Source organism: Sciurus carolinensis, chromosome 1 (assembly GCF_902686445.1).
Source record: "Sciurus carolinensis chromosome 1, mSciCar1.2, whole genome shotgun sequence".
Taxonomy (NCBI): domain Eukaryota; kingdom Metazoa; phylum Chordata; class Mammalia; order Rodentia; family Sciuridae; genus Sciurus; species Sciurus carolinensis.
In genome coordinates, this window is record NC_062213.1 from 54,024,703 (window position 1) to 54,096,791 (window position 72,089).

Sequence of the window (72,089 nt, forward strand, 5' to 3'; positions counted from 1 at the left end):
TCAGGAAATAATAATTTAGTTTTATAGAAAGGCTTTTAGAATTATTATTGGAATATATAATTAATATAATTTAACAGTCATTTAAAAAGTCATCGATTCATTTTAAATAATATTGGTTATTTACAAAATAAAAAAGTTAATACAAAGAAATCAATTCTCAATTTTACAGCATGTGTTGAGAAGATTTTACATTTTGAATTTTGATAAGATTAAAGAGTTGTTTAGGAAGTTTCCTTAGAGAGACATAAAATAAATATCTTAATAATGGTACAAAAGCAAAGGAATTATAAAGTTGGTTAGAAATCTAGATTTTTATCTTGGCTCTGCCATTACCTTTCTAGATGGTTTGGGACAAGACTCACCAGGACCTCAGTTACCTTATCTTCAAGACTACGGGTAAAAGTGTCAAGTCCTCCACTTTATTTTCTGACTCTGGCTGTGTTCCTTGATTTTGTGAAAGTAATCAAACTTGTTGGTTCAGAAGCGACTACAATGGAAATATGCAGGAACAATTGGTGAAATGAGAAGTGTATCTTTAGACATCCTCCGTACATCTTTCTCTGACATTTTTTGATACATGATAAGAGTCGAGAAGCAGTCTATGTCCATGGTATATAAATATTGAACTTATCAATTTGCTATATCAAATATATTCTGTAACTCCACTCTGTTAAAATAACTTGAAAATGACATTGAATATCAGACTCCATGTCCCTTGGCACTGCTACACATCTACTTCTTCACCTCATATCCATTACATAAATTAGGAGTCTTGCAGATGTGTAAGAAGTTCCTATATGTGTTCCCAAGATCCAAAAACACCTACAACGAACAACTCTCAGGTGTACAAATATGGAGAAGAAAACTGAAGACACTTAGAGAGGAACATTGGTGCCATTAGGCAAGTGTTCAAAGGTCTTCGTTTTCTTAGTTTCATGGATGTTATTTTAGTCAACTTTTTCACTGTTATGATCAGTACAAGATTGAAATTTTGGGGAGTAAATACAGTTTTTTTTCAAGGATGCAATATTCTACTCAATAAAAAGAATCTTTATTTAAGGGCCCATAAGTGGAATATCAGATGGAAAAATGAGATTACTAAAATATTTCTGTACTTAAATACATTTATAAGAATTTTATTAATTAGCATTGAAATAATATTTCTGGATAATGTGAGGTCTCCTTTCCTGAGGGAAGGGAAATTCTAAAGATGGATTATATTTCATATTTTCAACATATTAGTGATAATGGTAATGATTTAAAAGATTCAAAAATTAAGTCACAATATGCTCACATGACTCTTCTTCTAGGTCAAAGAACTCCACGAAGCAAGTATCTCCAATATTTTGAAAACTTCAGATCCTATTTAAATTTTAGAGGCTAATATAATTTCCATCTGACACCAGTTTCTTTATTGTTCAACCCATCCTCCATAATTCTTTAAAAACACAAATATGGTTCTATATTTCTCTAAGTTCAGAAAAATTCTCTTAATTGTTTAGGAGGTAAAGTTCAATATTTCAGAGTTGTACACAATCCCTTTAAGATTTCCACTCCAACCAACACCTTTCACCCCCAACATCCTCCTTCTCCTCCACTGCTATGATGCCACCAGGTCCTGTATTGACTTGCTCAGTCAAGACATTTCTGTAGAATTTTTTTTGGGGGGTGGGTATCAGGGAACACTTGACCACTGAGCCACATCTCCAGCCCTATTTTGTATTTTTATTTTAGAGACAGGGTCTCACTGAGTCGTTTAGCACCTCACTTTTGCGGAGACTGGTTTTGAACTCTCAATCCTTCCTGCCTTGGCCTCCCAAGCTGCTGGGATTGCAGGTATGTGCCACCTCTACTGACTGTGGGATCTTTATGTCTTTGCATTTGTAGCTGGGGACTCCTGCTTCAGTGTTCTTAAAGCACTGTATAAAAAGTTTACCTTAGCCTCTACTTATTGCTATAAATATTAATTTGTCATTGAACTAAAGCAGCTCTATTCCTTTCCCTTTGCATCTTCAGAGCCTAACAATAGGGCTAAAAGAGTGCTCAATAAATTTTCGTTGAAGTAATTAGTGATGCTATTTGGCTCTTGGAATGAAGCAGTAAGAACAGAGGAGTGAAGCAATCAGATAATTCTTACATAATTCTTATAATAAGATAATTCTTATCTTTTATAATATTTATCATAAAGCAAGATTACAGTATCTTCTAAAGAATATATAGACATAGATATGTAAAGGAAAATATATAATACTTGAAATCAGGTAAATGTCTAAGGTGTCAGGTAAATAGATTATTAACATGCAATTCAAATGGCAAAAATGACCTTTTGTAATATTCATCCTCAACAACAATTAAGAATGCCATACAAAATTCAACAAAAGTCCATTTAAACATAGAACAAAGACTAACAAAAGTAAAAGAGCCAGAAGCTAGCCCAGTAAAAGAGTGAAGTTGGCATTGCATTTTGGGTACAAGGTAGCAGACCTGGATAGCTGAGTGTTTCCAAGTCCCTCTTTTGAAGTTGGTGCTCACAAGATGCTACAAATTCAGTGAAAGGTGTTGACTAGAAGCAGATCCAGCTTCCAGATAAAGGAAAGAAATATCTTCAGGGTATTGGATTAATGATCAGCATAATTTCTAAAACCAAGAACAAGAATATTGAATTGTGAGAGGGATGCCAGTTTGTTGTTACCAAGGAACACATGGAAAAGTAAAAACAAAGACTCTCATTCAACGAATATTGTCCCTTAACAGAGGCAGCATAAGTTTTTTACATCTAATGTCTTGACACACAAGAGATAGCAATTCAAAATAACAGCACATACAAAGAAATAGTTAAATGATCATACAAAAAGACAGTGAAAAAAAATATTTCTAGATAGCAAATTACCTCATTAATCTTCAGAAAGGAATTTTGAATGAAGGTGCTTTAAGGAAAAGAAAATGATTCCAAAATGAAATCTGAGTTTTAATAGAAGGTATCATGTTGAAAAAATTAAAAACAGGTGCCCAAATCTATAATAATGTTGACTGCATAAAATGGAAGTAGAGTCTGTTTCTGGACACACAAAATACAAGTGGATATATAATACTGTATTCAAATGTCCTGGAAGATAGCAGAGAAAGATTAATAAAGTTATAGCTCTGAGAATCTTGTATTGCTCTGTAGTGGATAGATGTAGATATATATTATTTATGTTGTGCCATTCTGGAATAAGAAGGATATAGAAAATATACACTACATTATACACTACATTTTAAGGTTAGCCATCAAGAATGAGAATGAAGACAATTTCAAATTCAGTAGAAGAAAAAAAGTGGACTTTGAAAGGTCTTAATAAGCCAGTAAGGTAACAACAGCAAGAAGAAAAAATGTAAACATTTTTTTCTTTTTCTTTTTTTGGGGTGCTGGGGATTGAACCCAGGGCCTTGGCTTGCAAGGCAAGCACTCTACCAACTGAGATACCTCCCCACCCCCATATTTTTTAAATGAAGAGTTTAACTACATAACAATTAAAGACTCATTTCAGAAGAAACATCTTAAAATTGAAATTTTAATGCAGCTAATAATAAAGTTGAAAAGAAAATCAAGGAAAAGTGAACAAATTTAAAGAAAATTCTACAAATCTGAAATCTTAGCAGGAAATTTTAGCCCGACTTCTTTAATACTTGATCACTTAAAATATAACATGTAACAATATAAATTTTATAAACAAACATTACTTATTCTTCTCAACTGACATATATAATTATTCCTTAAAATAACACAAAACACAATGATAAAATAAACATCTTAAGAGAACATAAAACATAAACTTTATAAAACTTGAGCACACATTTGATCCTACCCTGTCTCAATAAATATCAATAATTAATATTGTATAGGCACAAATAAGTAAAAATAACAATAATTAAAACCATTTAGGCCAAATGGATTTTAGTCTTAAAAGATTAATATTTTACTATAAAAATGTAATTTAAAAATGCTGAAATCTAAATATTGAAATATATGTGTATCAAAGTCCATACCCCACACTTATTAGCTGCACTAAAGTTATTCAACCAACTGGTGTTTCTGACTCCAATTGTAAATGTAGGACACTAGTATTTACTTCCTTAGCTTCTTAAAATGGTAGAACTCTTATTAAAAAGGACTTAGAATCTAATACATAGTAAATCCTTTCTCAACAATGTTTTAATCATTATTATCATATTTCTATGTTCTACCATACATAGACTTAAATCTCAATATTCTTACTGAATTTCTATAGTAAATTATATATACATACCTAGGATATCTTCTACAATTCAACTAAATTTTAGTTCACATATTTATATTCTATCCTTTATTCATTTTTATGCCATAGTGTTTTAATTACTATAGATTTATGGAAATTCTTGTGGTATACATTGTTCAAATTTATTCAAATTTTCAATATTATTTTGATTATCCTAGGACCTTTGCTTTTGCATACAAATTTTGAAATCAACATGAGTTTCTATAAAACTGCCTTCAGAGAGGTTAGTTAAGATCATTAAATCTACAGTTTCTTTGGCAAAACTGATATAACAATATTGTGTTTAACGAATATATATATAGTATACCTTTCTATATAGTTCTGTGTTTTTTATTTCTGCTTGTTTTCAGTGCAGAAATCTTTTTTACTAGAGCATTATAATTGTACATAGCACTTGAATTCACTTTGACAAAATCACACATGCAAGGAATTCTATTTCAATTCCCATTCCTCACAACTTTTCCTCCCTCATGTCTCCCTCCTCTGCTATACTAAACTTCCATTCTTCTGCAAAGACATAAAGGTGAAATTACTTTTTGTGCCTTTAAAAAGGAATATAACATGGTTTTGTTAAATTCATTCCATTTATCTTCCCCTTCCCATTCTTCCTCCCTCACTCTTGTTCTCCTCCTACTCCACTGGATTTTCTAAGTCTGACTAATTTCATTTAGCATGATTTTCTCCATTTCTGTTCATGTACCAGCAAGTGCCATTATTTCATCTTCTTTATGGCTGAGTAACATGTTGTTATGTATGTATACCACATGTTCTTAAGCCATTCATCTACTGATGGGCATCTGGGTTGATTCCGTAATTTGGCTATTGCAAATTGTGATGCTATAAGCATTGAGTTGGTTCTGTAGTTAGAGTATACTAATTTTAGATCTTTTGGATAAATACCAAGGAGTGAGACAGCTGGGTTATATGGTTTTTCCATTCCTACTGTTTTGAGGAATCTCTGTACAGTTTTCCAAAGTGGTTGCACTAATTTGCCATTCCACTAACAATGTAAGAGTGTACCTTTTCCCCACATCTTTTTCTCCCAACATTTATTATTATTTGTATTCTTGATAATTGCCATTCTGACTAGAGTGAGATGAAATATGATTTCAGTTCTGATTTGCATTTGCCTAATTTCTAGAGACACAGAATATTTTTTTCATATATTTCTCAGTCATTTGTGTTTCTTCTTTTGAGAAATTTATGTTCAGTTCTTTTGACAACTTATTGATTGAGCCATTTGCCAATTTTAGCACTTTTTTTTTTTGAGTTCTTTATCTATTCTGAAAATTAATCTCCTGTCAGAGGAGTAGCTGGCAAGGATTTTTTTTTCTCATTTTGTAGACTACTCTTCACTCTCTTAATCCTTTCCTTTCTTGTACAGAGCTTTGATTTGATAGTATCCTACTTATTGATTCTTGGTTTTATTTATTGAGCTTTAGGGGTCTTGATGAGGAAGTTTGTGTCTGCATCTAGATGGAGTGTTGACCCAATGTGTACAAAATTTCTGATGTAATTTCTAAGTCTTTTTGATCAATTTTGATTAGACATTTGTGTGAGGTGAAAAGTAAATGTATATCCAGTTTTCCCAGCACCATTTATTTAAAAAGCCATCTTTTCTCCAACGTGTAATGGAAACTTTGTCAAATATTGGATGGCTTTAAAAATTTGGGTTTGTCTCAGTATTTTATTAGGTTTATTCCTATTTCATGTATTTTGATGTTCTTTAAATGTTAGCAAATTTTTCTTTTTAATTGCTAAGAAACACACAAAATTTAACCTCCTTTAACACTACTAGATTTAGTAGTGTTAATTATATTTACATTTGTTATCTAACATGTCAAAATCTTTCTTTTCTTGTAAAATTGAAACTCTGTAAACATGAAAAAATAGCTTTCCATTTCCCTCTCCCTTAGCCTCTGGCAAACATCGCTCTACTTCCTATCTCCATTATTTGAACTACTCTAAATATTTCACATAAGTAGAGTCACATAGTATTCATCCTTTTGTGACTAGCTTATTTCAATCAGTGAAATATCTTCAAGGTTCATCCATGTTGTAGCATCTGGCAGGATTTCCTTCTTGTGAGTGATAATCTTCATATGGATATACCACATTTTATTAATCCATTCAACTATTTGTAGACTTTAGACTTTTGGCTAAAGTAAATATTATACTTTTGTTAACATGAACCAGTAAAAAAAATGAGTGAACAATTAAATAGGAAGAAAATTGAATAAATGTGGTGTTCCTTAAAACTCATGGTAAAAGTGTCTCAAGAAAGGAAGTGATAAATGCTACTGTGTGCTTTTATTTGAAAGGAAATTTTTTTAGAAATGAGAGAGAATTGGTTAATGAATAGCTGATAAGCCAACACTGCAAGGAATTTATTGGTCTGGAGTTTGCTAATATAGGTGAAAGGTATAGGAATTTAATTAGATAGGTAAGAAAACCAGTTTATGAAGATTTATATATGACTCAAGATTTCTATATGACTGTAAGAAATGTCACCACTAACATTGTTGTGAAGAGAAAAATAAAATGCTATTATACATTGAAATATATTACTTCTTCAAGATCAGATATGTTTATTTGAAATTTTGTGTCTCCTACAAATTAGTTGTCCAGTATCCCAGAACTTCTCAAGTGCAATAGTTCCTCACAGATTCACTTTCTTGGCTATGGATATAGCTCAGTGATAGAGTGTTTGCCTTGCAGGCATGAGGCCTTGAGGCCCATTAATAGCAACAAAAAAAAATTCACTTTCTCCTGTTGGGTTATTATCCATTACAATGATAAGGACTGATACTCTGTCTTTTGAGGTAGAACAATCATTTTGATTGGTTTTTAAAAGGTTTACATCATTCATCATTCTTTTTTTTTTTCAGTGCTGGGGATAAATCCCGGGGCATTACTTACACATGCCAGGCAAGCACTCTACCACTGATCAACATCCCTAGCCCAGCATCCATGTACATTAAGGTTAGAAATTCAAATGAAGAATCTCTTCCTTTCTCAGTGTTTCCCTATTTCATCAATCACAGCAGTTACTCTCTAAAACACAGAGTCGGAGTCCCCAGAGATTTATAAAAACTTCCATTGAGTCATCTTGGAGGTTCCCTGCTTATCATAGCTTAAAATGACTCCTAGAAAAAATAATAAGGGTGATGATGAAGAGGATGATGACAGGATTATATTAAAAAAAAGCAGAGAAGGGAAAGGAGGAGAATAGGTAAGAAAAAGAAATCGAGAAGAGAGAGGAACAGAAGAAATACAGGAGAGAAAATAAAGTACAAAGAGACTCATACTGTTTCAAAAGTATGATTAAATCAACTCTCTAGGATCTTGCTTTATCTTGAGACTGAAAAATAATTGGCCTTGTTAATATTAATATTACCATTAAAGTCTTCCCATAATTAAAATATATAGATAGATAGATAGATAGATAGATAGATAGATATAGATATATAGTCATAGATATATAGTCAGTTCTCTTTATCTTGGAGAACTAAAATAACTGTCTAGGGATGCCAAATCATCAAAGCTAGACTTTCTTTTTTTTCTAAAAATACAACCTTCTGAAAATATTTAAATTATAAACAAGACCACGACATTTTACAACCAACTTAAACACTATTATGGTTATTGTCACAGAAATGATTCAATAGATGAGGATTTAAAATGCAAAATTATATTTTCTGCATTCTCTCTGAAGGTTAACGAATACACAGAAGAAAGAACCAGAAGACTCCCCAACTGCTGTCTCTCAAAATTTTGTTGTGCATTTAATTATTTTTAAGAAGATAAAGATGCAGAGCTTTTAATTAAACATTTAGGGAAGGCTAAAGAGTGCAGTACTATTTTCCATGGAGCGGTTCCCAGAAATTGCATTCCACAATAAAATACAGAGTCTAATTATAAATGTCCTAACCAAAATAAGAGAGAGAAATAATTTGCAATATATGTTAGGTGAAAAAGAACGTGGTCAGGATGCCTTTGAAAGCTTAAGGTCAATAGCATTGGGGCAAAGGAAAGGATGTTATTGCAGTCAGGAACCACAGAGGGGACTTTTCTTAGAGTGACTGGGAACACTTAAACTTTGCCTTTCGGTACACATAATTGTCTAAATATATTTTTCTCTATTACTTCAAGAAAGTCACATTTTCATCTTCTCAGCTACCACTAGTAAGAGCAGCAATAGCCTCTGTAAGACAGTGCTGTGTGTAGGAAATCCATTTTAATATTTAGTTCTTTCATTTTTACTTTTAATGAATGCATAATAATTGTACATATTTACGGGGTACAAGGTAATGTTTTGATACATGTGTATCATGATCAAATTTGAGTAATTAGCAAATCCATCATCTCCAATGTTTACATTTCTTTGTGGTTGGAAACATTCAAAATCCTCTCTTCTAGCCATTCGGAAACATGCAATTCCTTATTGAAATAACATGTCTTTGAAGAATCAGAAATTTTTGAGTAATTTTTCAAAACTATGGTCATATTCTTATTCTTTGTTTCTTTGAAATGGTGGTTCTCCACAATGACAACATAATAAAAATCACCAGGGTCAGGGAAGGGGAAGCTTTAAGATATTATCATAGCTGGGCTCCACACTGAGATTCTGCTCTAATTCCCCCTGGGTCAAGACAAGCACTAGCCTATTGAAACCTGCTCTAGGTGACTCCAGTGTGCACCCAGGATTGAGATCCACTACTCTAAAACTTTATATTCTCCTCTGAATTTTTCCATAATTTCTTAAATTTAAAAACTAAAACAACCTATATATTTGATATACTTTGCCCCAATCAAATATAAAATGTATTACTACATGCAGTTTTCACTTTCTAGGATCCTCCATTTATTATATATACTAAACATAATTCATTATATGAGTTAGTTATTATATACTAAACCTAATTCATATGATTCCTACTCTGAGTCAAAGATGATGTTAAAAAAAAAAAACCTTTTTGATTGATAATTCACAGTTGTGGCACTAAAACTTTATGCCACTGAAATTTATTCTCAATGTGTCCCTTTTTCTTTATGTTCGCCTTTCCATTCAAATGACTCGAGTATATTTCAGTATTTTTTAGTATATTTACCTTTATTTTTTGAACTTTATTCCTTGAATAAATTAAAAAATATTTCTTCTAAAAAAGCAAATCTTAAGCCATAAGCACACACACCTGTATGCACACAAACTCTCTCCATGACTTCCTCTTTCCCTTTCAGCTTGTCATTTTTTTCCTGAAAGTAACACTATTATTTAAAAAGACAAAGTACTTTTAGCTTCTTGAACCTCACATAACGATCAGAAATATAAAAGAACTTCACATGCAAAGGAGACTTCAATAGAGCTCTAGTAATGATTTGAATAATAAATTATAATAATTCAACTCCCTATAAGCATCTCTTAAAAACTTCTCTAAGATAATACTGACAGTAAAACCAAAATATAATCAGTCATGATACCCTATTTGAAGTTCCTCAAAGTCTTTGAAAAGATGCCCTTTGTTCATCTTCTTTCAGACTCGTACATTTTTAACTTTCAACACTTACACCTATATTGACAGGTTAACATAAGGAACACAAAGAGAGAAAAATGAACAACCAACAATACAAAGCATTACATGGTATTTTAAATTTATGGCTTTAGAAAAAGGCTTTTACAGGAAGAAGATAAATCTTCAGAATTACATTGAAATAGAAGATGTCTTGGAGAAGGTAGGATGTTGGGTGGAGAAAGGATTTTACCCAGCAGATGTTGTATAGGATGTTAATGGAAGAAAGATGGCCTGAGCAAAAGCAAGGAGCAGAGAACATACATAGTACACTGGGAGAGCAGTGAGCAGACTCGAGGGCTCAGGAAACGGAGTCCATGTATTGGGGATGATTGCGCTACAGATAGTACTGTGGGGCATTCGCTTAACAGATATGAAATACATGAGAAAGGACTTCTCATATAAACCTCAGACAAACAGGATGCCATTGAAGAAATGGCAGTAGCTCTATGAGCACATAACTGAGCAGTTTGAAGACATTTAATGGAAGTGGGATGATAGTGATATTAATGTCAATAACATAAATGATAGATTATTAATCAAATGTATTAATTACTCATTAATTTTGAACCACAGACAAAATGTTGGATGATAAAAGGATGAAAAGATAAATACTCTATCCCTGAATGTCTGATTTCACATAAAAATCTAGACAGGTAATTTCCACCATAAGAAAAGGCATATAAGAGATTCTTTGAAAGAGATGTGTATGAAGTATGCCCAGGACTCAAATGTTACAGTGACCGAACCTACAAATTAGGTGCAGCATCTCAGGAGAAAAAGGTAGATATAAGAAGAGACATTAGCCAAGTCTTAAAAGGTGATTATGGTTTCCTTAGATTAGCCTGAAATCAGTGTGGAAAAGACCTGGTTTACCACTGTAACACCATAATTGAGATCTGTAGAGCCCAGTCTTTATTCAGCACCTGTTTATGAACCTCAAGGCAGACACTCCAACCAGATATATCCCTGCCATTTTAGTCTCTGGATACAGAAGTCTCTCACCTTCAGCCTTCAGAGAAAAGTATTCAAAGCACAGGGAGAAGAATGATCAAACATAAAACCATGTGTACACAACCATTTTTGGAAACCAAAAATGACTCCCAAAAAGAAGAGCTCATCTGAGGATAAGGCTAACCAATGTGGATGGGAATTCATACATAATTACTTAGTTTGATATATTAAGGATTTTGTGCTGTGTACTGTAAAATATTTGAACTTGTAAATATTTTAAGGCAGGAGAGTAACGTGACCAGGAAGGCTACTGAAATACCACTGAGGATAGTTCAGTGCACTTGTGATTCAGACAGTATAAACCCCTAACAGGAAAATCAACAGTTACCTTTTGCAACAATGGAGACAAAGAGATGATAAAATATTTTAAAGACAAAAGAACGTTTACCAAAAAACTAAAAATGATAGTATGATAGCATGCCTGACTTTGAGATTAATAGCAGGGTCAGAACTAAGTCAGAGAACTGAGAAAATGTAGTATGTCAGTTATGATGCCACTGTAACAAACCAGGCATGATTGATGCTTGAGAATGGTTTATTAACTATCCTAAGGGATTTTTCAAAAAGCTTATTTCAATCCTATTCATCTCCATGTGTACAAATAAAAGCATGTATGATGCTCAGTTCAAGGACTCGAAAAGGAAAACAGTGATTTTATAATTGAATTATGTGACTAATAATAATAGTAATAACATAAATCAAATAAATGAATAATGGTGTTGATGTCATCTCTCCTAAGACCTCCACCTCAAGTCCTAAAGTAGATTCTCACTCTGGATTTTCTTCTTCAGTGTGAATATAGCTGAAGGTGGAGATCATTTTAGCTACTCTACCTTGGACGGAACTTAACCTCTGTAGGGGATCCCATATTAAACTGCTTAGCATGTGTCTATGAAAGAAATCCACAAGTAATAAGTCTGGAATCTGTGCACAATCTGAATAAACCTCCAAACAATGCAGTAGCCCTAAGGCTCAGATGAGACTTGATCTGTAATTAGTTCTATCTCCCACCTCCAGTCTCTGTCCATTGGAACTGGGAGACTTTCCATTGACTTCTATCTTCTTAAGATAAATTTAGGAAACTGGTAATCTATTACTATTAATTCAACTTCTTTAATTGATTTTCAAAAAGATTTTATAACAATTAATCTCGTATTCAGCATATATACATGCCAGATATCCTTCTAAGTACTTAAGTGGTATTTTGTAGGTGAAATTATCTCTTACAGATGAGAAGATGGAGGTTTTGAGAGTAATTAACAGTCTTCAAATCACAAAGCTATGTAGCTGGAATATGTAACTGGAATTTGAACTCAGGCACTCTTATCCTACAGTTTCATCTCATAAGTGTTAAACTGTGCCAAATAATTTATCTAACCGAATCATCAGCCAATATAAAATATGTTTATCTCTGGAATATTTTGAGAAAGAGGTTGTCCTTGCTATAAAATTAATGTAATGCATTCCAATTTTATCAAAGTGGAGGCATTCCCTGAAATAATACATATAAACCCTATATTTTTAACTTTTACCCCAATCAAAGTTAAATAACTAGCAAGTGAGCTTTCAAGAATAAACTATATAAGGTGAAAATGACACTTGGAATTGAAATAAAATGTATTTAAGAATTTGTGAGCAAAATATAAAATAACAGTGATAGTGTAGATTAGCAAAAGAAAAAATATCAAAGACAAAGGAATCTTTAAACCTCAGAATGTCAAATACATACTTGTGCCACAGTTTACAACCTAGCTAAAGAGATAGAACATATCTAAAATTAGTGTCAGAATGTCACTCAAAATCACATTTCAAATTCAGCAGTACTATGATCATCCTTATTGTAGCTTTGGAGCCCACAATTTCATATTTCCACAGCAATTTCAATGTGAACATTTGAGTTGGCACTGAATGGAATAAAATATATGATCCATTTCTACTCATTTCCCATACTACTTCAAGTTTGGCCAAAGCATTCATATATAATTTCTCTAATATTTTATTATAAATCATTCCCTCTGGTCCTTTTCTCTTTTTCCACCTCTCTACATTTATTGGACCTCAGAGAATAATGTGACACTGGTAGTAAGAGGTTTCTACTTCTACTTGCAGGGTAAAATGTTTTATCTTTATATTCTCACTTTATTCATTCATGCACTTCTGACTTAACAACAAATCAGTCTTTAGCTGACAGAGCATGTTATAATCTAGGAGAGGAACTGCCCTGTGCCAGTCAATGATTTTATGCTAGAATAGAAATTCAACACTTCCATACCTATAACTTTTCTCATCCTCATCTTCCTTAGCATTTCTTGGTTTTTCCACAGCACATATCCAGGGTGAGGGAACACTCCTTCACACACACTCACACACACACACACACACACACACACACATCCAGGGTGAGGGAACACTCCTTCACACACACAAATACACACACACACACACAATGATTGGAGAATCCCATAGGGAGAAGATCAAAGGTTATACTGCCACCAAAAATAAAGACAACGAGGATGGAAAAAAAAACATGCACCACGTGGCACATAGCAACTGCACAAACTTGTTTACGGAGAGGGACTGAAATTATTCCAAATAAGTAGATCTCAAGCTAATAGCCAATCTCTAAAGAGGGGGCCAAAGATAGAGGAAGAGAAACTATGATGAATGACCAACTTCTCACTAACACATCTGAAGTCAGTAACACACATTTAGTGAACTGAGACTCCAGATCTGAAATTTGCTTTGGGTTTGCTTTTTCCTTTTTTCTTTTTCTTTTTTTTTTTTTTTTAAGTTTTTTATGGTGCTGAGGATTGAAACCAGGGCCTTGTACATGCAAGGCAAGCACTCTACCAACTGTGCTGTATCCCCAGCCCTTTCTTTCTTTTTAATAAGACCCACTACTGTCAGACTTGTTGCCAACCTACTGCATAATGAAATTACACTCTTCCATTACAGAAACGTAGGCAATATTACAAATAAACTTATTCAAAAACAAACCAAAAGCACTGACAATTTAAAAAATACAACAAAGATCTTTTTTCAACTTTTTAATTGTGATAAAATATGCATGACATAAGATTTGCCATCATAAATATTTTTAAGTACATAAGACAGTGATATTCAGTACATTTTATAGCGTGTGCAATGAACATCTTTCCCTAACTCAGGACATTCTTCCTCTTGAAAAACTTCAACTCTTCCAAATAAATAACTTTCCCTTCTGTACTCCCTATTCCTGGTTCCTGGCAACCACCATTCTACTTTCTGTCTGTATAATTTTGGCTAATCTAAGTATCTTACATAACTAGAATAACAATTTTTTGTTCTTTTGATTGACTTATTTCACTTAGCTTAATATCCTGAAGGAATATCCATGTTGTAGAAAATGTCAGAATTTCTCTTCTTTTCATATCTGAATAGTATTCCATTTTATGTATGTACTACCTTTTACTTACCCATTCATCTGTTGATGAGCAATTGAGTTGCTCTCATGTTTATGCTATTGTGAATAATTGTTATGAACATGTGTATACAAACATTTTTTAAAGACCTTGCATTCAGTTCTTTTGCTATATACCCATATGTGAAATTGTGGGATTATTTGGTAAATCTATTTTTTTAAGAACTGTCACACTGTTTTCCATAACAGCTTCACAGTTTACATTCCCCAGTGGTATCCAAGGGTTCCAATTCCTCCAAATCCTTACTGATACTTGGTATTTTCTGATTTTTTGACAGTAGCAATCATAAATGGTCTGAGATAGCATCTCATTGTGGTTTAGTAATGCTCAGTCTCTTTTATGTGCTTAGTGGTCATTCATATAACTTCATTGTAAAAGTATTCAAGTTCTTTACTCATTTGTGAATCAGGTTGTTTGTTCTTTTATTGTTGAGTTTTAGGAATTCTATGTATTTTGGATATTAATACTTCATAAGATGTATGACTTGCAAATATTTATTCCCTATATGTGAGTTGCCTTTTCACTCTTGTTAGTGGTATTCTTTAGTGCCAAAAAAAAATGAAAACTTTTTAATTTTCATGAAGTCCAATTTGTCTATTTCTTTTTACTTCGTTTGGTTTACTGTGCGTTTGGTATCATTATCTAGGAAATTATTGCATATTCTATATCATGAAGCTTTTTCCCTATGTATTCCTCTAGTTATAGTTTAAAGTTCTACATTTAGGCCTTTGATCTAATTAATTATTTTATATGGTTATAGGAATAGATGCAACTTCACTCTTTTGCTTGTGGATAATAATTTTCCCAGGAACATTTATTGAAAATACTGTACTTTCCCTATTGTATTGTTTTTGGTATCCTTGTCAACAATTATTTGATAATGTACATGGGAGTTTATTTCTGGACTCCCTATTCTATTCCATTGCTCTACATTACTGCATTTATGCCTGAAGTACTAATTTCACTACTGTAGGCTTGTAGTAAGTTTTAAATAAAAGAAGAGGATACTCTAAGAGGATACTCTAAATTTCTTCTTTCTCAAGATTGTTCAAGCTATTCAGGATCTCCTGGGAATCCAGAAAAATATCGGGATGTATTTTTCTATTTTTGCCAGAAAAAAAATGTTGGTTGGGATTTTAACAAAATTGTGTTGAATCTGTAGGCTGTTTTGGGTTCTTTGGGCATCTTAAAAATATTCCAATACATGAATATGGGATGTCTTTCCATTTATTTGTCTTTTAAATTTTTTTTCAGCAAAGAACTTTTTCATTGTACAAGTCCTTCACCTCTTTGGTTAAGTTAATTTCTAGGTGTCAGATTCTTTTTGGGCTATGGTAAATGGGATTCTACTCTTCTAGCATTTTCAAGTATATAATACATTGCTACTAACTATATAGTTAATATGTTTTATGATAGATCTCTAAACTTATTCATCATAACTGACACTGTACTCTAAGACAAGATTGCTCATTTTTCTTTCCATTTCTATTTGACAAAGTCCCAGAGTCCTAAATAGAGCAATTAGGCAAGAAAAAGAACTTATCCTACTTGGAAAAGGAGTGATTTTTATTCTTGCAGATGATATAATCTTACGTCTGTAAAATCCTAAAGATTACACTCATACAAACACACATATAAGCACGCACAAACATACACAAGTTAAAACTAATAAATTCAGCAAAACAGTAGAATACAAAGTCAACACAAAATCAGTTGCATTTCTACACACTAACATTGAAAATTTTGTATAGGAAATTAAGAAAATATTCTACTTAACTCTCCTTCTCCTTTCTACTAAGCTTATAGGTGTTCTCTCTTAATCCTAATGTCTATCCAAAGTTACAGTACTTTCTGTGGAGTCCCTACTTATTATCTATTATTTTTCATCAGTCTTAGTCCTGTCCACTCACCTAGATGTTTTACATTTCTTCTGGTTAACCTGGGAATAATACATAAACATTATTAGAATATTCTCATTCACTTACTAACTTGAGGTTGATTAACTTTAAAATTATTTAGCTTCAGATATAAACGTGTATAAGCAAAGAATAAAGCAAACTCAGTGGGAGGTATCTGCACATGAGGTCAGAACCCATCAAAAATAGTGAACTAACAGTCACTGTAAATATTCACATTTTTGTTCCTCCTTATAAAGGTTTTCATAAGTCCTGCAAAAAATAAACATAAAATTGACATCAGGGTATTTTTCCTGACACACCTTTCTTACAACACAGTTTTACAGAAATTCTTTTAAGGTGCATCAATATATCTTGATACCAATAACAACTATTCCTAAAATTTCTCTGGGAGCCTAAATTTCTCATGCCAAACTAATGTAGATTTCTATTCATATGGGAAATGCTGACAGAACATAGGAGACAGAGAGTTAAGATCAACTCAAATACACTTGTCCAAATAATCAAAAGGTGTTTTATTATATAAGTCAGAGTATTAGACTGTCACTCACTCAAGTCAAAATGTCAATCATAGTTCAAAAACGACTTACAAAGAATTTTAAAACATATTTAGTATAAAAGAATGTAAAATATTTTATAATCATTTCAAACAATTTATTATCTAATTTTAATTGATTCAAAACTGAGTCAGGAAATGATTTAATTACTCTCACAAAAAACTATAAAAGAATACAGATGATTAAAGTTGATGAAGTATACCGAAGAGGAAGAAAGAATGATTTTATCATTACAGATGACCTATGTAATGATTATAACATCTCCATTTTATTTATGCAAATTATAATACCAGATCCCATAAATAGTTATGAATATTACATGTCAATTTAAAAAATATTTAAAAGAGACGAAATCACTAGCTAGGCTGTCAAAATGTCTTCATTTCTTTTAAAATACAATATCTTTCAAATGAAATTACCTAATTTCTTTTAGGTATACATATCATTAGACCTAAGAGATTACCTATGCTGCAAAATTTTATAGTTTTGTTTCTATTATATATTAAAAGACAAGTACATATCTTTTAATGGTAATATACTTTATACTGATCATTGTGAAAAGGAAATATTTGGGGAAGATGCTAAAATTAGTAACCTAAAATTACTTATAATAAAACTTGTTTTTTTAAAACTGTGTTTAGCATTTATTGATGTGAAAGTTTAAATTTACAATAGTAATACTTTCGATACTTGGTCTAAAGAATTGATACATTACCAGTTACAAGGGTTTTTATTATTATAAATGTTACTATCAAAAACCAGGTAAGGCAGATTCAATTCTTTGCTTTACAATTGACAGAAAAATATTATTCCTCATGATTTTTTATATTTGCAGAACCTTTAAATATTTTCCTTAATCTGATATGATTATTTTAAAATATTTCATGTCTGTAAGTCAATGGTAGTTACACATGGTCTTTAGACTTATTTTTTAACAGCAGAAATTTCCTTATAGGACCACTATTTATTAATGAAACTCATGAATATTCTTCTTACACTATTCTTAATTAAAATAACTTTTTGAACTAATCAAGCAAATTAAAATTTAAAACATATAAAATAGAAAGCATTTATTGCAGCACTTATTTTTCTTTATATTTAAAGTTTCACACTGCCATAGTGACAAGAAGAAAAATACTTTACTGTCATCTTTATGGAACCCAGGCTTCCTCAGGCATCATTCTTTTAAATGACTGGGATAACTTCCACCCCATCAGAAACACATTTTTAGAATTTGACAATCACCTAAGTGAAGAGGTTTTAACAAATCCTATGATCTAAATGAGAAGTCTTAGAAATTTAGTGACTTAGGCAAGCCACACTGCTAAGACTTGCAGAGAGAATTTTAAACTGGGTCTTCCAATGCCAAAGTCTATTTTCTCCATTACAATGCTTATTTTGACATCAGAAATTTCTTATCCTGATTACATTTGATAATTTCAAGAAGAAAATCCCCGGTTGGCTATGCTATGTTTGCTCGAATTCTACTAATGATGAAAAGATGGATTCATACTAAGCCAACTAATTTCATTAAAATAATAAAGGTTGTTCTGTTGTTGAAATTGAAATTAGATTCTCTCAAACTTTCACCATTGTGTTTACTTGCGTTTTCTTGAGCAAGAGGCACCAGTTTACATTACTGTAAATTGCTCCCCATCAAATATTTAGAGAATTGTCTGCAAAGACTTTTCTTTCCTGTTAAGCATCTACAGATGCTTTTCTATTGCATGCTTTGCTCATTTAAAATAACTTCATTGGATACATTTTGCCAAATCTGTTCATTTCTTTTGGACTGAAAATTGTTATGAATGACTGTCAAAGTAGGAAGCTTCATCCCTTCCTCTGGACATAATGCTTTTATTAGGATACTCTCATAAATGTTTCTCTTGTGTTTTGACAACCAGGTGAAATCCATTCATACATTCTGAGCTTATATTAATCCTTCTCACCTGTAATACTGTTGATATTTGTTTTGAGTACTGGGCTTACCCTTTATATTATTAAATTGTGTTACTTTTTAGATTCAAACTTACTGTTCAAAACAACCAGTATATTTTGAAAGCCCATATACATAGTACATAATATTTTTCCCTCCTGGAAACTTCATATCTTATATGTCACCATCTCATAAATATTTTCATAAATTTAAATAACTTTAGTGAGATAGGATTTATGTCCTTTAACATTTGCTTAACTCATGTATTAAAGCAAACAGTTTTTGTTGCATACACGTGGATTCCTTAGAAATGTCCACATGTAAGAAATGTGGAAATCATCATCATATTATCTAAAAGGAGTATTTTATTTCTTTCCTTCCTTCTGAATGCCTTGTTCATCTTTTCTTGTCTGACAGACAAAGCTAGTTCCTCCATACAATATTTAATAGATTTGGTGAAAGTGGACATCTATTCCTTGTTCCTAATCTTATTTGGGAAAACTTCAAGTATGAGTTAGCTGAGGTCATTTTGGGTTTTGTTTCTACAGATGTTTTATCAAGATTCTGTAGATGCTCTTTATAAGAATATTTCTGTTTTTCAGTGTGTGTGTGTGTGCATGTGTGTGTATTGCTTATCCTGAAAACTGATTTTGTTTTTGTCAAGTTTATCTGTTGAGAAGATCATGCAATATTTTATCCTTTATTATATCAGTATGACATAATGACAGATTCTGTGTCAAATTTGGCTGGACTATAATCTCCAGTTATTCAAACATTAAACTACGTGATGTTCTGTATAGTCAATAAATACCTATAATCAGCTGACTTTATGCAGAGGAAAATTATCCTTGATAATTTGGGTCAGGTCGCCCAATCAGTTAAGAAGTATTAAGAACAGAACAGAGTTTTCTCTTAGGAAAAAGAAATTCCATTTATGATCTGAAGCTTTGACTCCTGTTGGAGAGTTTGTAGCCTTCTCGTCCTGAAGGACTACCCTATAGATTTTGGATTTGTATACCTAACACCATAGTCACATAAACCAATTCTTTGAAATGTACATAAATAAATCATTTCTGCCTCAAGAGTTTTTATCTCAGTTTCTCTTGCATTCACTTCAGCCAAAAAAGTCTTTCTATGTGACCTAAGCTATCTCACAGCAGGACAGGGAAGTTCACATTTCCCATACCCAATATGATCTTTGTATATTTAATTACTTGAGTACCTTGTAGGAAGACTGGCAAGTAACTCAAAGTCTGATAATTTCTGATATCTGTTTATTGGCATTGTGAACACTTTTTTCTGTTTGACAGAAAGATGAACACAATGCATAAGTGAGCAGTTTAGTTTTTCCTCCATCTCAACTTACAAACAATGAATTACACTATTCAATAAAAAACATAAAACAATTATTCTCACACAAAACTTTACTTCATTGAATATGAAGGTCTAAATTGCTATTATTTCCTTGTCTAATTTTTTTCTTTCTTTGACATCCTTTTATGGCACATTAAGAATAATTCAAAATCAGATTGGTGTGTTATGCTGTGGTGCAGAGCTTTGCGTGAAAAACAGTCTGTATCTATTAGGCAAATTGTGAAATTAAATAGGGCTCATGAATTACACCAAATTTTTTTCTTTAGCCTGCACCTCTGAAATCCAAAGCAATGTTAAGACCTGCATTCACAGTAAAATTCCTGTGACTTCCAGAAAGATGGAGTGTAATAAACATTAACTTAATTTTCATCTCTACCACTGATTTGATATATGATTAAGGGAAAATAATTTTCAAGTTATATAGGATTATTTTGAAGGGTAAATGATATACCTCTAGGTACTTTATAAACCAATAAATCATCATTAGTTTCCTCTTTATTGCTTCATGTCTGTGATCATTGACACCATGCTTCAACTTTGTCAATTTAAAACAAATTAAAATAATTGTATTTTTCTTTAATTGCTAAAGCAATTAATTAATCAATTAATTTCTAATTAATTGCAGATTCCTCTTGCAAAATTATGAAGACTACCCATCCCACCATCAGTAGTTGATTATGTGCTAAATATTTTAGAATCTGAACTGATGGATAATATGAATTGAACCTTGAAATAATTGAACAATTTATCAATGTTCAACTTAAGTAAACACATATCACTTGAATAAATTAGATAGAGAGAGAAATAATAGCCCAGAACTACTTGGGAGTTTGCAAGATGCTAGTTTGCAGCAACAAAAACTTAGTAATGCCATTTCTCGGTTTCTCAATTGCTTCTAGATTAGAAACTGTCACACTGGGTTACTTTTAACTCTCCAAAGAAGAGGCCTCCAAAAATCTGAACTACTATGCTGATGATTTTGCCAGAGTTTGGTCATACTGTATTTTAGTCAGCTTTTTCACTGCTGTGACTAAAAACCTAACAAGAACAATTTGGGGGAGGAGAAGTTTATTTGGGGCCCAAGGTTTCAGAGGTCTCAGTCCATAGAAAGCTGGCTCCATTCCTTGGGGTTTGAGATGAGGCAGAACATCATGGCAGAAGAATGTGGTGGAGGGAATCAGCTCACATGGCCAAGAAGCAGAGAAGGATACTCCATTTGCGAGATACCCAATAGATATCCCAAATGCATGTCCCCAGAGACCCTTCTCCTCCAGTCACACCCTACTTGCCTTTACATACCACTTTCATAACCCAATCATTTCTACTCTAAACCTTCTTTCATTGTCTCACACATGAGCCTTTGGGAGACACCTCATATCCAAACCATAACATAGTATATACTAAAATTGAATCCATCCTTTTTGGTTCTTGTAACATTTAAACTTCAAATCATACTTCAAATTTTAATTATTAGATTCAATTCTTACAGACATTAATACTGAATACCCTTGTGGCTCTTTTGGGTGACCAATCAGACCTAAGACCGGAATAGCAAGACTCTTGTGTGAACTCTCAGTCTTGGCAGGGCTAAGTTCCTCAGAGTCCACAGACGGACATCCTCCATTTAATAGGAACATTGATTCAGGAAGGTGAGGGTGAATGGCTGCACAGTAGTTAGACTAAGAGCTAATGAACAGATGTGTTCTCCGGCTTTCTAACGGACTTTTCAAATTACCTCCTACATAAATTGGTGTTAATGATTGTGCAAGTCTCTCTTTAAGAGCCACTATGCTTAAGACTAAAAGGGAATTTTCAGTACTTTTGAGGAAACATTTTTCATCTATATTAAAAATAATTCTTTTCATACCTGCGCTCTAGCTCTGCCTCTCAGCAAAAGAAAATGAGCGGCTCTGCATTTGTTTCTCAGTGCAAAGGAAGACATTTAATTTCTAAGGCAATGCATGGTAACTTAGAACAATGTGCAAAATCTAAAACGGAAAATGCATACAACTACAAGATGAGTGGACTGTCTCATCCACAGACAATAACCAGTCCCTAATGACTCATTTTCCTGTATATAAATTGAGCAATGTGACAAAGATTGGGAATGTTTTTTTCCCCTCACAAGGAAAAAAAATTACCTGCAAAGATATGCTAATCACATTAGGCTGATGCATCCATTCGTAGCACATCATTCTCTTTTCTCTGTGTTAAGAAAATGCCTTATTATTCTCTCTGCATCTAAGAGAAAGAAATAAAGAAGAATTTTTTCTGATAAAAAGGTTTTGTCTTTGCTGGAAAGGGGCTGGCTTGTGAGCTCTTTAACTACAAATTCAAAACCAAATGGCGAGAATGTAAATAGGAATTAAGAATGTGCTCTCTATGTTAACTCTGTATTATAAATGTTTTTATTAGGCTTTCGGAGTTATGGTTAGCTAGAAATTACATTAGGATCAATAAATTTTATGTTTTCAGGCCATAAAATTATCTAATTTTTATATTTTGTATGTGAATCAAGCTTTAAGCTTCTATTTGTTTCTTTAAAAAGTTTGCCCTGAGAATAAAGAATTAAATACAAGATACATTTCTCTGTTTCTTTCCATTCTCATCTGCACAAAAGAGTATTCTTTGATGTGTACTTTAATGCTGATTCCTTTGATTATTTTTTAAACTCCTATTCTATACTCTAATCAGGTTTTAAAACTGTACTCCTGCATTAACATTATGTATGCATGCACCAGTGCTGAGCTAATGGGCTAGGATGAGTCAGATCCCCATATATTTTTATGTTTTTTTTCCCCTTAGTTTGTCTTCATTTCAGATTGAAAACTCCCTTTACTTAGCCAATTTTTTAAATGAACTTCATAAATCTCCTCACGTAAAGCACAAGCAGCAGAATTTATTTAAAGTGGAAAACTTTTTCTCCCAATACACTTTTGTAGATTTTGCTGTAAAGGGAAATCAGTCTTAAACAGGCAGGGCTTCTTTGCACTGAAAGAAAATTAAATTCCTGCATCCCTGTGCATACTGCACGCATGATATGCTTTCCATATGATTTCTACCTACATGATCATCACTCAGAGCTGAAAAAACTCAGGGGCAAAGGAAGGTCAGGATGGTATGAGGAGAGCAACAAAAATCAAGATGAACTGAAAATGACTTAATTTCCATACATATTTCATCCTAAGTGCAGGCTCAAAAGAGAAAAGTGCTCACTCATCTTCCTTTTCACCAAAGCCTTCCCTGCAGCCACACTTCAGTTAAGTGAAGGTAAAATAGGCTTTTGCACTGAGTTCGGTTAACTTTCTCAGATCAGTTATCACAAGGAATCCTATCTGCCAGTGGCTCACTTGCCAATCAGAGATGCCAGAAATAACAGGAAAGTGTAAGTGAGCAGCATTTTGCAATTATCTGACAAATGTACCACATTTGTGCCATTTAATCTTTGCAAAAGTCACCATCAAAGATGATTTTACAATAATTGATGAGTAAAGAGTGACTCAGAGGTTATTAGTTTAAAAAAGGTCTACCCATGAAAAGTGAAAGGTAACATGTGTTTGCAGATTCCAAATTCTTGTTTTTCTCCAAGCAAAAAATATATTTGAAAGATGCCCTTGCATATTTTTATTGGGATACTATTCATCTGTGAGCTGAAAGGAGCAAGTGTCTTTCCTGGAACACTACAAATTGCAGGGGTTATTTGTTTAGGATCTAACTCCTTGGGCATCTTGTCTACTTATGTAGATGTGGCAGGAATATTAGATTTCCTGGGTTCAGTCAGATTTTTTTTTAAATTTTAACCTCTTTTTTTGAAATTTAAAAAAATACACATACATAGTCATAGTTTAAAAGTACAGGTAAATGAAGAGAAGAAAACTAAAATTATCCATAGTATTCACAAGTAGTATTTTTGTTAACTATTTTTCAAATAATTTTAGACAGAAAAGCAGTACAAATAGCACACAGAGAATTCTTACATAAACTTCACCTATTATGTAATCATAGTTCACTTATCAAAATCAGAAAATTAACATCAACCCCAGACTATTATCTAAACTACAGATGTTTTATCAATTTTTTCCATTAATATCTTTCTTTTTGGTTCTAGATTCTGATCAAGGATCCTACACTGCTTTAATTTTTCATGTCTGCCTAGTCTCCTCAAATCTGTGGCAGTTCCTCAGTCTGTCCTTGTCTTTCATGAACTTGACAGTTTTGAGGAGCACTGGTTGAAGGTTTCTGTTTTTTGCTATGACTAATGTCTTCTCATGATTAGGATGAGATAATGCACTTTTGGTGGGCCCATGACAGAAATGATGTGCCCTTCTTACTACATCATTTCAGGTTCTATATGATGTTGATATATCTTATCACTGGGATGTTAACCTTGATTCATTGGTGAAGGTGGTATCTGTAGATTTGTCTATTTATAGTTATCATTTCCTCTTGTAATTAATAAATATACTGAGGGAGGTTTTTTGAGATTATACATATAACATTTTCTTATAACTTTTTGTCTAATTTTAGCACCCATTAGTGGATCTTGTTTACAATAATTATTACAACAATGCTTAAGTTTACTTCATTATGTCTACATTTTTTTTTAATTTATTTATTTTTTTTTACGTTTACATAGGGTAATGATGTTTATTATATTTTTCCCCTCCCCCCCACCCCTCCCACCCCTCCCACCCCTCCCACCCCTCTTTTCCCTCTACACAGTCCTTCTTTCCTTCATTCTTACTGCTCTCCTTAGCCTAACTCTAAACCTAACCCTAAACCTAATGCTAGCCCCTCCCACCCCCCATTATATGTCCTCATCCGCTTATCAGCGAGATCATTCGTCCTTTAGTTTTTTGAGATTGGCTTATCTCACTTAGCATGATATTCTCCAATTTCGACCATTTGCCTACAAATGCCATAATTTTATCATTCTTCATTGCGGAGTAATATTCCATTGTATAAATATGCCACAGTTTCTTTATCCATTCATCAACTGAAGGACATCTAGGTTGGTTCCACAATCTGGCTATGGTGAATTGAGCAGCAATGAACATTGATGTGGCTGTATCTCTGTAGTATGCTGATTTTAAGTCCTTTGGGTATAGGCCAAGGAGTGGGATAGCTGGGTCAAATGGTGTTTCCATTCCAAGCTTTCTGAGGAATCTCCACACTGCTTTCCAGAGTGGTTGCACTAATTTGCAACCCCACCAGCAATGTATGAGTGTTCCTTTTTCACCACATCCTCGCCAACACCTATTGTTGCTTGTATTCTTGATAATCGCCATTCTAATTGGGGTGAGATGAAATCTTAGGGTAGTTTTGATTTGCATTTCCCTTATTACTAGGGATGTTGAACATTTTTTCATATATCTGGTGATTACTTGTACATCTTCTTCTGTGAAGTGTCTGTTCATTTCCTTAGCCCATTTGTTGATTGGATTATTTGTATTCTTCGTGTAGAGTTTTTTGAGTTCTTTATAGATTCTGGAAATTAGCGCTCTATCTGAGGTATGGTTGGCAAAGATATTCTCCCACTCTGTAGGCTCTCTCTTCACATTTCTGATAGTTTCCTTTGCTGAGAGAAAGCTTTTTAGTTTGAATCTATCCCAGTTGTTGATTCTTGCTTTTATTTCTTGTGCTATGGGAGTCCTGTTAAGGAAATCTGATCCTGAGCCAACAAGTTGAAGATTTGGACCTACTTTTTCTTCTATAAGATGCAGGGTCTCTGGTCTGATTCCGAGGTCCTTGATCCATTTTGAGTTGAGTTTTGTGTAGGGTGAGAGATAGGGGTTTAGTTTCATTCTATTGCATATAGTTTTCCAGTTTTCCCAGCACCATTTGTTGAAGAGGCTATCTTTTCTCCATTGCATATTGTTGGAACCTTTGTCTAGTATGAGAAAATTGTATTTATTTGGGTTTGTGTCCATGTCCTCTATTCTGTACCATTGATCTACCTGTCTATTTTGGTACCAATACCATGCCGTTTTTGTTACTATTGCTTTGTAGTAGAGTTGAAGATCTGGTATTGCAATACCCCCTGCTTCGCTCTTGCTACTGAGGATTGCTTTAGCTATTCTAGGTTTTTTATTCTTCCAGATGAATTTCATAATTGCTTGCTCTATTTCTGCGAGGTACATCATTGGGATTTTAATTGGAATTGCATTGAATCTGTATAGAACTTTAGGTAGTATAGCCATTTTGACGATATTAATTCTGCCTATCCAGGAACATGGGAGATCTTTCCATCTTCTAAGGTTTTCTTGAATTTCTTTCTTTAGTGTTCTGTAGTTCTCATTGTAGAGGTCTTTCACCTCTTTTGTGAGATTGATTCCCAAGTATTTTATTTTTTTCGATGCTATTGTGAATGGAGTAGTTTTCCTAATTTCTCTTTCTGAAGATTCATCACTTATGTATAAAAATGCATTGGATTTATGAGCATTGATCTTGTAACCTGCTACTTTACTGAATTCACTTATGAGTTCTAAAAGTTTTCTGGTGGAATTTCCAGGTTCCTCTAAGTATACAATCATATCATCAGCAAATAGGGATAGTTTGAGTTCTTCTTTTCCTATTCGTATCCCTTTAATTTCTTTGGTTTGTCTGATTGCTCTGGCTAGAGTCTCAAGGACGATGTTGAATAGAAGCGGTGAAAGAGGGCATCCCTGCCTTGTTCCAGTTTTTAGGGGGAACGCTTTCAGTTTTTCACCATTTAGAATGATATTAGCCATGGGCTTAGCGTAGATGGCCTTTATAATGTTTAGGAATGTTCCCATTACCCCAATTTTTTCTAGTGTTTTGAGCATGAAGGGATGCTGTATTTTATCAAATGCTTTTTCTGCATCTATTGAAATAATCATGTGATTCTTAACTTTAAGTCTGTTGATATGGTGAATGACATTTATTGATTTCCGAATGTTGAACCAACCTTGCATCCCTGGGATAAAACCCACTTGATCGTGGTGCACTATCTTTTTAATATATATTTGTATGCGATTTGCTAAAATTTTGTTGAGAATTTTTGCATCGATGTTCATTAAGGATATTGGTCTGAAATTTTCTTTCCTTGATGTGTCTCTGTCTGGTTTAGGTATCAGGGTGATATTGGCTTCATAGAACGAGTTTGGTAGGGTTCCCTCCTCTTCTATTTCATGGAATAGTTTGAGGAGTATTGGAATGAGCTCTTCTTTAAAGGTTTTATAGAACTCGGCTGAGAACCCATCTGGTCCTGGACTTTTCTTTGTTGGTAGGCTTTTGATGACCTCTTCTATTTCATTGCTTGAAATTGGTTTATTTAAGTTGTGTATGTCCTCCTCGTTCAGTTTAGGTAGTTCATATGTCTCTAGAAATTTGTTGATGTCTTCAAGGTTTTCTGTTTTGTTGGAGTATAGATTTTCGAAATAGCTTCTAATTATGTTTTGTATTTCACTCGTGTCTGTTGTGATGTTTCCTTGTTCATTCCGAATTTTAGTAATTTGAGTTTTCTCCCTTTTTCTCTTTGTTAGTGTGGCTAAGGGTTTATCAATTTTATTTATTTTTTCAAAGAACCAACTATTTATTTTATTAATTTTTCCGATTGTTTCTTTTGTTTCGATTTCGTTGATTTCGGCTCTGATTTTAACTATTTCCTGTCTTCTACTACTTTTGGTATTGGTCTGCTCTTCTTTTATGTCTACATTTTTATCAACTGGAATTCTTCTATGAAGGAGAATTATCCCTTCTCCCTTAGTTACATTCTTGTTACACTAATGTTTACATCAACATGAACTCATGGATATTTAGTTTATTCTATAATTTTCCTTTAATACTATTCTGATAAGCAGAATTATGGTACTCCAAAGAATCCATAACTTTGGTTAACATATAACCATATTTGCAAAAGGACAGTTTGCAAATGTAACATAGGAAATGACAGATCTTGAGGTAGACCAGAGGACCCAATGTAATCGCAGAAGTCCCTAAAGGTGGAAGAAAGAAAGAATGGGATGGATCAGAGTCATGCAACCTGGAAAGATTTGACCTGTTATTGCTGATTTTGAAGATGAAAGAAAAGTGCCACTTGCCAAGTAATGAAGTGAGCTCTAGAAGCTCAGATAAGCTCCTAACAACCAGCAAGAAAATGGGGACTTGTACCCTCAGTGACAAAGCACTGAATACTTCCAGTAACAAAACAGAGTATAGTAATGTATAATTCCCTTGAGCCATCAGAGAGGCATGCAGCAACATAGATACCTCAATTAAGCCCCTGAGAGCTGTGTCAGACATCACACCTACGTTACTGTGAGATAATATATTTGTGTTAAGGCACTAGGTTTGTGGTAACTTCTTAGGGCATCAATAAAAATACTAATAAAGTTATCATTCTTTTTGTTCTCAAATTATTTCAGCTTTGTCCACTAGGAGCTAGAGTGTTGGAGCTAGGTCTTTGGATCATTTTGGTGGTTGATAGCACTTTACTCATTTAAATCAACTTTGCAGTCAGCCTCATCAGAAGAACAATCAATTGTATGTTTAATAATTTTATACAAATGGAATCCAACTTTGACTTCCTCTACATGTTGAGAGGAAATTATGAAGAGACACAGCTTAGCCAACTATTGTAATTTAAACAAATAATTCAAACTGTTTAATATGGAAGTATTAGTCATTTGGTCATTTGCTTTATTTTCCCAATTTATTAGAAGTGTGTGTGTGTGTTTTTGTGTGTGTGTGTTTGTGTGTGTGTTTATGTTTCTTCTAGAGACATACCAGAATTCAGGATAGAAAATGATTTAAGGGATGGGTAGGGAGTAGAGGATAAACAACACATGCTAACTTCCACCTGGCTCAGTTGACAAAGGCTGTAGTTGAAACCAGGCCTGCTCTAAAGCTCATTCACTTAATTGAAAGGAGAAACATTTTCCAACCTTAAAATGCCTGTTTCCACAATTTGAGATCTGGCTTAAATGGTATTAATGTAAAGTAATTCACTGATATAAATTCATTCTGAATAACTTATAATTAATATTTAGTGCTTCTGAAAAATTAGGTTTTGTAAGGACAATGTGGGAAGGAGGGTTCACTGGACGTTAAATTAGGAAGGGGTGCTACACAGTAGGAAAAAGGGACCTGGAAAAAATTGGTTAGACATACCAATCAGAAACTGTTTGCATCTCAGTTTGGCTGGTTCTCTCTTATTAGGATCTCATGTACCTCCAAACTATTCTGGCAAAATTTGGTTATTTCAATAGAAACATATTTCTTAAGTTTCTTGGGGACTGGAACAGTATCATATTTCACTTTGATTTCCTAGCTCAGTTCCAGCACATGCTACATTCTCTGCATATATTTGTGGAATAAAAATGGATAAAAATGAATCATAATCTTAAATAATATAAAATACATGTAATAATTCTGCTATAGGAGAAAATCTCCACAATATTTTAGCCTCTGAGAGTAAAGGATTCATGTTTTATACATCAGTTATCTATAGAGTATGATGTTCATGTGCAAAACTTTTCATTTATTTTTCATTTCTCTTCAAAATGTGCCATAAGAAAACTTAAATGCAATTACATATATAATGTATAGGTGACCATATAAATTATACAGCTAGGTTAATTTAAGTAAAATTATAAATTATGAATGTATATTTATTAGCTAGAGAATATGTATGCATATTATAGAGAATCAATCATCTTCATTGATAAGAAAGAAAATATGTGAAAGAAAGAATATGTGAAAGTAAAAAAGGAATAAAATTCAAAATGAAAGAATAAAATTCAAAAAGGGAAGACACAGACCTTTTCAAGATGTCTTATTCTGAGAAAATAAAAGGTGATATGATGATTTTTAAAAAATGAACACCATAAACACTACATTAAAAAAATCAGTTTTTGCCAATTTGATGTTAAAGCAATGTGCTATGTATGCTGTTCCTACAAGAAGTCTAATTTAAAAGATTTGGTTAAATCTCTGGTTTCAACAGTTGATCATTTTTATAGGATTTCTTTTCACTTCATATTTTTCTCCCTCCATCTTTCTCTTTTCTTTTTATTGGGCTATTTTTCTTGTTAACAGAATCCACAGGAGGTATCTAAGTGAAATCATCCATAAATATATGTGTTTTGTTCGATCTTTCCCACATCTTTAAGAATTTGAGTAGAAATTATCACCACAAGAAAAGGCAGAGCTAGACACTATTTTATCACTGTCAGTATTGTTTTCAGGTGATTATCACACCTATATATTGCCTTCAAAACACCAATATTATTTCAGTAGTGTGCACCAAAAGCAAAACACCAATAATTAATAGTCACTCTGAAATTTCATTTTTGGCTAAGAAATAAGTATATAGTTTTCATATTAGCATCAAAGAACCATAGGAGTTGCAAACAGTAGTTGCCTCTTATCTTTAGGGAATAATTCCAAGATCTTCAGTGGGTGCCTGAAACTGTGGGCACAACCAAACACTGTATGAACCATTTTTTTCTACAGATACAGATGTATGATAAAGTTTAATTTATAAATTAGGTAAAGAGATTAACAATGATAACCAATACTAGAAAACATAATAATACACAATCATAAAAGTTCTGTGAATGTGGTCTCCTCTCTGCCTCAAAATATGGGTTTTATGTAATATTTTTGGACCATAGTTGGTCTTGGGTTACCAGAATCACAGAAAGTGACACTGTGGATAAGGGGGACTATAAACCTATCACTTTGAAAGTTACTTTCTCTTCTTCAGTAGTCATCTCCCGTTTTTCCCCATTTTTCTCCTGCTTTATGCATTTTATTGTCTCTTTTTAAGATAATAGCAGCTAACAAATTTATACAAAGTCATTTTCTGGAAGCTATACAGAACTCGTATAGTGATTTATAAATCTTTTGCCATACATTAATATGTAAAACTGTTAATAACAGAAGCAATTCTCATTGAGATTCTTGTCTCCATTTACTAAAACAACTAACTCAGCAGAGTTAGTTGGCCCCTAAACTTTATAAGATTTGTATTTTCCTACAGTAATTACTTGATGCATAAAATAAAGCATAACTTTAAATAAGTATGCAATAGGTGCAGAGTGCAAGAAAAAAGACATAATTTATGAGATATTAAATTCCACATTTCTTTTCCTAGTAATTACATATTTGGAATTTAGCATCTGTAAATGTCCTAACGATTCATGATAACCCATCCGAGGAGTCTCAGTACACAGGTGATCCCCTGTTCTTAGTTGAAGCAATGTGAGGAAGAAGAGAAGAATGGGTATACACTTAATGAGCAAAGGTTTGAAATATTAAGATAGTTCAGTTACTGTAAAAGTATTACTAAGGATGCATCACATACATTGCTCAAGGTGCTATAAATTGACAGACTAGGTTCTAATCATCCCAGATACTCTATCAGTTCTACTTGTATCAATAACTTATTTACCCTTTTAAGATATAAATTTAAAAATAAAGAGTTCCTCTTAACCCAAAGCAGACCCCATGTTGCATAGTCTAGAATGCAAAGAATACTGCAAAAATATTATCCTACTTATTCCAGATTCTCTTCTTCCTGGTAGAACAATTCATGTAGTTGTTGTCTATGCCCTATAACTGATGCTTATGAGCTAAACATGTTGAAAATGATCATTTAGATATTTTCAAACATACTACTGTTGAACTCATTGCCATTCTCTACATATACATTTGCATATGCTTCTATTTTGAAATTTACTTCTATACTCAACAAAGAAACCTAGTATTATCATATTAAATTTGATCTTTCAGGAGGGAGCAATTTAAAATCATTGCTCTACAATTAAAATACCTATAATCTTCTCCCAACTTTGTCAGTGAGGAACTTTAAAACCATGCATTTCATATCTTCTTTGAGGGTACTGACTAAAAATTTTATTAATATAACTAAGCACTGTTATTTGATATCAGTTTGTTAGACAATATTATTAAATTGTGAATTAACTGGTAATTAATTTGTGTAAGAGGTCAAATGTGTTAACCAACTTGGTTGAAATCAGGAAGTGTAATATGCAAACATATATACAATCAAAAGAAAATGATGTCTTATAAAAGTTACTTTTAGTGAAATATTCTTGTCCACATATATTACTTCTTCTTTATACTTACTCAAATTTTACATGGATTATTTACACGATAATACTGCAAACAACAATATGTGATACTGTCTTCTATATGTTCATGATATATCTGTTTAAGTATCCTTTGCTGTTTTCAGATATAAGTCACCTAATCCAGTATCCATGTCCTGTCTCATTTTCCAAAACTTCTCAAAGGTCATCAGCAAGCAACCCCAACCTTGAATTTTGTCACATTATAAAATGTACTTTATCCAGGCATTAAAATTTAACTTGACTCAAAATATCTATGGACTGTCAATCTAAAAGATTTTGAGAATCACTTAAACTTACCTCCAAGTTAAAAAAAATAAAACCTTTAAGTGTGTTCTGATGAACAATTGAGTTTATGAATTGTTTTTCAGATTTCTGGCTTCAATTTTCTCCTATCAATGCTAATTAATTTTTTGCTTATTTAATTTTATTTGTTCTTTTTAGTTATACATGACAGTAGAGTCAATGCTAATTACTTTTATGAATACCCTTATCTCTAGTAGGAACTTGAATCTTCTACCTATCTGTATGTTTCTCCTTCATGAAAGTGAAATTCTTGTGTGCATGAGTCAAGGAAGTAACTCTAGTTTTGCAATATTGTGGGTGATAGGGACTGATTTTTTTAAATTTTTAAATATAATGTATGTCAATGCCTGAAAAATTATTTATGCTTTTGATTTCTATTTTTAAGGAATAGTACAGATTTCAAAAAGAATAATAAAATTTCAAGTAAAATAAAAAAAATATTGCTATTGCTTTGACAAAGGAGATTTAACAGATTAGAATCACCTTTTGGAAAGACAAAAACTGACAAAGAAATACTAAAACCATGAAGAAAAACCTGAACAGTATAAATAAGAATTTATTTTCCAAGTTACTAAGTAATATAATGTTAAATCTCCAAAGAACTTGTTGACTCCATCCACATTTTTTAAATCTCATTAGCCAATCTGAATAAAGTGGCCATCACCTCACCTGAAATAGGCTTCTTACTAGTTTCTAATCTCTGTTCTCCCTTTACTCTAATACATGCTCCATGCTTCATGTACTGAGTGGGCCTGGCTCAAGATAGCAGACTGAGCCCTATGTTCATATTTTCTCCCTCCAGAAGCAGTAATTAAAATTATTATAAAGAAATGTACAATGGATATGGTCAAATGGAATGGACACCATCGTTGGGGTAAAAATTTCAACTAATTCTGATGAAGTAAAGTTGAAGAAAACATCAGCTAGAATTCTGTCAGGCAGCCAGTTCACCCTGCAGATGCTTAAGAAGGTTACATACTCAAAGATAAAAAGTCTAACAGAAGCTAAGCATCAGGAAGGGAGATGAAAACAGAGATACTATTAGAAGGTTTGAAGAGAAAGAAGGGAATGATCCCAATACTTTCCCAGACTCTGGAGGAAAAAATTGAAAGCCACAGGCATTTAAATCCTTGATAAAATAATTTATGACTATCTTTTGGAAATAAAACAACAAAACTGGAATAAATTATATGGGGAGAGTTAAGGCAATTTTAGTACTCCAGAATAAAGTGTTCTGAATTCTAGCACTTAATAGCCTCAGTAAAATATCCTGCTTAGTCCAAAGTGGAGGCAGTTGGTTGAAAATCCTATCCACATTCATTGTCCTTTGTATTACCTTGTGTTAAATATGAATGCATGGCCAGGAATTTCTAGATATTTCAGGGAATCCTGTGACATGAAATATTGATCAAACCAAATAGAAAAAAATGAACTGAAACACAACTCATCAAATAAAGGAAAACTTTGAGGAAAATTTATTTGTAGTCTCAGTGCTATAGGGAGTACAGTTAGAGACAAAGAAAAATCTGTAGGGAAAGAAAATATACAATTGGTAGGCTAAAAAAGACACTAATGACAAATATTTTAGAGAATAAGTGAAAAAATGTCCTTAATGTAAGTAATATGCTTTATGCAATAAATTTCCTAACATAAGCAACATATAACATAAGCAACACATATATGTGAAAAACATTTTATGAGAGATATTAGTTGACTAACAGAAGTTCAAAGGGAAAAAAGAACAGAAAATGGTGGGGGAGAATAATAGAAGATAATTTAACAAAACTTAAGGAAGAAAAACAAAAGAACCTACAAATTAATAAGCAGAATGAATAGCAACAGGTGACCATAATCTGAAATTTTATATTACCAATAATAAAAAGAAGATGCATAAAAAATTTTAGACAGCTGGGCACGGTGGTGCATGACCGTAATCCCAGCAGCTTGGGTTGCTGAGGCAGGGGATTGAGACTTCCAAGCCGGGCTCAGCAAGGTGAGGCACTAAGCAAGTCTGTGAGATCCCATCTCTAAATAAAATACAAAACAGGGCTGGGGATGTGACTCATTGACCAAGTGCCCCAGAGTTCAATCCCTGGTAGCCACCTTCAAAAACATTTTGTTTTAGACAGAAAAGGAAACATATTATTTATAAATAAACCTTTTTCAGACTGCAAGCATGCAAACAGACCATTCATCCCTTTTCAAGGAAAAAAAAATGCCTTCAAATTCCAGACAGAAAATGATAGAAAACCTATAGCAATTAGAAATCAAAACGGAGAACACTTTTCCTGCTGTGTCTTGGACAATTACCTATCTTCTTGTATTATTGAAGATATACTCAGTGCAACAAGGGGTAAAGAGAAATGAACCCGTGGGGATAAATGTTCAAACCCCAGAGAGAAACCCAGGGGACTGCTGGTCTGCAAGCCTGTGACATCAATCTGTCCAATTTTGGTCAGGAAAACAGAAGTTATATTTGGTAAAGTGTTATGCTCATCCATATGACTTAGACAATGTTCCTTGAGAAACTGAAAGAACATAAAATATCATAATAAAGGAAAATTATAACTCATATCCTTAGAAGATTTTTTTAAGGGTTTACTGTGTGTTAGGCACAGTTCTGGATATTTTCTGTGTATTAATTCATTTACTCATTCATTTACAATAAATCCATGAAGTATGTATTAATAGTGTCACTATTTGTTAATTCATACAACTAGAAAATGTTGAACCTTGGATTTGAAATTGATCAGTCAGATTCCAAGAAAGTTGAAGAACAATCAAGTAAGAAGAAATAGAAACAAAAGTGGGAAAAAAAATTGTAGAAAGCAGAAGGAAAAGAAATGCATTAATAGTACACTATGTGGTCCTGCAGTAAATAATAGTTCCATGGTCATAGTACTTTAACATCACAGATTTTAACTTTATAATTGTTTAGAGGGACAGTTATTCTCACTCCTAGTATTTGTCATAGAGGGAAGAGAATTGCCATTTGCCTTCTTTAGAGAAAAAAAGGGAGAAGCACTCCAGGATTCATTCTAAGATTCCTCACTTTCACCACTCTGTAACTTCCTGTTGGGTGAGCCTACAGAAGTTTCTGGTTTTTCTCTTTCTCCTCTTCCTTACCCCAAGAAATACAACCCAAGAAATACATTTTGGTCTGTTCTTGCTCTTCCTTTCCTTGCACCAGTCTCACGTTGAAACAATCTGTGCTCTTTCAGGGAAGGTTTGACACTGTTCCCTTCAATCTGTGGTGAGATAAGTAGTGTTGACCTCCTGCTCTCCAGTTCAGCTTTTATTAACAATAGAGTGAGCTTTTTAGCCTTCCTCTGTACAAGTGTTCTCTCTCTCTCTCTCTCTGAATATCAGATATAAAAATAAAAGTACAATATTCTTACAGGTATGACAGGTGGAGAAGTAGAAAGGAGAGAGGGTAGGTGGAGGAAAGGGTAAGGTTAATAATATTTCTCTCAAAAAACAGGGAGTCAAGAGAAGTTGTCTACAGACACTATCCTAAAAAGTATATAGATAGTTTTAACCAATATTCCTCTTTTTAGGTCTGTTCATAACCTCACTTTGAGAAGTACTTTGTATATCCAAATTCTGAGTCTTCTGAGTTCCCCAATCAGCCTGAGTGTGTGTGCTGTCCCTAGGACTGACATGATTGTGACTTGCTGGGTCTGACAAGGTAGTTACCACTCAGTCTTCAGCTTCCAGCTCTCCAAATATTGCTGCTCAACTCTTCCTGCAGCTTCTCTTTGCCCTTCTAGACTTATGCTTTTATAAAAATTCTTGTTATTGTCATTTTTTTGCTAACTCAAAGAGAATGAAGGTAAACAAGTATATTTGGTCTGCCAAGTTCAATTTGAGGTCCTGCCATTAGTTTCAAAATTGTATCTTCAGTTTAGAAACTGTCTCTGCTACAAAATGTAATTACACTCTTCTCTTAATTTCCATCCTATCCAACTTCGATTATCTGATCCATCATTTCAACCAATCTTATCAAAACTGCCTTGCTCTTTTACTCTGTTAGCATCGACCCAGCTAAACACCAATATTTTCTTTTTGCTTATATCCAAGTAGAGGAAAGATGTAGGTGCTACAAACAAGCGAAATGAATAAACAAACAAAAAAGTAGCATAAGTAGCTCAATAGCAGTATGATTTTATCATGAGAAGCTTCAGCTACATCTATAATACTGACCAGCACGTGTAATTGATCTTTTTAATATGTTTTCCATATTCCCCCCAAAATATCATCAACATTTGCTAATCTATTCTGGCTTCAAAACTTAGTATCGCCCTCCACTTTCTCAGTCAAGTTAGCTTATCATTCTACAGAGAAAATAAGTCAGCAAAAAAATGCCCACTTCTCAAAACTAAACAGTCAGTTACCTTTCCGAGTCTTACCGCCTGATTACCACATATAATGGGTAATTTTCAGTAGTGATTTAATTTAATCTTTCAGAAGCACTCTTTACTTCTTGAATGACTCTCAGTCCTTGTTTTCAGGGAAATCCCACTTTAGAGATCCTTCCTCCAACTTTTTGAATTTCTAATTTGCTAGTCCCTCTTTCTCTAGCTTACAAAAAATGTTGGAATAGTTCAGAGTTTCTTTCCTAGGATTTCTACTTTCTTATATCTCCACTTGCTTCCATCACAATCCCACCCATTTCCTTGACTTCACACCCAAATCTTAACCTCTGTAAAATGTTCCTCAACTCTAGACCTACATGTGGAACTGGAATGTACCACTGACCCTCCAACATTTCACGCAAGTTTACCTTGATTCTCATTCAGACTCCTCCTCATGCTGGTTACTCTTAATTACCATTGGTTTCCTCCAATCTCTTTTTCACAAATCTGCTAGAGGAATTTTTCAATTCAAATATACCCATGTCACCTATAATCACCCAGTGGTTCCTCTTTGTCTCTATGTTAAAGCCCAGAATCTTGTGCTGGTTTTGGCAGTACTACCTGATTTGGCCTCAGGTGTAGCTTCCAGATTTATTTTGTTATGGGCCAGAATATATGGGCCTTGACCAGACAAACTCCATTTTACCCTGAAACTCTTTTCACATAAGAAATGTTTCTCCCAAGTGAAAACACAACATCCTGCTAAGCACACTGGCTGAAAATGTTTCTTTTATTCTTACACAATATATTATTAAGAAATGCTTTCTGTAAGATGTTCTCTTTTTAGTTTCCATTTTTCTTGGACAATGTACCCTGACTGTACAGGGTCATTCTGACCCACTTCCTATGTTGCTATGGTTTTGACTTATTGGTAACTTGCAGTTTTTGGTTATGCAGGATGTACCCTACCTTCTGCAAGGAGTCGAAGGTTGCAGAGGTGACTTGCTTGGTGCCCTTTTGATCAGTCAGCAAATAAAGTTCCATGCCCTGCTTCAAGACTGACCCAGTGATTTATTTCAAAAGTGCCACAAAATTCACAACATCCTTTGGGTTCCCCAGTTGTCATTTAGCCTAGATTTCTCAGTGTCTTAAAGTCATTCCCAATCTTTCATTCCCAATCCTTCACAAGGTATGGTGGGTGCTGTGTTGCCCAGATCCCATTCCAGTTATGAGAGACTCATTACTCCAGCTTCTGTGATTGCCACCAACACACAGGTCTCAAGAGTCACCTCCTTTCAGGGATGCATGAGGAAAGAAAATTGCCTCCCTCAAAACTGTGTCTTCTCTGGGGTGGGATGAGAGAGCAGGCTGCACCAAATTTTTCGTTGTCGACGGAGTTTAAAAGCTTGGCTCTGTAGCTTTGACCTGGGGACAGCTCTGAAGAGTCATTGCACCTTCAAAGACTCAATGCTGTGAGGCTTCTATTGTAAGTGCATCCAGCTTCATTCTGCATTTTCCTGTTTCTGTCTCTTCCCCTCAACAGGGACAAGTGCCAAGAGCACTAGCACACTGCTGCAGGCAGAGTCCATTTCTCATGCAACCTGTGACATTTCATGTCACCACTTCTTTGGCATTCTGTTCCACTACCTTATTTTTCCATCTGACATCTCACAGTGTGTGTCATTTTTCCATGCAGGCATTTCCTGATTCCTCAAAATAGGATAAGTTTCCTAAAGTGCATTGAAGCACTCATCATATATTGAATCATTTAGATAATTTTGCATTCTCAACTGAATTTAACCTCCATCTCCCTCCCCTTCCATGCCAGTAGTTTTCAGTTTTGTTTATTTTCCAGTTCATGACACCACCTGCTACTGTTCCTGTTCTACTTCTTTTTCTCCTTCATTCCATTTAGTGAACTCTCATTCATCTTTCATGTCTTTGCTGAGATCATATCACACCAGGGGAGTTTCCTTCATTCCCAATATTTCTAGTAAATATTTTTAGTAAATATTACAAGTATCTGCTATTCCTAAATATTAACAGTATGCTTTTATTCTCCATATATGCAAGGATGAAGAATCATACATGTCTTTCCCCCGACACCATTTAATCCTCAAATCTTAACGTACTGCTTAACAGTTTGTGGGTACTGAATGAGTACAGACAGAAAGTGATTAATTTAGATTTCTTTCTTTCCATCCACACTTACATGGTTTGATTTTGGGGGACTTGGCTCTCAGAATGTATGATACTTTTCAGAATTCCATCTCTCTCTCTTTTCATTCCACTTAAACTCAGAGATGTACAATTTCCGCATAGATGAATACGAAATGGAGGTGGGAGTGGAAAGGTGGGTTGGGGGCGGAGGCAATTTTTCACTACCAGTTCTCAGAAAGGTAAGGAAGGATGTCACCCACCTAGTTCACACAAGGAGTGTGCTCATACGTGATAAGGATAGTACCAGACATTTCCTAATGTCCTTCAGGTAGTCCCTATTTTATATAATAAGCAGTTTCTTACCTTAGTTACACTAAAATAACTAACATTACTAGTTTGGTAGACTTGCTAATAGAATTCTAAGATTTAATAAGATTTTAATAGTACATGGAATTACTCTTTCCAAAATTAAATCAGTTGATAAGAAATTGGAAGAGACCCAAACTTCCTTAAAATTCTAGATTTTGGTAAAATGAATTGGGATTGTCTAACAAGCATTATGAGATCAACCTGTTTACATATCTATATGCTCATATGAAAAGTATTTTCACTTCTTTCATTGTTTAATCATATGTAATCATATTTATGAACTTAAACCTTGAGTACATTTGAACATAGAAAGTTTGATTCATTATTTTTTAACCTAAAACTGTTCATCTTGCCACTTTGTACACTTTTAACTAATACTTGAGATTGGCTGTACTGTTTGCATTTACTTACTGCACTTTATCTGGGTGGGGTAATTGTACTTCTCTGCTCTATTAGTGTCAGGTTTGGTTTACTATGACTAAAGAAATTTGATGGAAACTTTTAGCATTCAACAGTTGATTTATGTTTCTTTCCGGCACAAGATATTCAGAGGGTTCTTCAGGTCTGAATATTGGAATAAATGGTACTTTTTGATGATTAAACATATTAAAATATATACATGCATGTGTATACATATTTGTACAAAACATAAATATAGAGAAATGCACACATTTGTACACATATAAATCTATACATTTATCAAAATTGTAATACACAGAAACATACATAAACACACTTTTTATTTGTACTGGGAATTGAACCCAGGGCATTTAACTGCTAAAACACATCCCCGGCCCTTTGCCCCATTTCATATTTTATTTAGAGACAGGGTCTTGATAAGTTGCTGAGAGTGGCTTTTAACTCATGATTGTCCTTTCTCAGCCTCTTGACCCTCTAGGATACAGGTGCACACTATCACACCCAGCTAACATAGTTTCAAATGTCATGGAACAAAATACCTTTGAACAAAAGTCAACATAAATAGAGCCTGTTAATTTTTGGTAAATGTTTTATTGTTTTGTCAGAGACCTTAAGCTTGTTGTCTTCCTTTTAAGTGATGGTGTGGAATGACTATTCCATTTGTGGTCTTAGAGAAGATAAGTACCGGGCAGGCTCAGTGGCATTGCCTGCTTTAGTGAACCACATTGCCTTCAGTGAAGCTGTTCATCTACAGCAACAGTGGTCCACAGTGGAGAACATTCTGCAGTCCTTTGGTTCTCTCCATTCCAGTTACCTGGTTGACTGCTGTCAACTTTTTTCAGGATAATGATTTTGAAAATGCAGAGAGAGGATGATAAACTTCGAAATGATTGTATCTAGACACCAACCTTTCATTTTGCTCAAAATACAGATTGCGTGATAAAATCTTCAACAGAGTAATTTTGATTTTTGTTAGCACAATTGTATGCAAGCTAAAGTTTTGCTAATAATTTTTGGTAAATAAAGGATCAAATCGAGTTCAGTCTCTAATTTTGATTACACTGTTGAACATACTTTAGAAGAGCAAATTTAATATTAGATAAATATATTCTGAAAATTTTTGAACCATTTCCCATGTGCAAAGTTTCATACTGATTTTACCTTCTCTCTTTGAACATGTTGCCTTCACCTGAGACAATGTGTATGGCTTTTCATCTGTAATACTCACAACTCCAAAATAGTCTTTCTTTGGAAAGACAGCTCTTTAGGTATCTACCTTTGAAACAGAAGTTAAGTTTTAACCTCAAATCTGCATTCCCATTTCTCATTAAACTCTTTCATGAAAAAAGACTCTTTTGTAGGTTTTTCTACCCATCAGTAGTACCAAGGACCCAAGCAGAATTGAGTTAGAAAACTATTTTCTTCTTCCACAGAAAGTCCAAGGAGTGTGTGGCTCATTCTTTTTTCTCCAATTATATATAGATAAGAAAACTAAGGCCTGGAGTAGTTAGCTTCATCTAAACAAAGTCATATAAATAACTTTAATACTAATGTCTACCAGTTTTCAGTATATCCCTTATGACAATAGATGTAAATACATTCAGACTAGGAATGAAGCTCAGTGGTGGAAGGTTCAGTGGTGGCAGTTGAGCACCAAAAATACAAAACTAAAATTAAAAATATGGACTCTTCTAATATTTTTCATCTTTTAGGATGAGGAACCCTTGGTTCTTTATGGCTTAAATTAATTGTGTAATGTTTCCAAAATATTGGAGGTCAATGTTGGATTTTAAACTAAATCCATCTGTCTGGAAAAATAGATGGGAAGTGGAAAATGTGTGACATTCTTGGTTCTGTTACTGTCTGAAATGTTATTCTTGGTAATCCCCCTAACAACACTAAACTTCAATTTAATCATCTAGAAAAATAGAAGAATTATAATAATATCTAAGGTGTTTTAAAAACTGTGATTTTCTTTCCAGTGAGATTTGTAAAAATTACCAATGTAATATATACAGAAGGTTATCTACTGCCTTATATCTCAAGTTATATTTATTGCTTATCATTTTTTACTAGACTTCACTTGAAATATGTGAATTGAATCAACTTATACTAAGGAAAGCTCACTAACATGTATCTCACAGGACAAAACTCTTTTTCAGCCTGCATTACTATGATCCTGAGGCTTTAGTTCACTTTAAGCTTTAAGTTTGCTGCTATGTGAAATATTCTTTCCACTTAGCAATAACTTCACAAACATTATATTTTAAATATTAATCTTTAAAATGCTTTTTAAACTTTTAACATAAAAGCATGATTTTAAATAGTTAAGCCTATTTGCCAAGATGTTACAAAGAGTTAAAATGATGAAACATGTAGACTCTAGTTTTCCTTACAATAGATGAAAAAAAAAAATGGTAGGTCAAGTGCGTCCAGGATAAAAGCTATATTTAGTTAAGTTACATCTTATACGTGGTTAAGCCATAAAAAGGTCATTTTTGCACTAAGGTAGGTAATCCCAAATTGAGCATAAAGTTTACTAAATGCACAAATTATTCACATATATTTCTGATAAATGGAAGTAAATATACTTTCTCTTTCCATCTATTTTATAAGCCATTGCCTAGCCAATTCAAGGAATTTGTTATGATCCTGCTTCTGATTGCAAGTAGTTCTGAGAGACTGGTACATACACCCTCCTATTGCAGGATGTGATGGGATGGAAAGTTTTTCATTATTTCCAAGTAAGTGATTACAGTGATAGCCTCTGAAAAATTGCATAATTGAAATACTGGTTGTGTATTGCTTCAAGCAGGTATAAATCGAAATGGATGAAATAAAAATCCTTTTAAAACAGAAAAGTGTATTTCCTGCTCTCCTTCCTTGCAGTCTTCTCACATTATTATGATTATTATAATTTTGCAATTACAGAACTTTAAAAATGGATTGTGCTTAAGCCAAGAACTATTATTATCAACATATTCTGAATTAAGAATCAACCACAAAGATTTCATCAGTGAGACCTCTCAGCCACTCTACTTTCTGTTAATCTGAGCACTACAAGATGAAAAGGTCAAGCCCAACAACTATACATACTGAATAGCTGTTTAACACAGCAAGACACACTATTATAGACTGGAAACTGAGATTGCAACCAGAAAATGCAGAGCCACTAACACTGTGGAAGTGAACCTTCCCAGATTTAATTAAAACTATACATGAAGATACTATAGATGATGAATCAGAGACCATGACAATTACCACAGGCTTTTCGTGTGTGGGTGATAAAAGAAAGTTACCATTCAGAAAAAGATATTGAGTTCAGAAGATGATGCTGTAGAGCAAGTTTTTGCTGAATTAAAACTGAGGGCCTTTTTTGCCATTTGCTGAAATGCCTTTAGCCAGGATGGGACTAGATGGTGGTTTAAGTGGTATTTTTTTTTCATTCAAATTCATGTTTTCCAAATGCTTTTTATGGCATTCCACAGTGGACATATATATTCTGGACTTTTGGATAGTAATGAAATTGTAATGCATATTTAACAACTTCTTTCTTCAGGCCCTTGCAATAGGGAGTGCTACTGACTTACTATTTATAACTTTTATGGAAGTGATTCTAGAAAGAGTATTTCTAAATAACCAACAATAGCTGTCTGGTTACGATTAGTTTTCAGTCTGAAAATTTAGTAAAGTGTAATTCCATTTAATAATATATGTATGATCACACATTATAGGGAATAGTAAGAACAATTTTTTAAAACCCATTCCCTTGATTATTCTGTTCTTAATACTTAGAGGTTTAATATATAAGTCTTAAAGCAACTCTCAGCTAAACTTTCATTTAACAAAGATAATTGTAGGACATGTCATTATGCCAGTAAAGAATAATTTAAATGTTTTAGTTTGCTAGGGCTGCCATAACAAAGCTCCATAAGCTTGGTAACTTAAACAGAAGATATTGAGTGTCACAGTTCTGGAGGTAAAAGTTTCAAATCAAGGTTTTGGCAGGGTCAGCTTCTCCTGAGAATTGTGGAGAAAGGATTCATTCCATGCCTCTCATCTTTGACTTGTGGGTGACAGTCTTCAGGTTTTCGTGGTGTTCTTTCCTGTTTCCAAGTTTTTTCTTTTGTAAAAGGATCCCAGTCTTATTGGATTAGGGACCACCCAAATGACTACCATTTAGCTTGATTAATTCTAGAAAGATCCTTTCTCCATATGAAGTCAGGTTCTAAAGTTCTGGGAGATTGGACTTCAACATATGAGTTTGGACAGCGGACAATTAGAGTACTCACAAAGTAGTTTTGCTCTTTCATTTTTAATGATTTCAAGATGTTAACTGAAAATATGAGGATTTCTTTACATAGATGACTACTATTCTCCTATCCTAAAACATGACAGAACAATAAACAGTATTTGTATAGTTCTATGAACTCCCTTTTATTATACTCCACGAAGACCCCCTACTATATCTCATTGAGAATGTTATGCAATGAACTGTATATTTTATCTGCTTTGTAATATTTTTCACATTAGGTTGTATACCTAAGACACTAGGAAATACATAATCTTTATAATGTAAAAACATCAATGATAATAAATGCTTTACTATCTCAGGGAATTTTAGAAATATTTACACAGCAAAGTTCTTGTTATATAACCAAAAAATTATTCTGTACATATATCCTCCAGAAGAAAGCTACACGGTTGTCTGACATATATTTACTTTAAAAACAAACATATTAAATTAAAATTATTCAATGATACTTGCTGAAGCACAGACCAGATCATTGCAATAGAAACAGGGAGCACTGCAATGGAGTTTTGGAAGCAGGTAGAGAGAGATTATAGCACAAGCAAATAGGAATTTCTAGTGAAGAAGTAGGAGAGAATGCATTGGGATTAAGGGGATTCAGGCTAAACCAATCTTTAGTCAGTATTCTTGCTGAAGGTAGACCACGTTAATCAGACATCACTTGATCACCCAAGGGGTGGTGGAGAACAGGAGATCTGATCAGATGTGGAGGGTGATTAGATATCAAGGCCGGGGATTCTAACTTAGCTACAACTGGATTGCTACAACTGGATTTTTCAAGGAAGGGCACAGAGACACCAAGAGGAAGTTTCTAAAGACTAAGTTTGATGAAAGAGAGAAGCTTTGTTAATTTTTTTCAGAACGTTGATAAAATGTATGAATATAACCAACTGGTAGAAGTTTACTTATGTGCTGTCAAAATTCTTTTGAATTTCACGGGAATGATACTTTTAATTTTTGAAACCTATCATTGATTTAGCATCTGTGCTTCACATAAATGAGAAAGCCAGTATTAATAAAAAAAATTTGAAAATAACATAGCATAATCCTTAAGGTTTCAGGATCTGAGAGTAGATAAATGTTCAATCCCTGACTCCTTTATCTAATTGCTCAATGACCTGGAGCAAGTCACTTCACTTAACTGAGATTCAGTTTCATCTTGTGTCAATTCAAATAATGATAAATGTAAAACAAAATAGTGATAAATGTATTTGGAAGAGTATTTGAGTCATAATATGAGCTATGTGCATATTAATCGTTTGACTCAAAGTGAAACTCAACTTTTCTACAATTTAGTCTGCATATAGCTTCTTTTTTTCAATAATATAGAGGACACAGAGAACTGTACCATGGCCATATGAAATTAAAGACTTTCCACACAAATTTAACTTTGGAGATAGACTTGAGAATATTTTTTCTGGCAATAACAAAGAAGAGCATAAAATGATAAGAATTAGATGCCCTAAGGGAGATGGTTCCTTTTATAAGATTTAATTTTTTGAAAGAAAGTAGCAATAAAACAGAGAAGAAACCATTTTATTACAGCTTAAGTGTCAACAATATGTAGTATAAAACAAGGTCAAGTTTTCTCTTAAAAACATAGGCTATAAATTCTGTAGTTTATTGAAAAGATAAGAACCTTGCCAGAAAGAGGTTTTATACCCTTCATATAAGTATCACTTGTTTTATTTTAAGCTTATTGTGTTGTACCTGATATGAATGTCAAAAACATGACTTGAATGTGAAGACTGAAAAGCCTTAAAAACATGAGGTCAAGACTGGATAAGTTCAGAGAGCTGGAGCGAACTTCAATGTTCAGTGACGTTTATGATAGAAATGGTATTTAGAAAGAGAATCTGAGGTATTATCTTGGAATACAGAGTGAAAATGAAGCTGGTCAGCAAATTAAAATTGAAGTTGGTAATAAGTCTAGGAATATGGTAAACAATGTTTTCTATCTTGAATTTAGGTCAAATAACAGAAAAAATAAAATTTAAAACAAAGATCATTTCAATTCCCATAAGCAAAGAATAACAAAAGCAGTATTTCTGGGGCTTCTTACTTCACTTGTACTTCCTTCTTGCTTCTCAAATATGACACAAATGTGCTCTTTGAATTTGGCAAATGCAATCTCGCTACTGCTGTCGAAGTTGACATTTTCATTTCCCTAACATTTGTTAGTTTGTTGATGAAAGTCCTCACTTTTTTTTTTTTTTTTAGTTTCTGCTGTATCATAAATATAAATGATGGGCAAAGACTTTGCACAGGTATACTTGCTGAATGAATTTTTTTAATTAAGAAAAGAGGGCCTCAGTCTTTGCTGATTTATATTTGAGCCAATCAGTTGCCTTAATTGTATGTTGCATGATTCAGCAAAATAAGCCCCTGGTCAAGATGAAAGATAATGCAGTTATACGAAAGTTAACATACAGGAGTTCCATAAGTGTTTTTGAATCTGTAAATTACTGAGTGGACATACTAGACATGTTGCAATATTTGTCATTCTACTGAGTGGCATGTTAGTCTGTACGAGCATATTATCTTAGATGATTTGTATTGACCCATAATCTTTCACAGATAAGATAAAGATTCATTTCAATTTATTTCATCACTTATTTGTTGTTAATTGACTATCTCAAATGGAGAACTATATGGTTTGACCATACGTGGAAACTGATTTTGATTGTTGATAATTTTTGTTCTCATTTTATTCTTTATGAGAACTGTGTTAGCCATCTTGTTTTCAATATAACAGATACTACAATGCCTTAGATAATTAACTTTTAGAGAAATAGTTTATTTTGCCTTAAAGTTTCAGAGGTTCTAACCCATAATTTTTTGACTTCTCTGCTCTAGGCAGCACATCATGGGAGAAGTATGTGATAAAACAAAACTGCTCAGCTCATCATGAGCCAGAGAACAAAAGAAAAAGAGAGAAAGGGGTCAGAGTCCCATAATTCTCTTTGACAGCAAAGCCTCAATAGCCTAAAGACCTCCCACAAAGCCCCACATCCTAAAGTCTCCACTACCTTCTAATATGCCACCTTGGGGACCAGGCCTTTAACATGAGGACCTGTAGGGGACATCTGAGATCCCAGCTATCACAGTAGATATCTGATTGAAAATCAGCCATAAAGAAGAATAGAATCTTGTCCTTTGTACTAAAATGGATAGAACTGGAAGACATTATATTAAATGAATAAACCAGACTCAAAGCAAGTACTACATGTTCTCTCTTATATGCAGAAGCCAAAAAAGCTGACCTGAATGTATAATAGCAATTAATAGAAATTGAGAAGAGTGTATGGTGAGAGAGGGTAGCTAAAGGGAGGTTGGATCAATAAGTGCACCCTGTATTCAGAAAGATATCAGACTGAACCCAATTAATATGCACAATTAATACATGTTGAACAAACTATAATAAAAAGTGACCATGCTGTGGGTTTTTGCAACTCCTTAAATATATCCTAATAATCTTTGAAAATAATATACCCTTTCATGCTTATGGAAAATTATCCTGATGCCCCTGAACACTCAGTGCCCCACAGCTTTCTAAGGGGACAGGTTATCTAGCCCATTTCACCTGGTTAACATCCTGGAACAATCTAGACCTTTATCCTGTTGCTCTCTCAATTTATGGTTAAGTCTTTAATATTTTTTTGGCTAATATATACACATTCATATCCAGTGAGGTGTGAACTCCTAGCTAAAACAAAAAAAAATGTATCAGCAAGAAACTAAAGACAAATTTTGTACAGGAAGAAGAAAGAGTAGTAGCTTTAGACATGCCTTTTGGCTAGTAACTTTTTTTAAATTTTTTATTTTTAGTACTAGAGGATTAAACCCAGGGGCACTTAACCCCTGTGCCACATCCCCAGCACTTCTTATTTTTATTTTGAGACAGAATCTTGCTAAGTTGCTTAGGGCCTCACTAAATTGCTGGGGCTGGCTTTGAACTTATAATCCTCCTGCCTGAGCCTCCCAAGTCACTGATTTTACAAGCATGGGCCACTGCACCTAGTACTGGTAACATTTTTAAAGAAAGGGATAGAAGAGTCACTAAACTGAAAAAAAGTAAGTTCACAATCTTTGCAAAATTTTCTAGCAATTCTCCTCCTATTTGTCATTTGAACATTTGAATTTAATCCTAAAGATTCTGTCCTTACTTTTTCTTTCTGGAAGAAATCCTCTTACAAGGAAGTTCAATTCGACACTTTTTATGTCAATCATCACTAATTTCTCCAATGAAATATTCTCATCTCACTAAGGCTCCAGCAACTGTTAGTTGTCTTAAGTAGCACGTGGTGACTAGTTCCATAAATTTCTTTTTGCTTCCATGAGAATTGGATCTAATATCTCATAATGTTCCAACTAGTATTTTAAAGTATTCTGAAAATATCTTAGTACATATACCTGTCTTAGGCTCGCTGTTTACAATAATCAGTTGCAAAGTAAAGAAGATAGGACATGGAATTGTCACTCACTCCTCACTCACTCTAGCAATAGGGGTTTGTTAATCCACTTAATGTACAAAATACACCATTCTTTAAACTGTAAAAGTCTTTTAAGTGGATATTAAGATGACCCTAAATCAGTAATAGAGTGTGCATTCCATAAATTTGATAGTAATTAGAATGACTTAGTAGAAATAAAGATATAAATAATTTTTCATGAGCATAAAATTAAATTAAGTTCATTAAAGAAAATATAGATTCCCTTTGTTTTCTATATATGGGTATATATAATATGATATATACTTATTTTTCTAATATACTATATTACATTTAAAGTCATGCATTTGACTTTTCAGTTGGGATTATATTGCAAGTATGTCCTCATGTAAGTTACACCTTTGGTAACCACTTTCTTTCATAGCAGTACCTCTGGTGGCAATAACTAGAGTCACTAATAGTTGCTTCCAGCAACTCTGTAGTTTATCAGATCAAGAGCACATTAGGGACTTCTCTGTGGCATCCCTAGCTGCATGAAGAAGTCCCTGACTCCTTTGGTTTGACTTCCCAGTGCCACCACTAACTGTATCCTCTCTAACCTATTGCTTCTAGTGACAAGAACTATGCCACATATTTCTATTTTTATATTTTATATTTCTATTTTTATATGTATCTTATATATAAAAATTATGCATCTTACATTCTCAACTTTTACCTTGAGTAAATTAAGTCCTTGCTCAATGATATTCTTTTAACTCATAGTTAGATTTCTTTTCTGCTAAAGTATGCATCTTCTTTGTAGAGTCAGCATTGACCTCATGGAGATTTCTAATTGAAATTTTACATGGATAAGGCAACAGCCCCCGCTTAGTCTTCCCTTGCTCCCTCTATTCCTTATCCTCCTGATGAAGCACTGTGTACAAATGGAATTCTAAGTGTAGCCATGGAATTCTTGCTGCTCCCTACTAGATACGCAAACTAATGTCTATGAAAGATCTGAGTTTACAACTAGTCTATGTTTCAAAAAATGGTGCCTTCGCGGAGTTGACTCTTACAGCAGTCTCCTATTCTCTGAATCCCTAATGGGTCTTGGCAAATGGTCCTATACTGTGCAATCTCAAGACATACAAACTCTCTTACCATTTGAGAGAACAAGCCAATAAGATGAATAAATACATGCAAAGAGGAAGAAATAAGCAAATTTTACTTATTAGCTGTGGAAGTCGCCAAGCATTTATGATTCATTTTAATTCAGAGAGGGAAAAAGTTTGTACAAAAATGTCTAAGCTCAGCAAAAATAGGGACTTTTGTCTATCTGGCTAACTGATGTATTCTGTCGACCTGGGAAAATACATGTCACAAACCAGGGATACCAAACTTATATCTATTAAAGTGATGAAATATTGGTTTAAAGAAATTAATTAACTATAATTTTTCATAAAACCTTAGAAACTTCTTTTAAATTCTTCCTCCTATCTCCCATCAAGCACTTCCTTTCTGTATGGTCAAATAGATTATCAGCTATCTAAAAACATCAGTAGAATAATCCATGTATCATCTAACCATACTTGAAAAATAACACCTGAAAAAATGGCCAAATTATATCTATTCTCCAAAATACTTCTAGTCTTTCCATATTACCTCATAAAGCACAAAATCCATTGACCCCTTCAAGATACATTGTTCATTGTGTCTAATTAAAATTTTATTACTAGTATATAGCTCCAGAAATTGGTGTCATATTTTATATTAATACTAAAACTGATTTTTAAATACAGGGCACCTCAAACTAGTTTTAGCTTTATGTTATTCCATTAAATTATTACCTAAATGCATTAGATTCACTGTTTATACATTTTATAAATTGACCTGTTTTTCCTATATTACATTCACATGTCCAGAATACATGATAATTGCCTGTATCAGTCTTAAAAATAAAGATAGAAAGGGAGGAAAAAGTATGAGATTGATCAAATTATGTCATGTACATGTACAAATATGGCATAATGAATCTCACTACTATGTATAATTTGTATACTTATGAATGTTCTAATATATATTATATGTATATAATGTACAAACAAAAAATGGGATGGTCCAAGCCTCATGTCTAAAATATAAAAGCTAATTAATGGTAACTTTCTTTCCCTATATCAATCAACTAGTTAACTTAAGTACAAAGAAAACTCATAATTTTCACAAAAAAAGTACTTAAATAATTATGAACAACAGTTTTTGGGTGGAGGGTTTAGAGAGAAAGTATATTGAAGTCAAAATTCACCTTACTTGACTGTCAATATTACCCCCCAAACAGTCCCAGTTTGAATACAAAGGAATCTCCATCATTCACTAAAAGACTCAATAGTTGGTGAATTAAATTGAGAGATAGAAATATGTATGTTATATATACATAAAACCTTCTCCAATTTTACCCACTTTACTTTATCAACTTATTTTCTCACAGAGAAACCATGTTTCCCTGCCTTTTATTTCCTTGCACATAAAACTACATTGAACCTGTAAATAGATTCTCTTGCTATTCTACAAGTGAGAAGGGACAATTTTCTTTAATTTTTCAAACAATACTCAAGTTGTCACCCCAAATTAAATTTAAACTGTTTAATGAAATTTACTCCTGAATACTAATGGTTCTACTTGCCTTCTTTTTCTCTGAAGTTTTATTCTATTCAATTACTATGTGATTTACTACTTTGCTGTCTTCTTTCTCTAGTTACTTATCATGTATCACTTTATTGCTTTGCACAATGCAAAGCACCAAGTTTGGTGTAAGGAATACCACAGGTATTCAATAAGTAAATTACTTACTCCATACATTCTTTAATTTTTAGAGAAATATTTTGATAAGTAACACTGGATATATGATTGACCATAACAATGTATTAAGCATTCAGAATACAATAAAAAAAAATATCGGGGTGTGGTTCTTATATTACAAAGAAAATATCTTTCAATACAAAGAAAATATCTTTCAATACAAAGAAAATATTAAACATAATTCCTATAATGGCTGTATGTCCTGGAAATAAATATTTCAAAATCTCCAGTGTGCTATAACCACAGAAATCTGTTTCAGTGGAAATTCTGTCCATACTTAATAGCCCAAAATAGTTCATGGCTTTTTATGTTATATCAAGTTAAACACTTTGCTTAGTTCATTTTACAAAGGGCATACAAATTATTCAGAGATAATGATTCATAAAGTTCACTAAATTAAAAACTATTTTTCTTATTGACTATAAATGAGAGTAATACATTAACAAAAAGAAATGAATCTATTGAAGTTGAAACCACAAGAAGTAATTCTTGAATAACATCTCATTACCCTATAAGTCAGAATAGTAATTGCAAGAATTTGAGTGTACCACATTCACAATAGTATAGTATTACTTCAAATGAATTACACTATTTTCCCTTAAGAATTTGTAATAATGTTCAATAATAAATAATAACCTGTAGGGCAAGTATAAATGGAAGTGGAATGTAGAGCAGTATTTTACCAGAGACTGAACTCCACAGGCTAAATTGATCTATGCTTATTGCTTTTGCCTGTACAATTTGTTTCTGCAGATAATAGCATAAACTCCAGCCCTGCTCCCCCAACCTGCCAACCTCAATTGACTTCTCTGTTTACACAGCCTATTATTAGACACTAAAGAAGGAAACTCTTTTTTCCTCCAACACTTCAGCCTACAGTATAAGTACCTTCTAAAAATAAAGCAACCAACTGAGAGAAACACAAGTCATTCTATGTAATTAAAGACATGGTGATAACAGAGTTTAGTCTTACAGCACTGAAGTCTTTTCATAACTATACGCATATTTACAGGTGGTATGACCAACACAACTGAACATTAAAACCCCACAAAAAAACTAGAATTAAGAATTTTATTTTCTGATCTTGGTCTCACAAACATCTCTAAAAATTTATGTCATTGGTATCTAGGTTACTGATGACTAATAAGTGAAGAATTATTTCTATAATTTCATTGCAAAGGTATATTAAGCATATTTTATGCTTTAGTTCTATTCTTGGAAGAATAAAAATAGAAAAAAATAGAGAAGAATAAGAAAATTAGCCTAGACTATGTTTGATTTTAAAAAGTTCTACATGTCTACTAAACTAGTCCAAAATACTCAATAAATATTACTCCTGACCAGTATAGAAAATCTTAATTTAACAAATGGACACTATTGGTATTCATGAATATACATATATGTATTTGACAATTTCTAAAGCCCACTTCCTCCTTTCACTGTTTATCCATTAAAGTGATTCTACTCATGACTGAAACTCACTATTGAATATTAGGAAGACTAGGAGGAAGGAAAACTCCAAATAGAAGTCTCAGCTATTAACTATTTTTTTAAAAAGTCATTTTGCAGTTATACTTCCATTTTATCTAAAAAGAACAAATGAGAGGAAGCAGGGTATGAAAAATGGTGGAATGAGACAGACATCATTATACTATGTTCATGTATGATCACATGAATGGTATGAATCTACATCATGCACAACTATAGAAATAAAATGATGTACCCCATTTGTGTACAATGAATCAAAATGCAGTCTTTAAAAAATAAAAGAACATAAAAAAATAAATAAATAATAAATAAACTTCCATTTCCTTCTATCACTTTCTCTGTTCAACTGTTAAATTCCTTCAAACCCTTTCATATATCCAAAATCCAGACATCAACATATTTATTATTATTATTCTCATGGAATCTCCTTACTGTCATTTTAGAAGGGTAAATTTAATAAATGTGATATGTTTTCTCCTAGATATCACTTCTCGGATAGAAGCAGAATTCTAGAATTGACCCCTGTATTTCATAAGATTTTGTGTTCTCCCCAGTACATTATATTTATCACCATCAAAGCATTTATATTATGCTATAATTTCTTTTTTGCCTCTCAGTGACACATGTAAAGGAAAAAATGTTTGAAGGCAGAAATTGTGTCTTAAACACCATCTTATTTCTAAGGCACACGACTACCCAGCAATTGAAATACTGAATAAAAAATGCAGAAAATTATTTAGGACTACAATCTAACAATGTAAATTCCATATTGGTTATAGTTAGTGGTAAAAACACAAAAACTAGAAGCAATAGAACAAAATACACATGACATTTGAAACAATTCTAATGAAAATAGAATTAAGGTATATAATAAAAATAAAAGGAAATGAATATTAGGTGGGTTAACTAAAAATTTAAAGCTAATGTTTATTTCAAAAGTTACAATGAGGGCTGGGGACATAGCTCAGTTGGTAGAGTGCAAGCACAAGGCCCTGGGTTCAATCCTCAGCACCGCAAAAAAAAAAAAAAAAAAAAAAAATAGTTACAATGAAACCAAAAGTAGAAGGCAAATTTGGGGAATACTTTTACAACAAATTTGATGAGCAAACCATATTTCTAATGTATGTAAAGTTCTTACAAAACATTAAAACACAAACACATTTGGAGCAAGAGAACATTTTCTTAAAAACAAAATCAGTGCAAAATGTCAAAAGCATTTCTTAAAAGGTAGTACCTCTCTGGTGGCAAAAATACAATTTAAAATAACTATATAAGCTCTTGCCCATGAAATTAGAAAAATGGGAAAATAAGATAATGATAGTGAAGCAGCCACCTCATACATGTTGTGATGGATTCTAAATTAGCACAGTTTTTCAGGGAGCATTTATGCCCAAATGTATGAAAAGATGTAAAAATATATAGTATTTCACTCCTGAATGCCAAATATAGGAATTTTTCTAAGCAAAATATTGAAAGGGTTTTGAAAATAAAATAGATGAATAATTAAAGTAGAAGTTATTACAATACCAACTAGAAATAACCAAACTTCAAAAATACTTAACTAAATAAAATAGGGTCTATAATATGATAAAATAGTATTGACTAATTAAGAGAATATTTGGTGACTAGAGATTTTTTTTTCTGTACTTCAGCAGGGAAGTGCAACTTTTCTCTTCCTCTTTATGATGCCTGTCTTTGTTTCAGTCTCGTAACTAACCTGAAAGCTCTACTGCCTTGTGAAGTTTCTCCAGCTCTCCAGAGTGACACCGGAGTTTCTAAGTTGTATTACAATCTATTAAAAATTCATATTTTTCTATTAATTTGAAATACCAGATCTAGCATATTCTAAATACTATTATTTCATCTCAAATTTCAATTTTGTTTCATGTAATCTATTCTTAATGATTTCCATATAGTGCCCATCAGTAATTCTTCACAGTATCCTTTTCTTCTAATTATTTTAAATGAACATAATTTTATAATTTGGTATATTAAAAACATATTGTCCATGTTGATAATTAATAAGACTATGTATTTTGGTCATAATATTATTAAAACAAGAGAATTTCTGAGGAAGAATTTTAGATATGCTGTTTTATCTCCAACATGAGCACCATTGATATTCTCTATCTTTGGTTTAAATAATTTTTGTTCTTAATGTGTACTAGAATTAATTAATGTGACATCACTGAGGCCGTAGGAATTTTTTTTTTTTTTTTTTTTTTTTTTTTTTTTTTTTTTGCTACAGCTGTTCTGCAACCCTTCTTGGCAAATTATATTCTCTTTTTTTTTTTCAGACTGGAAGAATATATTTTCAAATCACAAAATCTGACACAGGAGTTTTTTTTACAGAATATGTAACAGTTGTTACAACCAAACTATAATAGGACAAATGGCCCAATTAAATCATGGGGATAAAAGTTGGATACAATATTCTCTAAAATTTATATGAGTAGCCCACTACCTGAATGAAAAGATGCTCAACATCATTAATCATTGGGAAATTGGAGATTGAAACCACAGTAAAATATCACTTCAAATGCAGTAGAGTAGTGATGATGATTAAAAAATAAAAATAAAAAAGACATCAATGTGTGTAAGCAAAAACATGGAGAAACGGGGAAGCTTTATACGTTGCTGGTGGGAATGCAAAATGGTTCAGTGCTTTGGGATAAAGTTTGATGGTTTCTCAAAATACTAAATGTAGAGTTATCCTATGCTTGAGAAATTCTACTTCTAGGTATACACAAGAGATAGAAAACATATGGATATTCAATAACTTATGCACAACTGTTCAGAGCAACATTACTCATAATAACCACAACTTGGAAAAATATTGAATGTTCATCAAAATGTTGAATGGAAAAACAAAATATAGCATATTCATACAATAGAATACCATTTATCCATAAAGTATAAAGGAGTACTGAAATATGCTACTGTGGATCAATCTTGAAAACTTTATGTATTCCCATTTGAAACCTGTAGACTGTCTTCATTTCAACACAGGGTCTTGGCTGCAGCTGTTGGAATATGCCAACCCAGGGCATTCACTCACTGAGATGCTTTTTTTTTGGCATGCCTTTGGAATAACTACAGTTGCCTGAGGTTGCCAAAGCTCTGAAGTGTAACTCTCACTTATTGGGCCTATTCTGAAACTTTGACCATTAAACCAAGCTTGAGGAACTCAGAAAGTCACAATTAGACAGACCAACTACTGCACAGCAATCCACTTAGAGAAGCAACTTCACCTGACCACTGATGTGTGTAATAGACATCACAATTTTGTGAGAATTTTCAGGTTTTAAGGCAAAACTCTTTAACTTGTGCAGCACAGGACCTTGTTCACAAGCTGCCAGCATATCTTTTACAGAAATACGAGAAGTGCTTAAAAATGTAAAGTCCCCAAGTTTTCAGTGATCACATAACTGTATTTGAACTTTTACAGTCATGTTTCTCTTTTCCAAACTCTAGTTCATGATAACTATCTACTAACTAAAGAGTGCTCCGTAAACTAGCACAATTGAGCCTCTCAGTAACAACAACAAAAGAATAAATGCAGCAACATTTAGCATGGCAATAAATTTAGCATTGCAATAAATACTTTAGTGGCAATTATTACTGGAATCTGCCTTGCACCAAAATATCCAAAATGCCTGCCACTGTGTTCCCTAATATGAATTAATTTGAATGTGATGTCTCCAGTATGTTATCAATAATTATTTTTTCTTCAATAGACTTCAGTTATGACTCTGATTCTTCATGTTCCTATTTCTTTCAACAGGAATCTCATAGTCTCTCTAGTTCTATGAAAACTGAGTCCCAAACCCAATTTTTATTTGAATTGGTCCAATATTACAGTTTTTAACATTCTCCCTGCATTCCACCCTATGCACTATCACTAGACTCAGTCCTTTTTGTTTTTATACCTTCAATTTTTACATGATATAGTTCTACCCAAACATTATTTTCCTATTACCTCCCCATTCTCCCAAAGTATCTATTTGTTAAGGCATTTTGGGGTCAGTCTAGATTCCACCAGAGAAACAGAAACAGAATATATATATGTGATTTATTATATATATATATTATATATGTATGATTTATTGGAAGAAAAATGGTTTATATGACTGCATGGGCAGGCTAGGTGAGTCTGAAATTTGAAAGCAACCATCATGAAGGACAGATGGAGACTTTCAGGCATGAGTTAAGGCTTTTACCCAAGGACTCAACTTCTCTTTCTCTGAGAAGCAAGAGTCCACTCTTTTAAAGCTATTTAGGTCTGAATTAGTCCTGCCATGAAGATCTAGGGCAATTTTCCTTACTTATAGTAAAATAATTATGAACACCAGTTTTGAATGCATCAAGATTGAATGCACAACTGCCACCTATACCCTAGCCAAGTTGACACATAAATCTGACCGGGGAGCATTCAAAATTGAATTAGTTAATTAATCAATTAATTAGCACCCATCTACTTGCTATCTTACCCTTAAAATTGCAGATATATTGGAATTCTAAAGGAGAATGATCAACTTCTTGTCTCTCCGACATGACCTATGTGTAATGCCTCCAGATCTTTACTCAGGGCTACATCTCCACAGGAACAGCCTCTTCTACTCTGCACTCTAAATAATAGCTTTCCTTGAAGACTCAACTTAAGCATTACTTGCAGAGTGAAACTTGCTTACCTGACAATTTGCTCTAGACTTCCAAAGCAGTTAAAGTTTATAGTACAAATTTGACAATTCTCATCCATTCACCTTTAGAAGTATCCCATCAGCTAGACTGCAAACTTAAAAAGTACAAGTGCAATTTTGTATTACCTAGATACACACAGAGGTCAAAAGTGTCTGACCAAACAGGTCTTTATCAAAGAAAGAGTATGGTTTCATATACTACTCTACCTTTTTTCAGAGACTATTCCAATGATAAAGTGAGCACAAGTAGTGGAAAGGTCAATTTGTTCTTTGTGGCTCAGTACCACTGCCTCTTGGTGCGCAACTGAAACCACTTTTCTTCATCTATTCTTGTTGCATTTCTTCTATCAGTTCCTTTTTACCTTCTTCCCATCCCTGTGCACATGACCACCCTGCAGGAAGCCATACTAATGCTTCTGGATGCATGCATCATCTGAAGCTTTTACCCAACATGCTTGGCTCTGCTGCACTGTCTAACATCATGCTTAGCTTAATTCCTAATACATGATGCAGTGATAGTCCTGTCACCCCAGATTGCTTAAATGCTTCTGCAGAGATGTGCTTGATTCCTGATGATGTTATTGGCAGTTATTTGTAAGCAGGGGATTAAGGAGTGATTACCTAAAGGCTTTACAGATATCATGTGCATTTCAATTTCTTTATTTTTGTTTTTTGTTAGGTGATTTTCATCAAATGCTGCTCTTAATTGAAGTATCACTGGTGGAAGAATTTTAAAGAAGGAAAGTATTACTTACACAATTCTTACTAGTTCTGATATAACATGATGATCCCTGTGGTCTATTACTTAGAACAGCCAGACCTTATATTACAACTAAATTGTGTTATAAAGTCCAACTCTGAGTCATTTATCTAGAAACTGAAATGTTTCCCACTTTACCTGAAATATAATTTCCTGGAATAGACTAAAACAAAATTCTAAGTATACTTAATATAGTCTATTACTCTAAGTATACTAAAAATAGATTTTTGTTTTTTAGTAAACTCTACCAAAACAATGGTTACTATTTATAACAAGTTTTCCTGTGTCCTATCAGGAAAGGTATTGGGCAGTTATATGGAGATTTTGTAATTGTAGATTTCATCCACTCAATGTATATATGAAGTATGGCCGCATACTCAGCAACACATATTTGCCGAATGAATAAATAAGTAAATTAGTGAGCAGATATCTTTTCCCCTACGTCACCAGGACAGAAGAAAAACTTAATAATTGCCTCTTTTGGTATTCAACAGCAAGAACCATAGGGAATGTTGGAATCCATCTTCTCATTGGTCATTTCCTTTCTGCTAAAATAAATTCTAAAAGAATTCTAACCTTTCTTTGACATTGTGTGGATAAACTCACCCAGAAATCAGGCAATTAAAGATTGGGTGTTAGTATAATGGAAGCTGTCTATATTTAAATAGTTTGCTCAAATGAGGACTAGCATGAAAGATTCTACCAGGAGAGCTGACCCTGCCTGTCCTTCCAAAAATCTCAGATCTCTTCCTGCTCCATTTTAGAAGACTTGAATAAAAAATGCAGAACACTTAAAAATATACATTCAGCTGGAGAGTGAAGATAGAGAAAACAAGAGAAAGCTTCCTTGCCTGCCACAAGGGGAGGGAGATGCCTGCCTTTTTATATAAACCTTTGAAGCTAATTATGTTAAAGGCATATTCAGTAATATCATTTAATAATTTTTCCAGGATACTTATGAGTAATTTTAATATATACCTTTTAACCTGCACCTCATGTTCCATTATACATAATTATTCTGCTTGCTTATTATACCCTTTAAATTACAATGATTAATCATACACATTGCATAATTAAATTGTGAAAAATGATTAATCATCATTGTATTATTGTTTAATTATACCACATATTTCATTTTAACTAGAAAACAGAAAGTGCTTTAATTCATAGCCCAACCACATTGTTATATGGGTAATTCGCCTAGATTTTATTACAGGTAAAGAAAATAAGGTCTAGTTAAGTGACTTATCCAAGGTGAAACAAGAATATCCCTTGTCTTTGGTCTGAACCAAGAATAGTTTAGAATATATTTTTCACAAAACTGAAAAAAATCTAAAGGTTTTTCCTCTAATGATTAAGATGGTTACTTTTAAAGAATTTATACTTTTCTCTTCTAGAATCATAGTGTTCATAAAGAGGTGTCAGTAAACATTGCCCACTGACAGTCAGTTGACAATAAGCCTGCTTAGATGTAGCTCAGTCTTTGGCCCCAGATGGTTCCAAAGTATCCTAGAATAGTTCCTGGATTTCTTGCTTCATAAATGAACTCTGCATAGATAGTGTCTCCTGATGGCACTGTTAGAGACCTGTTGTATTAGGGTTCTCTAGAGGAACAGAATCAACAGGAAGTATGATTATAAAAGGTAATTGATTAGATTGGCTTACATGACCAGAAGCTGAATAGCCCACAAGGGCCATCTGCAGCTGGATAGCTGGAAGAACCAGTAGCTGTGCAGTCTAAGACACAGAAATCTCAGAACAAAGAGGATCAACAGTGTTGCCCTAGTCTGAGACCAAGATTTCTGCAAACTACCTGAAGAATCACTGTCAAAGTCCATATTGGAAGAGTGAAGAAGCGAGAGTCCAATATCCTCAGATGATGGAAGCAGCAATCAAGAACCTGTTCAAGAAGAGTCTGTTCGTCCAACTTTTATTCCATCCTATTGGACAGTGCTGCCCACAGTTAGGGAGGATCTCCACTTCAGTTCCTATTCCACATTCCAGTCACACTGGACACACCCTCAAGCCTTTTAATCATTGGTATCTCTTAATCCGATGAAGTTGACAATTTAAATTAACCATTACACCTGTAATCCTACTTTTTATTATAATTCCCATGCATAACATAAAATGGAGAAAGAGAGGTTCAGGAAAGAAAAAGAAAAAGAAAATGCTGAAGGGAGTTAACTTTAAATAATGGGGTAGCTTTTCCTACTAAGAAGTAGTTAAAATTCCCTCCTGAGTAAACTGCACCTAGTTTAGTTAAATTCATTGATAAGTCTTTTGATTATTATAAAAATTAATCCTCCAAGACTTAAGCCAAGAAAACTGAGTCAAGAAACAAATGAAAAACACAAAAAACAAAGTCTGTCTCTTTAAATCTTTTGTGAGAAGCAATATTCACAACTCCTAAGACATGATTAGATTTAATCATGTTACTGCCCACCATAGTTTAATTGGGGGAAGGTTAGTGAAGTTTATACGAAATAGTTCATATGAAATGGAGGAATTTGCAGGGACCACTCTGGCTTATGTTGATTGTAAGCAGAGGACCTACATTAACTACCCTACCTAACCTGTAAAAAATGTGTGAAAAACATTTCAAAAAGTAGATTGGAAAGTAGATTGTTAGGAAGAGGAACTAGAGGCTAAGCAGCAAAAACTAAAAATGAATATATACCATATTCTAATTAACATACTGGGATTTTTTAAAAAGGCTTTGGAATCTGGAGAAGGCTAACATGACTTTAGATGTTTTGCATTTATTTGTTTGCATCTGTGTGTGTGTGTGTGTGTTTGTGTGTGTGTGTGTGTGCTTCTCTTGTTATCTACAAACCAACAACATCCAACTCAATTACTCCCCAGAGAAAATTATTTTGAACAAGGAGGCATGGAAAAATCCAGTTAATGTATTTTTATTTGAAGAGAAGCTGTAAAAACCAGTGATAATCTATAGGATACACACATTTTCTTGTAACTATTTTGCAGGTAAGAATTTCAAATAACAAATCCACTAAGCAAATTCTCTTTTGAAAAAATAAAATAAGTACCTTCATTACAAAGTCTTCTTACATGCTTTCACAGGTTTTCTTCTTTAGAGTATTTGAATATGTACAACAGACCCAGAAATAATCCTTCTGCTTGATGTTTCTGGATCCAGCATTTAACCATAGACACCATGGTTACAATGCCAAGTGTTAGGCATGAAATTATAGGCTTTAAAATGCAGCAAATTTGATATATTTGCTTCTTAGAACACTGAGCTGCATGTACACCAGATCACATATTTGTTCGTGAAGAAATGGTTGTCTGTAAGATAAGGTGATATAGACCATTAATTATAGATGGAAGCTAGGAGATAAGGAGAGATGATTATTTATATAACTTGTTTCCTTACCAGAATGCTGTACAGTGCAAGAGCTAATAAAACTACTTTAATAACTTTGAACCCAAGAGGTAATTTACATTTTATTAGATGGAAGAGATTTGAAATTGTTTGTTGGAGAAGATTAAAAAGGAGGGAAATAAAAAGACTGAAAGAGACTAAAGCTTGAATCAGAAATGAGATTCATGATTTTCCTTTTGATTCACAGAATAGCAACTGTCTGTACCACAATATAACTTCATATGATTTCCCATCAGGTTGTCTGAAAATTGACTCTTTAAATGTGATGATGCTGAAAAATGGTGTCTAAGAAAAGAAATCTTTTCTTTTTTTTTTTTTAACATTACTATTTCCTGCAGCATTTTACTAATGAGATACACAATAAAATTAAATCACTCATGCATTATTTAACATCATACCCCCTGGATTTTCATCTCCTGATTTTCAATGACTCACATGCCTGAAAACAGAACAGCCCCAGGCATTTTAGGTTTTGAATATAAATCACCTATAAGGTTTATAGAATGTTATTTTAAATAAAATACCCAATCCTCTGGCCTCAATTATGTGTGAACAAGATTATGTATTTTTGTGTAATTATAGCTTAATTTTGCAGTATATCATTTGCTCATTGAGTTAATTTTTATTGAGTGCCCACTGGTACAAGGTACCGAAATAGGGGTTATACTATTGTTTAATTTAATTAGAAAATTATTAATCCTAGCACATTCCACTCCTCTCTTGCAAACACTTGACAGAAACACTTTGATAACTTGCTAATATAAATGAAAATATTTACTGAGATAAGGTATCTATTATACAGTCACAATTTCAGAATGACCTGGGATTTTAATATTTGAGTTGTAAAGGAAAATAAATACTCATTTATATGTCCAAACCATGTAATTAAATATGCAGATTTATATAGTTGTTTACTGGAGTCAATTTGTACAAGCTCAAGTGTGCTGTTGTTTGTGTCTTTTTTCAAATGCAAGTTCAATAATGGTAAATTGGTGGTGTTGGTAGTGGTGGAAGTATTTACACCACAAAAATTGGTAAATGCAGCAAACTGATGATTTATTTTAGTTTTTTTGTTGGTGTTTTGTTCGTTTTAGAGATTCATATGGTAAACATTTACCAGCCCACCACTGGATTTATACAATGTGTTCACAAAATAATATACCACAAATAAAATGGTTTTAAAAGCACGACAATTTTTATAAAAGATTTCTAATGCAGTAAAACACATATTAAAATAACAAACACAAATTATGATATCAACTTTATTTAAAATAATCTAATATTTTTAAAACTGAGATGGCATGAGATCAGGAAGTAGATAAAACAAAATTGATTAAAACATTAATGTTACATTATTAGTGATTGGCATTGGGATTCACTTTGCAGTTTTATCTGCATGACATTTTCTATGAGGAACAATTAAAAAATAAACAATTCAGGTACATATATATTCACATATATATTTATACATGTATAGACAGATATTTATGAAATATACATTGTGTGTATTCACAAACAAGTGCCATATTCTTAAAAATAAAGACTTTAGAAAATATTTGCTACATTCAATTATTTTCTCCTTATTATGTCTTTGTATAGAGAAGTTATGGTGTATAGTTTCATTATGAAAAGAAAATCTTCATTAATTTCACATATTTCCTTAATTGTTATTCTAACTTGATCTAGTCCATGAAAAAAAAGTGTGGGATCAAATTCTTTTATGTGGATTTTGATTAAATCACCCAGGGACAAAGGATATGGTTTGATATGCCTTCAGTAGAGGTGTGGAGTAGTTGCACAGTTTAAAACAATATCAAGGAGGTTTTTGTATATTGTTGAGCCTGGTCACTTTATTATGTGAATGAAGAAAGTTGAAACTTAAAAAAGACAAGGAACTTTTTCAAACTTAGTTGGTCAAGTTCTTGTTACTCAAAGTATGAACCAGAATCAACATCATGTAGGCACTTGTGGGAAATTCAGAATCCCATTCCCTTCCCCACACATAGTGAAACAAAATCTGTAATTTTACAAGACTGGCAACTGATTTAATACACAGTAAAAATCTAGGAACACTGACCAGACAGGAACCAATTAGGAACTAGAAGCCAGATTCACTGATTCATCTGATTCCCCCATCTGATCATAATTTTCTAGCAAACAGATGAGCTTCCTTCTTCTAAACCTAACAACTGGAAGATAGACTTTGATTTTTCTATTTGCATTTTTCCTAACTCAGATTACCTTTGTGTATGTGTGTGCACAACTAAAGAGGCTCTGGAAACTCCTGCCAAGTTTCCCTCCTTGCTTCCATCCTGAAATGGTCATTTCATGAAAACAATGATGTTGATATTCTTTAATTCTATAATGTATCTGGTATGATTTAGATATTAAGTGTCTCCAAAAAACTCATGCATGGAAGAATGAGAGAAAGTTCAGAGATGAAATGACTGAGTTATGTGGCCCTTAATCTAATCACTGATAGGGATTAACTGGGTGATAACCATAGGCAGAAGGTCTGTAGTTGAAAGGATGTGTCCTTGAAAGGGTGTCTTTGGGGTTTATATTTTGTCCTTGATGAAGAAAGCTCTCTCTGCTTCCTTGTTGCCATGTCTGAGCTGCTTTCTTCTACCACTTTCTTCCACAATGATGTTCTGACTCATCTTGAGCCCACAGGAATGAAAACTGCCGTCTATGGACTGACACCTCTGAAACCATGAGCCCCAAATAAACTTTACCTCCTTAAAGTTGTTCTTGTCTGTTCTTTTGATTATAGCATTGAAAAAGGTTACAAAAACAGTGCCAGCATAAAATGTTCAGACATAAGATTCAGCTGTGGTCTATGATGATGATGATGATGATGATGATAGTAATAATAATAATATAATGTCTGTATTCTGCATTACAGATAGGAAGTCTATCCACAAATCCACAAAAATTAAATTAGTAGCAAATTGCACAAATACTGAAAATGCTGTGCTAATGGTCAAATACTGCCCTTAAATAAGTCAGTAACCTTTCTTTTGACCTCCATAGTACTTTCTCTATTGAAGAAAAGGTGCTGGTGGACTGTGCATTGTATCAGGAACAGCAGAGCTCTGCGGCAGAGCCTCCATGGTAATGCAGAGGGGAGGGAGCTGCCAAGGGTTAAACCAATTACCCTACACTAAACTTAATTGAGGAATAATTTATAGAAGCCAAGAAATGTTAATTGGACAATGAATCACTTAGACCGAAGGATAAAATATAGGTGGATTGATCACTAGAAAGCAAACAAAAGACTGAAAAGAGCTTAGGAGGACCTGAGTACCCTGAAACTTAAAGCCACTAAATAAAGAACTTCATGACAAGAGTACTATTGGACATCAGGCAAGAAACTGAAAGAGGTTGTCAAGTTCCAGTGCATGGTCTGGGTAGTAATAGATGTTTATATTTGTGTTCAGTTCTTTTATGGAAGCAGGGCATTGGATAAGGAGAATTTTAACATGCCTCCAACAATGTTATTTAAATACTTTCCCCCCCTTAGGCATACTACCCCAAGAAATTAAGACAGCTGTCATTTTAACGTTTGGAATAACTTGGTATAGTGGGAATTAGTTAATTTCTTACAATGCTGAAGAAACTGTTTTATTTCCAAACAGAAGGGGACATATTATGCACTGGCATTAAAGAAGTCACAAAAATATTCAAAAAAGAAATCCAGGTAAAACAAAATTTTACATAAAAAAAGGCAAAATCACAGCAAATATGGTTTTTAATTGTGTGGTTTTCTTAAATGTTTGAAGTATGGTCTTTCTCTCACTTTATTTGTCACTATGTTTGACATCAATTTAGTGATTGTTCTTACTCTGGGATGTGATGACCTGATTTTTCATAGAAAACTGCTCTGATTTCTTTTTTTAAGGAAATAGCCATTCTAGTGTAAACAGATACTATAATTTGTTTTTTGGTTTTGGTTTTGCTAGGGAGAGGTTATGCATGCTTTCAGAAAGCATCTTTCCTTTCCACTGCTTGTTTTTCCTAAGAAATCAAACTGGCAGTGTTATTTTATGGGTTACTTTACGCTTTGTGATTTTTCTATGATTGACTTCTCCCACTTAAGCTAAAGGGATTTACTGATGTTAACTGAAGTTGTTTCTTTCCTATGAAAGCTAAGGCTTTAAGCAGGCAAATCTGAAATTGATAAAAGTGCTTCAAATTTTGAACCTCATCAGGATATACATAGGTTCTTCCAGCAATAATTTTGGAAAATAGTTAAGAAAAGTGAAGTAGAGATGTATTTGTTAACATAATTCTTAGGTTCACTGTGAATTCTCAGAGTTTGCTAAGAATATGTTTCTCAATCCCTAAGAATGATAATTAACTAACTCACTTTCTTTGGGCCACAATTGCATGATATATATCAGGACCGGTTCAAACAAGATGAGAAAATAACTTAACATGAAAGTTCAGGAAACATATGAAATATCTACAAATATGCAGTAGCTAGACTCCAAGATAGCTCTAATATTGTCCCACTCGCTAATATTCAAGAGATTAGTGTTCTCTTTAAATGATGGGATACTGTGAAATGTTGGTGTATGACTTTCAAGGTTAGATCACAACAGACATTATAGATATGACTTGTTCTCTTTGGGATCACATACCCTAGGGGAAGCAGATTCTATGACATGGATGCACAAATGTAGACCTATGGAGAAATTAATTCCATGTTCAGAATAATCCAAGATAAGCCTCTAGTAAGGCCATCAGTCAATCAGTGTTAGAGTAAATTTGTTAAATAACAATAGTTAACTACTAGAATATGGTGGCTCATTATTCTTTTCTCCTATATTATGGAGTATCTTGAACAAAGTGCTAGACTGGAAGGTTAGAGACAAAGATAAGGAAATATTCAATTTACTAAGAAGGGAAAAAATAAAAGTAAAAATGAAAGATGATTTTCTTGGCATATTGTTTTATAATGACTTTGATTGTAAAAGTCTCTTTGCTCTCTTTTATCTGTGATTAAGTAGCATTTATGATATTCTTAGGGAAACATAAAATAGAAGGAAAGAGATTCCCCTCAGTAACCTGGATAATAACTTATAATAAATGATTTTAATAACTTTCATCTTCTTTGAAGTTGTGTTGAGGCCGACTAATTGATTTGACCAAAAATATAACTTATAAACCAGAATCAAATGTCTGGTTCTTGACACAAAGAATATTGTATTCCAAGTCAAAACCAAAACTCTTTATCCTAGTTTCCTCTTTATCACAGAGAAACGCAAGAGAAAGATTCACAATTAGAAAGAATAGGAACACCAAATGTAAACAAGACAAAACAGAGAGATCAAACAAATCCATTATTACATATCTTACTAAATGCAGAAGCTAGCTACTGTAAGTTAAAATAATAACATAAACGTGTGAGTTTTGAAGATTCAAAGGGCTGTGCTAAAAAAAAGTTGATCATTGGTTTAAATGATGCATTTTTTAGATAAAGAAAGCAAAAATTACAGGTAAACTAATTTACTCTCAAAAGTAGAATTTAGCTAATTCAAGAAGTAGAATGTAATATGGAATTGCAAGGCTAATTTTTTTCCAAAGTGACTAAGTGGCACCTTTAGGAGTTTAAAAATCGTAGCCAGCAGAAATGTGGCTGAATTTCCTGTTTTACAATTTCTAATTTAGCTTGATGCTAAAGACTTCCTGGTGTTCTCCTGGTAGGGAGTCAAATGTCTTTTTGATATACAATCCTCCAAATATTAAAAGTTTCTTTCTTATCCCAGAAAAAAAAAGAAAATAATCTTGTGAATTTGACAATGTCATTTCAGAAAGACTTATAATATTCCTTCAAAAACCACACTTTAGATAATCCAAAGAATAGAGATCTTGCCACAGGGCAATAATTCCCTAAAGTATAACTTTTTAAATAGTAATAGTTCCCCAAACAAGATCTGTAACAGCTCCTACAAATGAGGGGTTGAAATTGGGTGAGCTTTGATATTCAAAACTTTTTTCACAAGAAGAAACTGACAGTTTGACAACACCATCTGTCATAGTTTTTCACCATTTGATTTTTCTGGGAAGATAAGAACCAGCCTGGACTAAGCAGGTTCAAATACTTGTTACATAATAAAACTTAGGCTGCAGAGAGTGTCAAATGGACTTCAGGATGTTCATGGTGGTTTTACTTTTAGGGCAGTGGCATTTACTCTTTCTTAGGCTAAAAATCAATGTTCAGTATATTAAAGAAAAAATTTGGAAACACTGCTTTCCCAATAATCTCAACATTCAGATAGTACTATTCTGTTTTTTAATCTAATAGACAGGCAATACTTTTTCTTTGTTGGATGAATTTAAAGTAAGCCTCCTTGATAAACCTTTTATTTGCAGCCCAATTATAATTTACATTTACATTCACTTAAAATTCAATAATTCTGCTTTCTTTTCCTGTCCCTCAAATGTATGTTTTAACATGCAAAACCTTTCCCAAGTGCTTAAAATAATATGTGAGAATCTAGTAAATTAATCTTACAAATATCATTACTCATTTTTTTTTATTATCTCCATAAAATGTATTGGCTAAATGACTTTGCATTTTTCTTCATGAAATCAAGCCTAAAATCAATTGTGTGTTTAAATTGTAAACTTTAATTTAATAAAATCTGAAATAATTTAATACATCAAATTATTTTACACATTGAAAACATATTAAAAGCCAATTATATGTATTATTCCTAGCCCTAAACCAAATTATGAATGATTTATGTTTGAATGAAGTTATCATTTCTCTTTCAATTTTAACCTCTCCCTATTAGAAAGATACTTTCCCAGTAAGGAAACACTTGGATCATCTCAGACATGACAATTGTCAACTTAGTAAAATGGGAGTACTTAGCCAAAAGAAGTGATGGGGATGATGAGGGGAAGGGTAACATCTGACTGGGGTGATTTCTCCCAACCATAGGGATGCACGGAGTCCTTTTTCATATTGGCTAATCAGGAGTCAAAGTCCACATTTTTCAGATGATAGGATAACTTTTACAATTAAGAGTTATGTGTCCATAATTTAGTATTTTATTTTATTAGATGAATATATATGCCCCAATATTGTATATAACCATCTTTTCTGACTTTAAAAATCTTATTTTTTCATGTCTTCAAGTTTCATATTCAATTATTTAAAGCTATACTAATGACATTCAGTTATGTTTCCCATGTGTCTCATAACTTTGGTGATGCACAGTTCTGAAGTCATGAAGTGAAATGTGAAAGAGAGGCTTGTAGAATAATCAATATGGAGGTGCAGGAATCAACACCGCCACAAGTGAAAAGGCTTTCAGAAGATTTGTTACCATCACTGGGCCCAGTCTCAGAATGGCTGAGCAGAGTTGGTTTCCTATGAATGCTTATAAGACACCTTGCCCTAATAAGATCATTCAGTGATGATACAGCTCTTCATCTGACATTGTTTGTCATTTCTGTTGACAGGATAGACTGCATTTCCTAATGTAATTGTTTGTAATTGTTACACATAAGGGTACTATTAAAATTTGTAAATTCAACCTTAAAAATATTTTTAATTAAGTTAAATATTGTCTCATTAGTCAGAAGAGAAAAATGGAACTGAAATTATGTCTTATGGACAGGTTATATTTGTGGTGCCATTTCAATGAGCAATTGAACAATTTCTTTGCAATTGAACAATTTCTTAAAGAAGACAGTCCCAGAGAGAAAGCTGTCCTGAGAAATAAGTCTTATTAACTGCCAATAGAGAGCTCAGCAGAGGTATGCCCTGCCTCATGCATTCATTTTATAGGGTTCATTTTATAGGGTTGCCCACACAAAGTACCAGAAACTGAGTGGCTTAAACAACAGAAATATATTTTCTCACAATTCCTGAGGCTGGTAGCCTGATAGCTCAGGGTCAGTTTTTCTTTGAAGGTTCTGGGGAAGGATGTACTCCATGCCTCCTTCTTGAGAGTTCCTTGGTTCATAGCCACAAAACTATAAACTTCACATAGCATTTTCCCTGTGTCAGTCTCTGGCTAAATTTCCTCTTTATGAGAAATATGGGTCATTTTATGAGTCCACCCTAATGACTTCATCCTATCCAATTACATCTAAAACAATCCTATTCCAAATAAGACCATGTTCTGAGGTCTGAAGAATTACAACTTTATCATATCAATTTGGGAGGGGGAGGGACAGAATTCAACCCATACATTGAGAGAAGGACCTTAGCTATTGGAATTAGAGGGAGAGCAACAGACAAGTCATCATCACTTTGGCAGTGGAATGGCTCGAAACTGAAATTTAAACATTCTTTTCCTGAAACAAAAAGATCTAGCGCCATATATAGTATCAACCGAGTAGCAAATCATGAACTTGGACATGAGGGAATATTCAAGAAAGGAATAATTTGGGATATTTTTTCCATAAATAAAAACCAAAATTTTTCTGATTTTTAAATTCTAGGAAAAGTTTAAAGAAATGGAATTTTTTTCTTTCTTTTTCCCTTTTATTTTATTTTTGGTTAGTTCATTACAGTTATACTTAATATCAGGGTTCATTAGGACATAACCATACAATAATGGAATGCAATTTGCTCCACATCAGTCTCCAGTACTTTCCCTTTCTCTCCCCTCCTCCTTCCCCCTGTTCCTCTTACTCTACTCAACTGGTCTTCCTTCTATTTATTTATAGATGTTTTTTCAATTAATACTTTACAGATATACATACAGGTGAAATTTACTGTGGTATGTTCATATATATACATACTATAGTTTGATCAATCTCATTTTTTTTTTGAGGAAAATTGTGCTTCCTCCAATTCCCAGCCCTGTCCAAACATAGCATAATGACCTACAAGAGGACATTTGTCTACCCTATGTGTTTATATATTTTTAGAGGTAGGTAAATGTGATAACTAAAATTTTAATTAAGTACCATTTGATTTAATAGAATTCAATTATAAAAAATAGAATTTAAGCTACAATTCCTTTAATTTCTAAAGCAGGGTGTGGCTCTAAAAACATAAGCACCATGATTTGGTGCAAGTTGGGTCCTGACATTATAATTTTTATTCCATGACCTTTTTTGTTCTGATAAATTAAGAGAATTGAAAGACATACACACTGTGATTCAGCAATCAAGGCAACTGATTCCCTCCTTGACCTAACTACCAGTGCCCTCAATTCTACCCACTGTCCCTCAAACTTGTCTTTACACATCCTTGTCAATACTTAAGTCTTCCCAGGTGATTTTGTTGTTCGGTTTTCAGTTTGGATGTCTACTTTCTCAAATCTTACTCATAGTTACATAAGCACATTTGCCACAACATTAGTTCTTCGACCCCTTTCTGGAGATCTCTGGGGAAGTCCAAGAGCTGGTCTCACCAAAGTAAATCCTTCAGGACATAGTGCCCAGATTTCTGGGTTTGGCACTGGTGCTCTGCTGCCCCCTACTGTCCCTAGGCCAAACCTGGCCAAAAATAAAACAGGTCTCAGGAAACTTCTTTCAAGAAAACAAAGATTTATAAAGTTGACCAATAGAGGTAAGACTTGGTGTGTATTAAGAATTTAATTTCCCAAACACTATACTCTACCTTTTGGCATAGCATGATTTAATCTTCTTGCTGTCATTTTGAGATAATTGTAACTTTCTAGGTGAATTGTTTGAAGAGAATTGGCAAGATTAAACAATGTGCCTAAGAAATTAAACATAGGTCATTATCCGGGCTTTGACATTTGCAATTGTCTCTGCCTGCTTTGGTATATGACTCAGGACATGGGTCCACTAACTTCCTTGACTCAGAGCGAATTCTTAAATTGTCCAAAGTACTATTCTTATGATAATTAATTCCCCTGTGGTTAGGGTTCTTTTCTTCTTACTGAAATTTTAAAACATGAAATGAATGTAAAATAAGTAATATTCCAAAAATGGTAGCCCTGTGAGTTAACCCTTCTGACTATAAACTCATTTAATCTTATTACCAAGGGCTATTTTCAATAATCTTCTAACCCACTTTCTGCATCTCATTTTATATCTTTTAAACTATTGCCCTCGGAGAGATCTGTCCAAAATCAAATCTGACCAATTCACTTCTATTTTAGAAAGTACTTTTAATTTATATCCTTCACCCAAAAGATAAAGTCAAATGTCCTTTGAAAGACATGCACATTTTTTCATGATCAAGTCCCTGCTTATCTCTTTTAGTGCCCCTTTTCCACTCCCCACCAAACACTGACATTTCCAGATTATAATATTACATCCATTTGTCTTTGTCAACCAATCCCTT